The 51,229-nt window shown below is 51.2% G+C and overlaps 2 protein-coding genes and 1 long non-coding RNA gene across 7 annotated transcripts; 1 reads left to right on the top strand and 2 right to left on the bottom strand.

Moving 5' to 3' along the window:
- Positions 1-970: 970 nt before the first annotated feature.
- On the top strand, positions 971-14,983 carry LOC128824495 (uncharacterized). Its single transcript, XR_008442481.1, has 2 exons — positions 971-1,021; positions 13,279-14,983. It is a non-coding gene; the product is annotated as an uncharacterized LOC128824495 (long non-coding RNA).
- Positions 2,248-13,280, bottom strand: LOC128824494 (zona pellucida sperm-binding protein 3-like). 2 transcript variants are annotated; one of them, XM_054006050.1, is made up of 10 exons: positions 12,046-13,280; positions 10,596-10,789; positions 9,815-9,927; positions 8,671-8,762; positions 8,142-8,322; positions 7,555-7,663; positions 5,812-5,903; positions 4,253-4,350; positions 3,230-3,355; positions 2,248-2,479 (listed from the first exon to the last, which is right to left on the bottom strand). In XM_054006050.1, the coding sequence occupies exons 1-10, from the start codon at positions 12,107-12,109 to the stop codon at positions 2,274-2,276; spliced, it is 1,275 nt and encodes a 424-aa protein (XP_053862025.1). In that variant the 5' UTR covers positions 12,110-13,280; the 3' UTR covers positions 2,248-2,273. The 2 variants fall into 2 exon arrangements, with proteins under 2 accessions (XP_053862025.1, XP_053862026.1); XM_054006051.1 differs by having other exon boundaries at positions 10,596-12,119.
- Positions 14,984-18,646: 3,663 nt separating the features above from the next.
- On the bottom strand, positions 18,647-40,092 carry GAL3ST1 (galactose-3-O-sulfotransferase 1). Of its 4 annotated transcripts, XM_054006010.1 has the most exons (5): positions 39,411-40,092; positions 38,064-38,203; positions 27,155-27,222; positions 23,968-24,101; positions 18,647-20,998 (listed from the first exon to the last, which is right to left on the bottom strand). In XM_054006010.1, the coding sequence occupies exons 3-5, from the start codon at positions 27,155-27,157 to the stop codon at positions 19,849-19,851; spliced, it is 1,287 nt and encodes a 428-aa protein (XP_053861985.1). In that variant the 5' UTR covers positions 27,158-27,222; positions 38,064-38,203; positions 39,411-40,092; the 3' UTR covers positions 18,647-19,848. The 4 variants fall into 4 exon arrangements, with proteins under 4 accessions (XP_053861985.1, XP_053861987.1, XP_053861986.1 ...); XM_054006012.1 differs by lacking the exon at positions 27,155-27,222; XM_054006011.1 differs by lacking the exon at positions 38,064-38,203.
- Between the last annotated feature and the right edge of the window lie 11,137 nt (positions 40,093-51,229).

The following is a 51,229-nucleotide window of genomic DNA, read 5'->3' as shown; positions in this document are numbered from 1 at the left end:
CTCCCCCTCCCTCCCAGGCTCTCAAACCTGGGAGGGAGGGGGAGACTCCGAGTGGCCGGGGCACGGCGCTGCTTCTCCCCCTCTGTCCTAGACTTGAGAGCCTGGGGGGGAGGAGGCAGGACTGGGGATTTGGGGAAGGCGTGGAGTTGAGGCAGGGCCAGGGTAATTGAATGGGGGGGGGGGGAGAATTGTTTTTGCTTTGGGCAGCAAAAATCCTAGAGCCAGCCCTGGCAGAGTGGACCATATGGTGACTGGGTCTCACCTAGGAAGCTGGAATGCTAACTTGGCCTGGTTGGGGAAGTTCCCCAGCAAAAAAACCAACCAAACAAAAAACCACCACACACACACCTTGCCAAACTGAGTCAGTGAAGAGGGAAAAGCCCAGCTGAGGGAATCTTGCTTTCAGGGCCCTAGAGGCCAATTCTCAGAGGAACCCTGCATGTAGGCCTGCAACTGGCTCCAGACAGACTCAAAAATGACTTCTCCCCTTTCCTGAGCTCCCTGGGAAGGGCATCTCACTCCCTATTGGTTGCTGGGCAGACTCAGTCAGGGACAGGGTGCCTGTCCCTGAGCTGGCAGCAAACAGAATCCCAGGAATCTGGGTATCTCCATGGGGGGGGGCTACAGGTGTTTAAGACAGGAGGAGCAGCCAGCAGATCAAAACTAGTAGTCCCCTCCAACACTGTCAAATCCAGTCCACCTCTACCCTTAGCCCTGACAGAGGCTTTCTACTTTCCCTCGGGCTACCATCCGTCCGGCTTTTCCCAGACATGTCTGGCTTTTTCAGCATTAAATGGCTGTCGGGGGAGGAGGGGGGGGGGTAAGATTTCTAATCAAGTAGAAATGTCCGGGATTTCCCCCTTCCCCTCATGCACAGTGCGGCTTGGCTGATTGGATGGCGGGGCCTGACTGAAAGCTGCTCACAGCCACTGGGGCCTCTAGCAGCCAGAGTCCCTCCCCCTCTGAGCAGCACAGAACAGCGTTTGAGTCTACGTGGAGCCCACAGCTCTCCCTCTGTCAGGTGAGCAGAGCAGGGCGGGGTGGGGGCACAGAGCAACCCCCAACCAAGATCAGAGCGGGAAGGAGGAGGGGGAATTTGGGGTGCTCAGAGGAGGGGGCAGAGACTTTGGAGAAGGGGCAGGGTTGGGGTGGGGCCAGGGCCAGAACCAGGGCCCCGTGGAGTATCCTTTTTTTAAATGTTTGAATATGGGAACCCTAACTTTCCCTAGAGCAGTGAGTAACCCCACCAATGCTTTTTTCCTTTAAGAAAATAAAACCCCAATTAAGAGATCTTCCTTGATTCTTTTAGACCCTTATGTAGGCTCAGCTCATTTGCTCTATATTGATTCTATTGAGGAGCTAGACTATTCTCGTTTGTGCTTTCCAGAAGAATAGCAAAGAGGGTTCAGCAGGACTTCACCTGCACTTGGATGTTTCCACTGCTAAATTGACTCAATTGTTGTTTCATTAAGGTTAGACTTGTCAGACTGAGCCAAGTCCCTGCCCTCCTCAAGTCATTGTTAGGACCCACAGGAATTTGTGGATCTCTAGCTGTAGGAGCAAGCCAGTTCAGCAGTTTGAAATGTGAGCAATGTGATTCAGTGAGCTAGAGCATTTTAAGCAGTTATGGGACACCAGGATGTTTTCTTTCTTGACCCCCAGCATGTTGAGTGTCCAGGGCATGGCCTCCTCAGGAAGGGCACACTCCCTGAGGTTAGTACTGGAACCAAGACACTCCCCATCTACTAAAAAGCAGAGGGTCCTGTGGCACCTTTGAGACTAACAGAAGTACTGGGAGCATAAGCTTTCGTGGGTAAGAACCTCACTTCTTCAGATGCAAGTACCTGCCTCTGGAGATTTCCATTACTTGCATCTGAAGAAGTGAGGTTCTTACCCACGAAAGCTTATGCTCCCAGTACTTCTGTTAGTCTCAAAGGTGCCACAGGACCCTCTGTTGCTTTTTACAGATTCAGATTAACACTGCTACCCCTCTGATACTTGACATCTACTAAAGGTGATTTAGTTCTACCAGCAGGGTCTAGGATCAAGACTAGGTGAAGCTCTTCCACAAGGAAGATTCAAGACTTGCCCTGACTCAGGCTAGTGAGGGAATTTTGGTAGAGAAGATGAAGTTTAGCTAAAAAGCAGCATTAGATATTCAAATGTAAATTTTGACCTGCTGATCCCCTTCCACCTCAGAGGAAGAGGCGCTCCCAGCCCAGCTATAAGTGACATGCACACACCATCTGAATTTGTTAAAGTTTTATTTGGATTCATTCCACATCTGCATTAATGCTTGTACACTGCTGTTCTGCAGTAACCAGCCCCTCTGAGCAGGAGTCTGCAGCCCCCCTGGTTCTGGAGCAGAGCCTTTTGTGATGGCCATTGTACAGGCAGAAACCCAGGGACACCACAGCAATCAGAGCAACTTCCAGCAGCAGGGCACCAACAGGAGGTGGCATCACACTTGGTTTCCCTCCTACAAGAGGAAAGAGGCAGTTTATTCCCCAAAGCCATCCATCCAAGAGACACATGGCCCATTGTTGCAGGGGATACCTTCAGGCCAGGGTGGGGGTCAGGTGTGATGTTCATGGGAGCTTAGTTGTGTTGACAACCCCATCGTAACTGGGGTGGAAGTTGGGCAGTTAGTCCTTTCCAACCTCTCACCATGCTCAGGGAGGGCATCAAGCTAGTTATTTTGTCTCCCATTTTTGGCACCTCTACCTCATATGGAATTCTCAGGAGTGGATCAACTGGGCTTCAATCTATGTGCAGCAACAGCTTTTAGCCAAGACTAGCAAGCACCTGCTCTGACTTCCTTGGGGTTCTATGTTCTTTAGAGACAAGAAATGGATGTTGGAGTATACTAGAATTTAGAAGTTGGGATTGAGGAGCGTGGGTGAAGCCAGCTTCTCTCCATGAGAAGCTAAAACTCCCACAATAGCTCCCTTGGTTAAGGCAAGGCCAGTAGGGGGTGGGAAGTCTGGAGGGGGTATGGCTGTAGCTGCCCACCCCCTCCTCCTCCCCCCACTGCCCAGGTGAGTAGACCCTTCAGGTCTCTTGAGCAAGGCACCAGGCAGTTTGAACTCTGTTCCCCTCCCACTGGTCAGCTGAGCTTTCTGGGTCTGTTGTACCACCTCCATTCCCTGCCTGTCAGGGCTCCTACTGGCTACAGTGGGTTGTCTGGTTGCTATGGAACTCAGCTCCAACCCACATGAGGGGTAGTTACCTGTGACACTCTGGGCTGCAAGGGAGCGGTTTGAATCCCACGCATAGCTTCCAGTCTTTGCAGATGGTTTCTGCACCTTCAAGGGCCCAACAACAACAGCATGGACAAGTCCCTCCTTTGAAGAGCCTGAGGCAAAAGGAGATGGAAGCCTTCAGATTCCTGGGGCAGTAATTTATATGGGCCCATGGTGCCTGTGCTCCAGCAAGTTCAGGCCCTGGGTCTCTCCCCCAGCCCTGCCTGCCACCCCCATGCACCTCCCCCAGAGCATCCCTGGTCCTGCCTGCCACGCCAGGCAACAGGCAGTTGCCCTGCTGCTCTGTGCCCCCTTGCCAGCCACTGCCAGCTGCAAAAGGGAGCAGTGCTGGCAGCAGCAGCAGGAAGAGGTGCACATGTGATGTCAGCTCTTCTCCCCCCACCCACCACAGGGGAGGTGAGGGGGCTTCCTATACCTGAGAGGGGTCTGGCCCCTAGGAGCACATGCAGAGCCTGTTCCAGGTGGGGGAGAACAGGACTGTGGAATCCTCCTCTCTGGCCCCAGCCCCAGGGCAGCCTGCCTGCCCCCCAGAGCCCGCACCCCAGTGCAATCTAGGGAAATGGTTACATTTGTAATGTTTCCAGTACATTTAAAAAATATTGTCTTACAAGGCAGGTGTGGGGATTGGACCCATTCTGGGCACCACTAAAAATTATACAAGCCTGCTGCCCCTGCCCTTCCCTCCCCCAAAAAAGAATACTGAACAATCTCTCTTGCTTGGCCAGGAGCTGGTTTACTCAGCTGACTCAGGAGATGCTGAGCTCTTCCCTTCACTTGGGCTGAGAGAAGAGCACTATTACCAGCATCTCAGCTCTAGTGAACTGGAATACTCATGCCATGTGACAGTGAAAACCTCCTGTGGTGTGAAGGCAAAGGGGCACCCCAAACCAAGCCTGCCAGACTTGTTCTGGACAGTGGAGACTTGGCCAATGAGTACACAGAACATCCTACCCCACCCCCACACACTTCCCTCTCAACAGAACTAGTACCTTCCAGGTCTCTCTTGTGGCGAGAGGTTGTGGCTTGGCATAGGGAGTCACAGCAGCTACAGCCAGAGCTCAGAGAGGGACTGTCCAGAAGTTCCCACCTGTTGAAGAGTACACAGGTGACTCACCCCTGGTGATCAACATCTCAAAAGTTAAGTACATGGGATTGAGAGATCCCTATGCTCAGTCCCAGGCAGCTCCTAACTCACCTGGGCACTGAGGCTTTCAGGTGAGCTAGGGCAAGGTTGAGTATCTGCTTGCAACAGGAGCTGGAATGTCAACTGCTCAGGGTCAGACTGGCATGAGGAGTGGCAGTTCTGTCCTATGGGGGTCCCCTCAAGGGGAATGAGCTGAGCAGAGAAGGCGTGGATTGTAGCTGACTTGGAGCATTGTCCCTTGCAGCAAGGAGAAGTTGGGTGTGGTTGTAAGATATGACCATTGGTGGAACATGGGTGTTCTTAGGCAATATCTACACTGAGCAGGGGTGAGATCCCAGCTATGTACATATACTCACTCCAACTATGAGAGGTAGTGAGTATATAAACTGTGCTGCTATCCATGCTACTGCAGCATAGCCAGCCATGCAGAGGACAAACCCACCTGACTCCATGGGTACATACAAGCTGTGCCACCACTGCTACATGACTGGTTCTACTTGCACTAGCTCTATTATGTCTGAATGGACTGGGACTCAACCCCCACAAAAGCTCATGATGTGGCTGTAGCCCTAAAGACCAAGAGTTTGCTTGGTTAGCTGCTGGTTTTGCAACTGAACTTCAACCAATCTTCAGTGTTGAAACAAAATCCATGGACTCTGCAGCACAAGGGCATCATTGGTCCCCCAAGTGAAGAAGTCTAGCACTGCATCCCATGGAGGCTATTGGTCCTGGGCATGCTAGACATCCTGGTAAAGCTCACTACCAATCACAGAGGGAAGCAGGTAGAGATCATGTGAATTGCCTGGTGCCTTGCTCAAGACAGGCCTGGATTCCAAACAGACATGGATTTCCCCCTCTGCACTTTGGGTGTGATAAACCAGGTCAAGCACTATCTCACTACTGCAAGAGCAGCCTGTATTCTGTGTTTATAGGGGCCATGTTCCTTCGTGAAGGAACGGGAATCACTAGGGAAGGGCCTGTGTCCTACTTTGAACCAAGTCACTTTGGCACAGCACTTGAAGTGAGGTAGTTTCCCTTGGTAGGTTTGTAAGGGAAACCAACCTTTGCCACCTATCCCAACCAAATGTAGTTCACCTGAATGCTTTCAGTGCTGTCCAGCTAGTCCCACTGAGAGTTTGTTGGCTTTGCCTTTAGTTATAGTCCCTCCACCTCACTGTGGTGGGAAGAGGCAAGTGGTATCATGAAGCTAGAGTTGCTTTGGCCACTAGAGCCAAGTTTGTTACCCACAGAAGAGTCTCCAGAGGACGCTTGTTTACAAGCGTCTCTGCAGGTTGGTCCCTCTTGCGTGGGATGTCACTGGGACAGACCCATGTAGAACAGCCAGGTTCTGGCTGGTTTAGTTTTAGAGAATTGCAATTCCTCCTTCTCCCCAGCAGCCCTTACCTGTTGGTGTTCCTGTGAAATGAACAGGCCTTCCTTGTGGGATCCATGAGCACTTTGGGGTCCCAGACCAGCACCTGGCAGTGGAGATAGATCTGGAGGGGGTGGGCATGGAGAGAAGAAAGCAGATGGAGGTCATCCCCACTGCCTAGCAGGAAGAAACATCCTTCACTGGTGGTGTGGGGGGAAGCAGGAGAAAGCCCTACTTAGCATAGCTGCTCTGCTTGAGCAGTCCAGATACCAGGATTCCCATTACAAGTCCCCCACACGCTGCCATTCAGAGATGCTCTGGTTTGGGGATGGGTCTGTCATGATCCCATGCTTGCTATGGAGGAGTCAGATGGGGCTTCCAGGCAGTTGCCCATTTGTAGCCCCTAAAATGCTGCATTCACAAGGAGTTAGGCACCTAAAGTGGCACTTAACTGCCAAAATCCCAGAAGCAGGTTTTACAGAAGCCCCACTGGGCTTTCCCCCACCTATAGGGGTCTAACCTTGCTCAGGACCTAGATTTCTGGCCTAAGTCCCTTAGGTTTCTATCTCTGGTCATGCACATTGCAGCCCCATGCTGGGCATCCAACCCCAGAGCAAGTGACCTGGGGACAAGGGTGGAGGACACAGACCTGCTTGTAGGGCCCAGTCTGGTAAGCTTGCTCAGACCCTATCTACTTATTGGGCCCCTAGAGGCAAGCGGCACAAGACAGCTGGGGAAGGAGGTGCTCTCTCCATTTTTAGCCCTGCACTTTGGGATTGGGAAGACTACCCTCAGGTGTGTGTGGGGCAGGGGGTGAGGGGATTTGAACAGGGACCACCACCAGGTGAGCACCCTAAGCACTGGTCTGGTCCGAGAATCCCAAGCACAGCTAGGTGATTCCCTGCAGATGGGACTTAGGTGCCTATCTCCTAGTGGCTAATTTCAGCCAGGAGCTGGCTAGGGTGCTGGTTTTTGTGAATGCTATTCTGAGGTCCCCCTCCCTGAGTCCTTGTTGAGAGCCTGGGGGCCACTCAAGCTTTGTGAATGCTACACCTAGAAAGTCCCTGGGAATGCTCAGCATCACCATGCTAAAGCTTTGTGATGCTAGCCTGAGGTGGCCAGAACATCCACCTCTGCACCAACTAGGCCACTTCAGTGTCAGAGTAACAAAGCAGCTTGGTGCATGGAATCTTTTGTGAAGGCCTGTTTGCTAGGAGCATAGCAAGGCATGTCAGAGGCTAGATGCTGTCTGAAGATGCCTTTCAGTGCTTAAGGCAGTGGTTCTCAACTCATGGCCTGCTAGTGAGGCAGTCAGCACACAGCTTCAGCCAATGTGGCATCCTCAGGGCCATACATATGTGGGCTGCATCCAAACACAACACAACAGCTGCATGTGGAGCCCACAATGGTAAATAGGTAGAGAACCACTGGCTTAAGGAAAGCATGCTGGTAGGGGAGTTCAAGTCCTCAGACACGGTTTCACAGAAGTATGTGAGAGGCGAACTGCTGTTCACTAGGTTCTTGGATGATAGGTTAAACAGATAACCGCACAGTTCTTAATGCAGTTGTGTCAGTTTTCCCAAGCGAGAGTCTAGCTTAAACTAAAGCTTTGAAGGGTTTATGGTGGAGAGACCTTCACCAACCAGTTGCTAAAAGCCATTCTTCACTTAGTTGTAGTTTGAGCCATCTGCCAGTTGCATTCAGAGGATGCAGGTACTTGGCATTCCAGCCCTAGATGGAAGCTGTACATCTAACTCAGAATCTTAGTTACTTACATCAGAGTCCACACCTGCAAATTCAAAGGCCTCTAGGGAGAGCTGGATAGCTTCAGGGGTTTGTCTGGGCAGGAACTGGGAGTTTGCCACCTTACCATCCACAAGACACCTGGAACAGGAAGACAGTTAAACTCACTGGTCCAGGGACTATTAGAGATAGAAGAACTGTTTGACCCTAGGAGAGACCTACTGCATTATTCTCTCCCCACCTGCAGTCAGTTTTCAATATGGTGGTCATATTGCCAAGTGTTAGAGCAATATGACCACCAAGTTGCCCTAGCAACAGGTAAGGCTTTTGGACATATCAATTATGCCAGCATGTCCAGTTCTTTAAGGGGCCATGTGGTTACCAGAGGCCAAGCCAGACATCTTCATTTGCTACTTTCTCCTGGTAGTCTGTGGCTTAGTCAAATCCGCTGGAGTCAAATTTGGAAGAGAGGCTGGTCTCTAGGATTTATGTAGGAGCCTTAAGAACCCAGCATGTTCTGTTACAATGGAGTTGGGGCAGTCCCAGGAGCATATTCCACACCTTATGCCACTTCAGACATTCAAGTACCCCAGAGCTGCTGTCTCCTGCAGATAGTTACCCATGGTTTGCAATGATGCTATAGTTCCTGGGAGATTTGCTAAATTCTGGGGTTGGGGTGGCAGTGCACTCATCCACAAAGATCTGCAGAGGCTGGTGGAAGGAACTCTGTACAGAAAACTCTATATGGATCTGAGAGCCTAGGAAGAAGACCTTGGAGTCTGATGGGGCACTGAAGTCCACTGCAAGAAAATGAGAGTTAGTTGTCAAGTGCACTGTACAGAATGGAGTCTCCATCCGAGACCAACAGGCACTGGGAGCCTTCTGCAAGTGCATGCAGGTTTTGGGGAGGTGTGTGTTCCAATGGGTATTCCTGTGGATGCATTACAAGATCATGAGGCACAAGTCTTTGCTTCAGTAGTTTTCTAGAAGCAGAGATGGCCATGGTGTCAAGACACCATCCTAGAGGGGGAAGGGAGTATTGAGGTGGAGGGAACTGGGTTAGGACATTGCCTGAAGCTGCAGGAGGCTCAGTGGGAGATCACAACGAGCTCAGCTGGCACCACCCACCCCTTCTGCAGGGATCTTACCATTCATTAGGGTCACTGTGAACTTTAGCACTCCAGAGGCAGACAGGTGGCCAGTCACTGAAGATCCGTATGTAGGAGCCAAGCGCCCTGCCCTAGGAGAGGCAGGAAAGGATTATCCTGCAGGGATCAGATTCTCATTCCCTCCTAGGAAGAGGGAGTTCTCCCTGCTTGTATAAGAGGGTGCTAGGCCAGAGGCTACCTCAGCTGCACTGGAAAGCTCAAGTCACCCCTGCTCCACAGCATACCTAACAGAGGCTGCTCTAGAGCTGGAGTGAAGGCTGACACCTCCCCCTCCCCCCCATGTCTACAGGGGCTTGCATATCCCAGAGTCACCTGCAGACAGGTTTTTGCAGGGTCAGCTCACACTGGTGACCCCATCATGTGCTGCTGTGAAGACATGGCACAGTCAGCCCCACAAGTGTCACTTGAATGTAGTTTGACTCCCACTGATATCCCCAGGCTCTCTCTTGTCCCCAGGCTGCCCCCTCCCACTGAGTCATATCTCATCCACCTTCACTAGCTCCATCTTCCAGGTGGAGTCTCATTCAGATCCCTGAGCTCTAGACCCCCATTGTATTAGCTCTAGCACTAGAGGTCCCCAACTCCCCAGGTTGGGTCTTGGGTTTTAACCCCTTTCCCCCAAAATATCATTGGGATGAGTCCTGACAGGAGGGGCAGCATGAGACCCTCCAGCCTGTTTGCAGTTCATAGGAGTGTTTGGGGGCCTCTATCTTGCACCCACAACTAATGCTTTACTAGCACTAGAGCACCACATCCTGTCCTTTCATCTGCAGTACTCAGGGCTGCCTGCTACCCTCCCCACCCTCAGCCAAGCTGCCTGGCTCCTAGAGGTATTTTAGGTTCTATGTTACTAGGGTTATGAGCCAGGTTTACTAGCTGGCAATAGCCAGGACAATTCATCCTACATGCACTTGCTTTGCTCCAGCTCAGTGATCAACCCCCCATTGACAGCTAGGGATGCACATCTCCCCCCCCCCCCCAATCAGCTGATTAGAGCCCTGCCTTGCATCCCTGCTGCTTTTTATGGGGTCTTATTACCCCTGGGTGAAGCCCATGAGAGTCTGGGAAATGTTAGCATCAGTCCCTTAGGACTCTAGCACAATGGGAAGTGCTGGCAGCTTACTCATAGTCAGTGCAGTTGATCCTCTCAGTGAAGGAGGTGGCGTAGCGTCTGCCTGTGCCAGGGGAAGGCCTGTAGACAAGGTCTGTGAAGTATTCAATCATGTTCCCAGATGTCTGGAGATGTGTGCGCATGTGTGGGGAAGAAATCAGAGAGGATGGCAATCAGCACTAGTATCAGTTACAGCTTCCTTCTGTAGCTCTCGGCCTAGCAAAGTGGGAGGGTTGGTTCATTGCTAAGGAAGTGAAACAGTATTTCTGTTCCTTGAGACAAGCCCTTCCCCTAAGCAAGGGAGAGATGCCTCACCACTGTCATTCCTCTCCCCCCTCCCCCCCCCCCCGCTTCCCCGGCAGGGCACCAGTCTGTTACTGGGAGTATTAGATTTGTAATATGGACAGAAGCCCAGCTAAGTAAGGGCCACTTGGGAGGGGCCTTTGTCATTTAGCATTTCTCCCCTCTGCCAGGGGAGCCAACATGCATGCAGCTAGTGGGCCAGGACCCAGCCTCCCCCCCCCAGAGCTAGAACAGTCCATAATGGAGCATCAGGATCTGAATCCAAAGTGATATCCCCTTGGGGTATCTGTTCGCACAGCCATATCATCCCCCTGCCAGTTCAGCACATGAGAGGGGCATTCTCTCAGACCCCTCACCCAGCAGGAGAGTGGTTCCTTCTCGCCCACACAGCCAAAGCAAGCTAGCTTACAGGCATCTGAGCAGCAGACAGCACCATGCTGAGTGGAACACAAGCCTGGGCCCCAGCTAGGGCTCTCTCTCACTCACTCACCAGCCGAGAGAAACTGCAGTCCTTCAGGTGGTACTGGAAGTGCAGGAAGCCCTGTAGATCCTTGATTGAGTAGAGGCAGCTGCCCAGGTGCACAAGCTGTGGATCCAGCAGGAGTCCATTTCCCAAGGGGTCCATCTTTACAGCCAGGTGGATGCTGGTTTTATTGCACTCATAGAGTACAGAGTTAATGGGTGCTAGAGGAGTGAGCAGACTTGACATAACCTCTGGAAAGGCCCCCAGACCTACTGTAATCCCACCAGATAGCAGGGCCTCTGTGCAAGGGCATCAGAGGAGTCCTCCGCTCAGCCAGCAAAGCTATCAGCTAGCTAGCCCTTCAGAACCTTTGCGGTTACCAGAAAGGAGCCAGTACCTGGAGGTTTGACTGTCCAGGCCCTTTGACACTCAAGCTAGAGGGTCTGGCTTCAGTGTCACATGGCCTGTTAATTGGGAGGAATTTCCTGCAGTTGGTTCACTGTTGGCCTCACTCCTCTTAAAGGTGGGTGTACATCACCAGCAGGTTTTCACAAATGCCATTGTGCTTGTTACTTTAAAAAAAAAAAAAAAACCCACAACACACCTCTTACACCCCCACCCATTACCTGGGGACTTCCAGGGAACTGTTTTAGAGCCCATCCCTGCTTGTCAGGGTCCTTCAAAGAAAGGAAGCCATTTTCAAGCCTTATCTCAAAACTTTCCATCCTGGGGTGGGCTGAAACATAGGTGCCAACTCTGTTGGTGCACTGGGGCTGGAGAACCCATGGAAAAAATAGTGGGTGCTCAGCAGCCACCAATCAGCTGTTCGGTGGCAGAACAAGGGTGGGGGGTGCTCAGAGTCAGGGGAGGAGCAGGAAGAGGCAGAACAAGAGTGGGGCCCTGGGGCACCCACCCAGAAAGAAGTAAATCAGCACCTGCAGCTGTTCAAGATGCTTCTGTAGCTAAACAGAAGACAACCTCAAGTTCTCATTAGCCTTCAAAGCTACACTGCTGTAGCAGCCAGAATTGGCTACAGCTGGTGATGAAGAGCTAGTGTTAGAGCTTATTCCCAGCACAAGCAGGGGCTCGCAAGGAGTCTCAGAAATAGCCCGCAAGCAGCTTTCAGGTTGGGTTACTGCATTTACAACCTTAATTGCCAAGATCAAAGGGGCAGGGTCAAAGCAAAGCTGGTCCTTTGAAGAGCAGTGTGTTGGCAGCTCTAGTGAGTATAGGCCTAGAGAGTTAGGACATTAGAGGTTTCTTACAGAGCCAGCCCCTGGAGTTATGTTACTGCAGGATACTCAGCTTCATTTGAGACTGAAGTGATTTGGTCACTGAGACAAGCTTTGAAACAAGGTTTAAAAGCTAGCAGACAAATAACAAGAACCCCAGTGTGTTTAAAAACAAAACATCCTTGATTTGTGAGTACTGGACCTTAGCTTAGAGCCCACAGGGGGACTTATCACCACACACTTACCTCTCTGAACAGCAAGAGCTGAGCTCCAGACGAGCACCCCCAGAAACACTTTCCACAGCTCCATGATGTTAGCAACCCACACTCAGGTTAGGAGGAAGGCAACATATCTCTAGCTCCTGGGGAGAAGCTATATATACCCATCTGGTGATAGGCTACTGCTGTGGTCAGAGCCACCTCCTTAACCTCCAGGAGCAGCCCCAGCCAGGAGTTGCAGAATGCTGCATTCAGCACAGGTGCTGGGCATTCCTCATCTGCTTCCCCATCAGGAAAGCCAGCCTTAAGCCCCACACAGACAAACCCGACTGTCTCCAAGCAAAAGGCCTACTCAGCTAGTCTTAGGCCTAGAGAGCAGGAAGAGGTGTCACCTACAGACACGGGCAGGCCTCTTGGCTGCTCTCCTAAGCTTTGGTGTGCCTCATCCAAGTCCGTGGTGAGCTGGGCAGGTGTCAAGGTGCATCCTCCAGAACAGGCTGCAGGACTGGGGCTGCATGCTTTAAGTTCTTTGCACCAGGGGCTGCACCTTCAGAAGAGTTTGTATAGCACCCAGCACAACAGGGTCTGATTCAGATGAGGGCCTCTGGCAGCAGTGGAGATGGAAGACTCTCACAAGAAAAGAAGAGGTGCTGTAGGAAGTGAGCTGTTTTCTCTCCTCTCCAGTGAGTTAGCACAGAGCCACCACACGAGGCGGCACTGTCTTTTGGGTGACCCATAAAGCTGATGTCCTAACTGCTTGGAGTAATTAAAATCCCAGGGCACTTTTTGCAAAAGGAAGGTGGGGTCCAGCCACGTATCAACCCAGGTACCTGTATTCTGCCTCCCTAAAGTCATCCCTGTGTGATGTTATTGACCTAATCTGGGACCATATAGAACATGGTTGCAACCAAAGTCCTGTAGTGGCACCAAATCTTGTATAAAGGAGGTCAAATGAGGTGTCTAAGACAAGGTTATGGTTTATTGGTTATGATTATGCTGTCTATATGTGTGTATCAATTTTGTAGTTGATGTTATGAATATTGGCTCTATACTGTCTGTATTTCAAACTTATGCTATGCTTTTGGGAGACATCCCAGACAAGTTGGTGTTAGCTCTGCCTAGCCTGCTTGATGGCCCATTAAGGACCATCAGCTATACAATGGACCCATTGAGAGAAGGCAGATATGCCTTGCAACTCAGCAAAGTATGCAGGGACTGGCCCATTTGACACCAGACTCATTTTGCTGTAATTTTCCACAGTAAGGACAAAGAGATGTTCTTACACTTGGAAAAGACTATAAAAGGCTGATGCCTCATCTCCATCTTGTCTTCAATCCTGCTTCTTACCTCTGGAGGGACTTTGCTACAAACAGAAGCTCTACACAAAGGACTGAGGACCCATCCCAGCTGGGGATGTATTCCAGAGACTTGATTTGAACCTGCAGTTTATTCTATCGCTGCTGCAAGCCTGAACCAAGAACTTTGTCATTACTGTATGTAATTGATTCCATTTAACCAATTCTAGCTCTCATCTACATCTTTTTCCTTTTATGAATAAACCTTTAGATTCTAAAGGATTGACAACAGCTTGATTTGTGGGTAAGATCTGATTTGTATATTGACCTGGGCTTGGCCCTTTGGGATTGAGAGAACCTTTTTTTCTTTTACTGGGGTATTGGTTTTCATAACTATTTGTCCCCATAACGAGTGGCACTAGTGGTGATACTGGGAAACTGGAGTGTCTAAGGGAATTGCTTGTGTGACTTGTGGCTAGCCAGTGGGGTGAGACCAAAGTCCTCTTTGGCTGTCTGGTTTGGTTTGCCTTAGAGATGGAAAAACTCCAGCCTTGGGCTGTAACTGCCCTGTTTAAGCAATTTGTCCTGAATTGGCACTCTCAGTTGGGTCCCGCCAGAACCGCATCGTTACACCCTGCTGTGTCACTTAGAGAGGACACTCTCATTCCCTGTCCTAAAACGACCCTGCTGTGAGCTATTAAACAGCTGTCCCGTTTCAATCCTGGGTCAGATGAATCCTGCAGCGTCTCCAGAGGGTGTCAGGCTGCAAAGCAATCTAGAAGTGTCAATTCTCACCAGCTGCTGAGGGATGGAAGGGGCCTCTGTGGTGGCTGTGCCAGCAGCTGCTCCACTTATACAAATTTGCTACCTGTGGTGCCCTACCTTTGCCAGCATCCCAGTGTGCTGTGCAAAGGCAATGCAGCTGCAAGGAAACCTGGACTCATTGCAGGATCTTGGTGTTTTATTTGCAGCAAGGGACATTTTTAGACCCTGATCCTGCACTTGCACACATGGTTAAAGGTAAACGTGTGGATGTTTGTAGGATCAAGGCCTTGGCATCTGCACTGCTTCAGTGGCCAGGCTCTGTTCTGAATATGGGTCTATTCCTGGCTCTGCCACTGCCTTGGCGGGTGAGCTTGCAGCTTGGCAAGTCATAGTGTTAGGCCCAAAAATATGGAGTATAAAACATTGTTTGGCCAGCTTAGCCGAAGTGAGGTTAACAGTAGTTGCTGGGCCATTCCTGTCTCTCTGTGAAACCTGAGGACAAGGTTGCTTGAGCTGCAGAGAACGAGATAAGAGGGGGGGCTGCATTCTTGTACCAGAAGTGCTAGGAACAGTTTGTTTGGACATATGGAAACTTGCAGTCTCCACTCCCTGTTTCTGTTCTTCATCTGTTCTTAACTCCCTCCTTTCTCCTAGTTTCTGGTGCATGACGACAAAGCTGATAAGTTGCTGAGGCATCACGAATTGTTTGTAGTGTCAAAGAAGATAGAAAGCTTCTAATATTCATGCATATCTAACTAATAAAGGGGGGTTGGGTTGTTTTAACTATGACGCGACGGAACTGTCTATATAACCCTACTAGTTGTGAAAACCGTGGCTGGTTCTCTTTGGAGACGGGCTGCTCTCTATTGTTGTGTGCACTCTTCAATAAAGAGTTTGTGTTTGGACCTTGCTGGTGTTGCCTGTCTCTCTGCGGTCAGACAACGAACCATGCCGTCTGGGTTTGAGTCCCCGACAATAGTCTCTCCTGTGCCTCAGTTTCCCCATCTGTAACATGTGGATGACAATACTGACCTGCCATTGTAATGTTCATGGGTGGAAAATGCACAAGTATAACTGTGATTCTTTCTCTGCACTCTGAGCATCTGTGCAATGACTGGGTTAACTCAGTGCAACCGTGTGTAGATGCTCACTTCTGTTTCAGAGCACCTGACCCGCTGATTTCTTACTGAGTTAACCTACGGCCCTGCAGAGCTCTCTTAACCAGAAACAAGACTGGCCGCACCAGGGCGTTGCATTGATTTACCTGCATCAGTTTCTAACCCGATTTAGTACAATGAGTACCATGTTCCCACACAGGCAAGGCCAGATTAGGACAGTGCCAGCTGAGCAGTGGCAGTTGCTGGAGAATCCCAGCAGGCCCTGCCAGTGGAGCATGCTGAAGGAGACTGCCAGTAGGGGAGCTGGGTAGGTTCCCCCGTATAGGCAAGCGGGGGACCCCCAGCAGTGAGTCAGAAAGGCTGCCTGGAAATGGATCCAGGAATCGGGCATCAGCAGGGGGAATTGCTGAGGGGCGGCAATGGCAGGAAGAGTCAGGGAGGGGGAAACCCAGCTGGAAAAGCCCTTTCCAGCAGGAGTAGTCAGTGACAGCTGCTCAGGATCCAGGAATAAGGCTGTGCCCACTTGCTCTCCATCCGCTCTCCTGGGATTTCCTCTTGGGAGGTCAGGCCTGAGCAGAGGAGGTCAGGAGGGGGAAAATGAAATCAATCTGCCCTTTGCGATCAATGGGGACAGACTTGTCCCTTGGGGGAGGTCCCCCCATCCCCTAAGGCTGCTGCCCCCAATGGGTCTCCATATCCATTCCTAATGGGGCCGGGACCCCTCTGCCAGCCCCCACGGGAGAAGAAAGAGACGACAACGAGAACAGCTGAATGGTTCATATATTAAAAACTGTCAAATATACAGTATAAGTGTCATACAAAATGATCATTTTAGTCCCTGTCTTTCCAAGCAGAGCAGAACGTTAGACACCCTCCTGCCAAGGAGTATCGATGGCACCCAATGGCTGTGGCCGGGAGAGGAAGGATGCCGTCTGACAGCAAGGTCTGGGGTTACCTTCTACTTTAAAGCACATGGGCCGTGCACGAGGACCACAGATCCCCGCCTGCATGGCTCCTTCTGCATCTGAGCAACTTTAAAGACGGAACAGGGTGCGCTGGCACTACCGTCCCATAGGCCACCCCGAGGATGAGGCTTTGCACTCTGCTCTGCTGTATGCCAGTTAGGGGTCACCCTCAGGCTCCCGCTACAGCCCTGGAGATGCTGCTGAGAACTGCTGATGGGGCACAGGACCAGCCATTGCCTCCTGAAGTCCACTCACAGGGGAGAGACAGGGACCAATCCTCCCTCAAGCTGCCTGCTCTCACCCTAACGTGCCCCCCAAGTCCTGTCTGTGAGGGAAGTCTCTCTCCAGCACAGCCCCATGAACCTGGGGCCTATGCTCCAAGCGGTTGTCTTGGGGGGTGGGGGCATCACCCCGTCTCCCATCTTCCAGACACCTGCAACCAGCTCCTTTGCCGCTGCCACATGCCACCGCACCCAATCCCCGCCATGCCCCCTCTGGAGCACCCTGGGCTGCAGATTCGGCAGAGGACCCCTTTGCCAGCAGCTGCATAGGGGCTGCGGGGGGAGAGGCCTTTAGTGCTTGTCCTGCTCTCACTGGGCCTCTTGTCACTCCACGAACTGCTGCCCCTGGGTGTGAACCAAGCGCAGTGCTGGCAGAGCAGCAAAGCAGGTCATGTGGCCACCCCAGCTCCCCTGTGGCCATGGGAGGTTGAGTCCATGGGGTGGGGGCAGAGGGCCCTGGGCTGCAAATGCAGGACAGGTGAGTTCTCCCCTGCTGGAAATTCCTGGTGGTGCTGGGGGGTGGCTGGAATCTTGTCCCCCCCCCCCACCACCACGGAGTCTCCAGCTGCTGCATTCCCAGAGTCCAAGCTTATAGTGGCAGGTGGGCCGTAAAGCTGGGGGATTCAATGCCAAGCAGGGGCTCCCCCCACCCCTCCCCTCTTCAGACAGTGCTCCCTCAAAGGACTGCCCTCTGTCTGCTCTTGCCACCCTCCCTCCTTGCCTCTGTGCAGCTGGGCTGCTTCCACCCCATTCCAGGGCTGGTGCTTTGGTTACTCCCTGTATAGCCTGACGAGGTGTGCCTCTAGCTGCACTGCCCTGGGGCCCCTCCCTGCTTGCTGGCTCCCTCCTAACACGTCCATGATGGCTGCTGCTCAGCCTAGTCCCTCCCCAGGCTGATCCCCCTGCGTCGCCCTCATACTGCACCCTGGTTGGGTCCCATTGCCCTTCGGCTCTGTCCCATTCTCCTGCAGAGAGGTGCAGTGGCTGCAGGGTTAGCGGCTGGCTCATTGTGAGGGGTCATAAGCATAGAAGCTGCTGGGAGCTTGTCTCCTGCTCCCCCTTCCCCTCTGGACTCCCCACCCCAGCCAAGCGTCAAAGCAAGAAGAGAAAGCAGGTTACATGCTGTCCTGTCCCCTCAGCCTCTCTCCCAAGCCCTCCCTATACCCCCACCAGTTCTCACCAGATCCCGTGGCTCACGCCCAGTCTCTCCTCTAGGGAGGGGCACCATGGGACCCTCTAACTGGTGGTATGGCGGCAGGAAGAGACCACGCTTTGCTCTGCTGAGGGCCAACCAGCCATGGTCCAACAGGAAGATGGAAAGCTTGGAGCATTGAGCCCACGCTGGCTCAGGGAATGATACACACAGGGCAACTGGAGCTATGGGTTACAGTGGAAACCTACCCTCCAGTGTCCAGCCCTAGGCCTGAGACCCCCACAGCGAAGGATCTGACAGTGGCCAGGTTCATGCAGTGAAAGCTCCACAGGCAACAGCGGTTGGAGACTGGGATTTTGTTGACAGACACCCTGAAAGGACTTTTATCATTTCTTTTGTTTTACTTTGAACCTGCTAGGCTGGTTAGAAATTCAAGGACCACAAACCAACCCCGAGAAGGCTTCTGTAGTGGGGTTTTTATACATGCCTGAAACTCAAGTGTTGATGCTGCTTCAATCAATATAGTCATTTTGCTGGCTGCTAGTCAATAATGTGCTATAAGGACTGATGGCCAACTACAGACTGAACGCCATAAAAACACGTACATAGAGGTTGAGCTAGGTGCAGCTTGAGCTGGTAATATATACCTCTCGGAGTAGTATGACTCATGCATAGACTGTTCAATATCAGTGCTATGGGAGAATCAGTTTGATTAAATGTGATACATTGATCATCTTAATGCATTTAAGGACTGCTGCCTTGGGGGTTATTTCCATATATGGACTGGTCTGAGTCAGTGCAGGTAGAAGACTGTTGTGGCCAACTAAGCCCTCTGATGCAGATAAAAACCAGCATGTAGACACACACACTGTATATGGTCTACATGGAACTGACAGTCTCTAGGCCAGTGTGAATCAGTGCAAAGGGCTGGCTGGTGTATCAGCCATAGTGTGACTTGTGCAGCTCTAAACAGACATGCAGGCAAACAGGCTGGTCAACACCCCCCCCCCCACACACACACACACACCTTCCCCACACACACACACACACACCTTCCCCACACACACACACCTTCCCCACACACACACTCCCTCTTATATCCCCTACACAAGATCTGGATATTCTCTGTACTGTATTGTACACAGCCACCACATGTCAACCATGCACGGATTCCTGTATGTGCACCCTGCACACACTGAGATACACACAGTGACATAGTGACACATCTAGAGAGACCAATGTTTGCTGCAGAGTACTGTTCACACAACAAATACACAGTGTAACAGATCAGTCTCTCACACACAGAGAGAATCCTGTCATGTAACAGGCTAAGGCTCCCCGCAAACCACCAGCAAATATACTGGCCATCCCCCCATTAATTCCAGTGTTCACTGTCATGTACTATTTACACACACACAGAGTAATGTATTGTTCACAAGCGCAACACACCCAGAATATACAGTATAACACATCCCCCATCCCCCAGAGATTCCTTCACACATTGCAATGCATTGCATACACATTAAAGCATACACCCATCAGTGAGCAGCACAAAAACTCAGCCATCAGTACAAACACACACACACACACACACACACACGCAACCCCTATAGCTTATCTCCTGTTTACGCTGTGACAGATATACTGCTATTAACATGAGTGACTGACCCGGGCTGGGATCCCGCTGTCACAGACGCTGCCCCCAACGCTTTCAAATGGAAGCAAGAAAAAAAAAACATTGTGAAAAGCAACCCCCAAACAATTAGTAAGATACTGTAATCAATTATAGTGTCCCGTGTCCTGGTCTTGCTCCTCAGGGCCTGCCCTCAGCTCATTCAGGGGAGCGGGCTAAGATGGTTAGACTCAGTGTTGCAGCACTGACCTGAGGATGCAGTGGTGGAAGCTGACCCAGGAGCACCCTAGACAGATGGTGTTGAGGAGCTAGTGGGAGGAGGGGTGGCCAACTGACCCTTTCCTTACTCACACCCCAGTGAATCTCCATCTGCAAGTGTCAGAGGTTCCTCTTCCCTCCTGTGTAACCAAATCTCCAGAATAGGGGGTGGGAGGCATGGTCTCTAACTTACTATTCCCTGTTGGAGCCTCAAGCCAGTTCTGCTCATTGACGATGCATCATGTCCCGTATCCAGCCAACAGACGTAAAGAAGAAATGAAAATGAAATCACTTGGTTCTTCTCTTGGGTGGGGATGGGGGCAGCAGAGGGGAGGGAGTTGGGGACAGCTGCAGTTCACATGTTACCACTTTAAGAACTCCCGCACGTGGCTCCAGAGTTTGGTGATCCAGAGGTTGACGCCCAGATCAGTCAGGTACTGGATCTCGGGCGTCAACATCTTGCGGCACAGCTTCCGGTGCTTCTTGTTGATCTTTTTCTTCAAGTTGTAACCCAGGATGGACTTCTGGCCCAGCGGCTGCCATGGCTGCATGGAGGACTCCTGGATGGCGTTGGCATCCACAGGGTGCCCTCCATCGATGCAGATGCTCTTCATCTTCTCATTCTCCTGGTGCAGCTCGGCCACATCCCTGGCCATTCGCTCCCACCCATAGGCCTCCACCTTGCGCCAGAAGGTGGCATTGAAGTAGCGGTAGAGCTTGGCGTCAATGAGGTTCCAGTAGGTGGCCTTCTCATAGAGCTCACCCGTCATCTTCGAGACAGTGGAGTCCTTGCGGGCGTTGAGCTTGAAGTAGAGGATGTCCTCCAGCTCCCAGCACAGCAGGTCCTTCAGGAGCACTAGGGACTCATCAAAGTACTCCAACAGCATGACCAGATGGAAATGTTGGTCGATCTCCTGGATGTACTGGTCCACCAAGGGGCTGTTGGCATTCATGTTGTTGTCATAGCCCAGGTCAAAGAAGAGCAGGTTCTGGAGGTAGTGAGCGTTGAACCCGTTAGGGTCATAGTAGTGCCATGGATCACGGAGGAATTCTGCCAGCTTGTCCTCGCCTTGCAGCTTCCAGGTGAGGGGGATGATGCGTCCAAAGTAGTGGAAGGAGGACTCGAAGAGGTAGGCGGGGTCCCGCAACACTGTCAGAAAGATGGTATCAGCTGGCAGTAGCTTGCGCACCTCCTGGTACTGGAAGCGCATGTGGTTGCAAATGATATTGAAGCACATGCCGGGCTGGTAGTCCTGGACCTGGCTGCGTTCAAAGTAGGAGGGGTAATAGAAGTCATTGCGGCCATTGGGGAAGGCAAACTTGAGGCGGTGCTTCTCGCCGAAGCGGAAGAGGATGTTTAGAATGGTGCTGCTGGCTGTCTTGTGTGTCTTCATGAACATGATGTCCAGCTTGGGAAGACATCCTTGCCCCGGGGGACTGTGGGTGCTGTTTGCTGCACCTGGCACCCTGGCCTGGGCAGGATAGGAGGAGCAGGAGTAAGGGATAGGAATCCTGAAGGAAAGGAAAGAACAGGCACATCCATGAGGGTTGGATCTCTGCGCTGGCCTTGCTCAGCCACCACGATCATAGAATCATAGAATATCAGGGTTGGAAAGGACCTCAGGAGGTCATCTAGTCCAACCCCCCTGCTCAAAGCAGGACCAATTCCCAACTAAATCATCCCAGGCAGGGCTTTGTCAAGCCGGAAGGAGATTCCACCACCTCCCTAGGTAACCCATTCCAGCGCTTCACCACTCTCCTAGTGAAAAAGTTTTTCCTAATATCCAACCTAAAGCTCCCCCACTGCAACTTGAGACCATTACTTCTTGTTCTGTCATCCGCTACCATTGAGAACAGTCTAGATCCATCCTCTTTGGAACTCCCTTTCAGGTAGTTGAAAGCAGCTATCATATCCCCCCTCAGACCAGACCAGACCAGCCATGAGGGCCCTGCAGAAAAGAGCCATTCCTTTCCAAGGGAGTTCAGCTTTGGGGAAAGGTGCTGGCTCAAGGGCTCTGGGAACAAGAGTCCTCTCTTGATCCCCTGAATGGGTACAGCACAGACAGCCACATGGCAGGTTCCCAGGCACACACTGCCCGCACTGAGGGACCAGCTGTGGGGTGGAGAGGAAACCAGGCTCTGTATAGTTGTTTTGACAGGGTCTCTTCCTGAAGTACCTGGGCTGGGTCCATGGCCCATTCAGTGCTCAGCCTCTCTGCTATCATTGCCAGCAAGAGGGCCAATGAGTGCAGGGGTTATGTGCACACCTGCCCAGCAGGAACTAGCCTGACATCACTGTAAGTAACCCTGGCCACTGTACATCCATCAGATGAGAGCTGCTTTAGTCTCTATGGGGGGATGCTGAAAAGGAGTTAGGCTCCTAACTTCCATTCCACCGTGCTGTCCTGGGCTTGACTAGAAACAATGGCTGGGGTGAAAGGCTCCGCACTCTATTCCCAACTCCTGAGCCAACCCATCCCCAGGAGCCAACATCCTTCAGTACAAATGTAGTGAACCAAACTCTGCCTTCAATTGCCACCAATCTGAAGTCACAATTTGGCCCCAAGATTTGAAAGCAAGTTTGTCCTTTCAGAGAATTACGGCAGCCTGAGGCCAGCACCTGTCAGGAACAGCAGGGTAAACAGCAAAGTCAGTGAGGATTTCACTGGAGTTACTACAGATTTACACCAAACTGGAATCCAGACCCTTCCCTTCACTCCGCTGCTGAGGTGCTTTTCTGGCTGGATCACTGGACCTTTGACACTTGCAATAACTGAAGCTGTTGGATTTTGTCTCCTCTCCCCTTCACCAGGTTAAATCTGTGTGTGGCAGCAAACACCTGCTCATCAAGTCTGATCTTCCTTATTCTGAATCTATCTATTGACCGATGTAAAGAGTTTTATCCTGCTGCCCATCACTGTAGTATCCGAGCACTTTCCACATAAAATCACTAGCAATAGCAAAGTCCCTGGTGGACTTATTAGTCTCTGAAACCTCTCCTTGGAGTAGTCGTTTTTTAAAGTGGGCAAGCCCCGCTGATCCCTGCTGCCGGGAGGGGTCGGGAGGGACACACAGGGTCAGACTAAACCTCACCCTATCCCCGTATTGCTTAAGAGGTGGGGACCAGGCTGTCTTTCATTGGAGAGGGAATGTTCCTTAGTCTTCAACGCGGCCCCATATTGGCTCTAATGCTGCAATAGTGCAGCCCTTATTGTTCCATCTTTGTGACAGCCCCCTCCATTTACCCCAAGGAGAAGGAGTTTGTCCCTGTGAATCGGCAGGAGCCTGGAGGTTTTCACCGTTCTGCCATTTCTGCACTGCCAATTGTCCTTTCCCTTCCCATTCACGATATAGAGCATGTGGCCCAGAGCGCAGAGAGCTGCCCGGGGAACGGCTTCTAGGATGGCGATAGCTCAGGCTCAGTGTGAGTAGCCCAGGGACTGGGGAGGACATTGTGATTGGAGGCTGTAATGGACGGGGCTATCGCTACACTGGTGTGTGTACAATCTGGTGGCTGTTCCCATGTGCAATGAGACTGAGATTGGTGCATCTCAGCCCAATTCTAACACACGCATCTCCATCACAAATGCCTCCACCATGACTGGCACCCACTGGCCTCTTGTCGGCAGCCTCAAGTTAATTTAGTGAGACAGGAGATTGAACTATCCTTTAGAAGGGACCTGGCCAAGGCAGGACTGTCCATCTACCACTGTCCACCATGCTTAGATAATAATTATACATCAATACCAAGCTCTAATGCAGCACTTTGCATCTGTAGCTCTCAAAGGTATGGAAGTGAGAAAGCACACAGGTGGGTAATGGCTCACAGATCAGAATGGCCCATCACAGGCAGAGGCAGCTGAGCAAGCTTCTCCAGCCAAGGGGGCTCAACTTTGCCATGGGAGCTCTTCCAGCCATTGGCTCTCTTCTGAGAGCTGGGGTGTTGTTTTGTGACATTTATCCTTGTCCAGTAGAACTGGACTGAGCCCCCCAGTTGACTTCACACAGACGACAACTTTCAGGATGACTACACTACAAACCCCACGAGTGGCAGCGAGTCTCAGAGCCCAGGGCAGCCAACTCAGGCTTGTGAGACAAGGTTAACAATAGCTGTGTAGGTGCCAGGGCTCGGACTGGAGCCCAGGCTCTGAAACCCGGCCAGGAGTGTGTGTCTCAGAGCCCGGCTCCAGCCCCAGTGGGAACATCTGCACTGCTATTTTTAACCCTGTGGCGTGAGCCTGAGTCAGTGGATGTGGGCTCTGAGACTCACTGCTGGGGGGGTTTCTTTGCAGTGTCGATGTACCATATCACTCCTTGATTGAATCCACCTGGGCTGGAGCTGACCCAATGTGGCTCCGTACCCCACCTGCCAATCCCCTGAGCCAGCCCTTGCCCACCCCTGGAGCCAGCATTTCTGAGCGGCCGGAAAGGAGCTGTTCTAGAGAAAGCCCAGACCCCATGGCAAGGAGGGACTCACTCACTCCATCATGCTGACTTGCAGGGGTGGAATCACGTAGGAGTACAGCAGTAGCATAAAGCTGGTCAGGACAGTTCCCAGAACAAGCCCCTTGCACATGGACCTCCAGTGCTTCTTCTTCTGCAGCATTGTGGTCACCTGCAAATCCCAGAGAGAGGAGCAGTTAGGGAGGCAGACAACCAGAGAGAAGCCTTCAGTAAATCCCTAGAGACAGACAGAGAGAGCGAGAGGATGGCCAAGGTAGAAGGGACAGGAATAGGGTGACCAGATGTCCTGATTTTATAGGGACAGTCCCGATTTTTGGGTCTTTTTCTTATATAGGCTCCTATTACCCCCCCACCCCCATCCTGATTTTTCACATTTGCTGTCTGGTCACCCTAGACGGGAAAGGGAGAGGAGATGTGGAGGACACAAACATCCCAGGGAAGAAAAGAATTCTGATTCCTAGATTATTACCCCAGCAGGGGCAACTGTGACCATCTAGTGTGAGCGTCTGCATAACACAGGCCAGAGAACTTCCCTGAATCCATCCTACCTGAACTAGAGCAGAGCTTCTACAAAAACAGCCAATCTTGCTTTAAAAATTGCATGCGATGGAGAATCCACCACAACCCTTGGTGAACTGAGCCAATGGTTAATTACCCTCACTGCCCCTTATTGCTAGTCTGAGCTCTTCTGAAAATCTGGCCCAGTGTTGTTAATGTGTGCGTGGTTAGAAGTTGTGGGTTTATGCTAATGTTTTGGTGCAGCAGCCGGAGCAGTGGAAAGGAGCAACAAAGAAATGAAACAAAGGCATATGCGAAGAAATGGGTACATTCTCTTGCCTATGTTATACTACAGATCAGACCAGATAACCACGGTCCCTGCTAGCCTTAAAAATCTATCACTCCATTTTGGGATGGACTGTCTGTACACAGAGATGTTAATTTATTGATCTGTGGCAACTAGGAAACCAACCAGTAGAGTTAGTGCCACTTGACATACCCAGATGATGGGTTCACCAGAAATGCCTAGAGACAGAGAGGGTTAGTGTTATTTCCTATGGCAGGGCAGGCCAACCTGAGCCTGAGAAGGAGCCAGAATTTACCAATGTACATTGCCAAAGAGCCACAGGAATACGTTAGCAGCCCCCCCCATCAACACCCCCCCGTCCACTCCCAGAGCCTCCCGCCCACCAGCAGCCCCACCGATCAGCACCTCCCCCTCCCTCCCGATCAGCTGTTTCATGGTGTGCAGGAGGCTCTGGGGGGAAGGGAGAGGAGTGAGGGCATGTCAGGCTCCGGGGAGGGGGTGGGAAGGAGTGGAGTGGGGGCTGGGCCTGTGGCAGAGCCACGGGTTGAGCAGTGAGCACCCCCTGGCACATTGGAAAGCTGGCGCCTGTAGCTCCAGCCCTGGAGTCGGTGCCTATACAAGAAGCCGCATGTTAACAGCTGAAGAGCCACATGTGGCTCCGGAGCCACAGGTTGGCCACCCCGTCCTATGGTACTAGCTTGTTCCACAGACATGCTACCAGACTCTGCTCCGTGTATACAAATCTGAGGGCTAGTGTGCAGTGGTTCTCAACCAAGGTTACATGTACCCCTAGGGGTACGCAGAGGTCTTCCAGGGGGTACATCAGCTCATCTAGATATTTGCCTAGTTTTACTTAAAAAGCACTAGCGAAGTCAGTACAAACTAAAATTTCATACAATGACTTGTTTATACTGCTCTATGTACTACACTCTGAAATGTAAGTACAATATTTATATTCCCAATTGATTTATTTTATAATTATATGGTAAAAATAAGAAAGCAAGCAATTTTTCAGTAATAGTGTGCTGTGACACTTTTGTATTTTTAGGTCTGATTTTGTAAGCAAGTAGTTTTTTAAGTGAGGTGAAACTTGGGGGTAGGCAAGACAAATCAGACTTCTGAAAGGGGTACAATAGTCTGGAAGGGTTGAGAGCCACTGAGCTAGTCTACACTACACTTGTACTGATGTAGTGCATTTGGTGAAGATGCACTATGCCGATGGGAGAATGCTCTCCCGTCAGCATAATTACTCCACCTCAACGAGAGGCAGAAGCTGTGTTGGTGGGAGAGCGTCTACCGCCAACTTAGCACTGGTACGGACAGCGCTTAGATCGATGTAACTTGAGTCATTCAGGGGGGTGGCCTTTTCACACCCTTGAGCTACATAAGTTACTTCGACTTAAGTGGTAGTGTAGACAAGCCCTCAGGGACAAAGGAAGAACATCAAACAGGGATAAAGAACATTCCAACCAAGCTGCCAAATTGAGGATGGCTATTGTCATTTTTAAATAGAGCTGGGAGGGAAAGCGTTTTCCTGTCCTGGGAAAAATGTTGAGATTTTAAAAAAATGTCCTCTCCCAAATCAGGATGAAAAGTTACAATATCGAAATTTTTTGCAAAACCAACAATCTGAGTCAATCCAAATGTTTTGTTTCAATAATTTCAAAGTGTTTCATTTCAATTTTGACCTTTTTATTTTTATCATTTTTACTCTACTTAGCTGACATTTAGAATCAGAACATTGTTCCAAACCGAAAAAGATGAATTTTTCATTCTGACAATTTCAAAACCATTTTTTCAAAAAAATGTTCAAAATAAGACATTTGTCAGAACTGACCTTTTCCCACAAAGGTTTTCAGGTTTGACGAATCAGCATTTTCTGATGAAAAAATGGTTCATCCAAAAATTCTCGACCAGCTCTATTTTTAAATTATTTTTCTAACAAAATTCATAAATTCATAGATTCCAAGGGACATTAACTGATCTAAATATTTACCTAGTTTTACAACAGGCTACAGAAAAAGCACTAGCATACAGACAAAATAAGAAAGCAAGCAATTTTTCAGTAATAGTGTGGCTGTGACCCTTCTGTATTTTTATGTCTGATTTTGTAAGCAAATAGTTTGTAAGTGAGGTGAAACTTGGGGGTACACAAGACAAATCAGACTCCTGAAAGGGGGACAGTCATCTGGAAAAGTTGAGAACCACTGCTCCAAATCACATACCACCTCCTAGCATTCTGGGCTCAAAGGAGTCCCCTGAAAAACTCAAGAATGGGATGAAGGAGCAAGCAGTTTTTCAAGCACACATTTAAATTCTTTCCTGTGGGAACCCTCGCATCTTTGGCCTGTTGCCAAAATGTCCTCTGCTGCGAAGGACACATGGCTAATTGATCTCACCATGTCACCTCTCTCATCAGGTCCTGCTTTCTCCTGGCTGCTTGGATGGTGACATCCTTTCCAACCAGCTGCAAACAAACAACAACAAAACAACTGGCAGGGTGTCAGAAACAGCAGCTGCATGCTTCATAAGTGCACATCTCAGCCGCTAGGGGTGATGGGGCCTGCCCGCACTCCTGCAGCGGACCCTGTTCCTCTCTGCTCTTCCTCAGGCTCCCCTGGACTCCCGCATGGCTTGAGTCTGCTTCAGCGACCCCCTAACCTCTAAGAGGCCTCCTGGGAAGTGAGGCTACAGGCCTTCTGTCCCCAGGCTCACTACTCAGTGTCCCCTGGGAACCTGGTGGAGTTAGAGAGCCCTGCATAGACAATGACGGGTTAAAGACCCCCACACTGACTCCTCTCATGGATAAATTCTAAATCACTTTAAAAAAACCTAGAGAAATTTCCAGACAAAACACGGGCGCATTAAGGGTGAGAAATACCAGCAACCTCAACCCCAGAAGACCAGGGTAGCTATTAAAAGTAGCTTAGGCACACAGTGGTGGGATGGTAAAAACAAGCCTGTATGTGCCAAGTGCAGCTGCTTGAGCTACAGAAATGGTGGGACAGTCCTAGATTCCAAGGTCAGAAGGGCCCACCGTGATCATCTGACCTCCTGTCTCACACAGGGCAGAGACCTGCCCCATAAGAGTTTCTAGGGCAGAGCTTTTAGAAAAACATCCAATCCTGATTTAAAAATTGCCAGGGATGGAGAATCACCACACCCCTGGGTAAATTGTTCCCATGGTTAATGACTCTCACTGTTAAATCTTTACACCTTATTTTCAGTCAGAATGTGTCTAGCTTCAACTTCTAGCCGTTGGATCATGTTAGACCTTTGTGTGCTAGACTGAAGAGCTCATTGTTAAATATTTGTTCCCCATGTAGCTACTTATAGGCTGTGATCAAGGCACTGCTGAAGCTTCTCTCTCTGTTAAGCGAAGTAGATTGATCTCTAATGAAATAGCTGGAGAAAGACGATTGAGTGAGCAGCTTCCAGCCCAGCTGTCGGTCAGAGCACAGCCTTCTGTACATTAACCATGATGGTCTGTCAGGAACAAATTCACACCAGGGGTTCCCAGGGGGGTGGATTAGGGCATGATCTAGGGATCCAGTCCTTGGGTGGGACGGAAGCTCATGGATCCACAAAGTCTGGCTTCCAGGCTCCGTGGGATAAGGGCCAACGGCCAGAGAGTTCTGGGTGTGCCCTAGTGAGTCAGGAGTAGGATGTAGCCTAGCAGGGAGGCTGGAGTGGCAAGAGCACTAGTTTGTTGTGGGGGGGCTGTTGGCTGGACTGGAACCAGACCCCTTTTGTCTCAATTTACATACTGGGTGTTGAACAGATCTTCAGACAGTGACCGTGAGCAAGGGCCCAGCTGAGTGTTTGGGTGAGTATGGATTCCAGGTGAAAGGTGACACCATGCGTCTGACGAAGTGGGTATTCACCCACGAAAGCTTATGCTCCAATATGTCTGTAAGGTGCCACAGGACTCTTTGTTGCTTTTTACAGATCCAGACTAACACGGCTACCCCTCTGATACTTGACACCATGCAGGTGAAAGGTGGCTGTGTTTGTTAGACCTCGGGTCTGGTTTAGACTATAGGTGGAAAGTAGACAATAATTAAGACCTGGATTGCTCCCTCAGCCACAGCAAAGGTCAGTTCCCCTGTGTGAGATGGCAGGCCTTCAAAGGACAGCACTGTGGGCCAGCAGGTGGGATCTAGACGCAGTCATGTTTTCTTCTGGCTGGGGTACAGAACATTAAGCCGTCATCTTTATATTAAACAGTGGTTTTCCCTCTGGGGCACTTGGCCGCCTGCTCTACTCTTGCTTTCCTCTCACAGAAGCTGTTATTTCACCACTATGGCTCGTTATCCCTAGGAGTCCCTGCAGAGCGTTTAAAGGCTGTTCACAGCCTGCAAAGACGGACTGCCCCTTGGAGGGGGGAGCAGCTCAAGCTGGGGGAAGCCAAGGACTGGAAGGGCCACCAAGTGCTGCTGATACTCACAGGGGCCAAGCTCTCTCCTGGGGGCAGAGGTAGAAACTGACTCGCCACCAGGTGGCACTGGGCTGTTTCTTATGCCCGCAACAGTAGCAGCCCCGTGGATGGTGGAAACAAAGGTTGAGCATCCCATGACATTCCTACAAGAGCTGGACAAAAGCAGCTCAGGTCATAGGCTTCACGTCTCACTGCACAGCACAGCTCCAGGTGGAGCACCTCCTCCTAGTTCGCCACCAGCTTCACTTCCAGCCACACACTGGACACGCTGCATGGGGCCTCCTGCCCAAGCACTGCTTAGCTTAGGGCATCAGCCGAGGGGCAACAGGGACGGCAAAGGCAGCAACTTGAGGTCAAAAAGCAAAAGTAATCTGCACCCAGCTCCAGTGACTCTAGACAAGAGCATGGGCACTGCTAGCTAAAGAAGCCCATGCTGTGCCCATTGAGTCCAGAGAAGCTGCTGTAACCATTTGACCTTCTGTGTCTCCAGACAGCCCCCTCCTCACCCTACACTCACACCAATCAGCTCAGTGTACGTGGCAGACAGCAGCAGCCAATCTGAGCCCAGAGGGACCAGCATTGCCACACAGATGGCAAGTGTGTAACGGGATGTGCGTCACTGGGTCACGCGGGTCCCAGGCCTTCTGACTTTACCCTCCTGTCCAGCTCCCTCTCTCTTTAGACTGTAAGCTCGTCAGGGCAAGGACCGTGGCTTTCTTTAGGTGTGTGCAAACCTAGCGTGCTTGGGGACCTGCATCCATCATTCAGACTAATTTCCAGGGGCCTGGAGCCACTTGTGTGCACACAGGCACACACACGAAAGCCAAACCATCCAAGCAGGGGCACAGGTGCCCAGAAATACACATAACCTAGTCTCAGGGCTTGTCTACGCTTACATTTTATAGCGCTCTAACTTGCTGGCTCAGGGGGGTGAAAAATCATGCAGCAAGTTTGAGCACTTTAAAGCACTAGTGTGGACAGGCGCCGAGCGCTTGGAGCTATTCCCCTCATGGAGGTGGATGACCACACTGCCACCGGAGCACTTTGAAGTTTCTAGTGTAAACATAGCCTAAGTCTACACACCTGGTAGCAGAAGGACACACACGTAAGATTCACTCCCACAGGGGGCAGCAGTGCACAGACATGCACCTGCCAGGACAGCCTTATAGATATTCATGAGGCAGTGAACTTTTCACCTGCTCTCCAAGGAAAGGGCTCTCCCCTTCTTGAGCCCTGCAGCCCAGCCTCCCCAGGGACAGTCTCCTGCTGCTCTCTAGTTCCATAGTTCATAGGCACACAGGATGCACCTGATCCTGGATCCAGAGGAAAACCACTCATTCTTACTACCCCACCCCACCCTATGCACAGGGTGCACACAACCTTTCCTGGGAAGCACAGCCCCTCCTGCCTGACCCCCTCAGCTTGTCTAGGAAGCCCCAAGCCAGCCAGCAGGGACAAGAGGGAAGTTAAAAGGGTACAGCACCTGCAAACCGTCAGCCGTAACCTGCAAGGGATGAGTTCTCTGGAAGTCCCAAGGAGCAGAGGAGACGGGCAGGTTCAAGGTCTGACACTGACTGAGGCTGGAGCTGCCTGGTAGCGTGTGAATGACTGCATTGCAGCAATGCTGTCCTCTGTATCAGGACAAGGAGACATGCTACCTGGGGACGGGACAGCTGCTTGCAGCAATGCTGGGCTCCAGGCAAGGCCCACAAAGGTTTTGGGCGGCCCAGGGCAAAAATCTGAAACTGAGGCCTCTTCATACTTCCAAAAACATTATCATGTGTAGACCAAAGGGGAGGAGAGAGCCCAAGCCTGTTGTAGTAGTAGGATTTTATGTTTGTATTTTGTATAATTCTATAGCTGAGCTGATTTCACGGCAGTAAAAGACTTTTATGGGTCACCACTTTGTTGTAGGCTTAGCATTTTAAAATAAGTAAAAGAAGGCCATGATTGGTTTTCTTCTGCATTGCAATTTGATGTTCCTGTTCAAAATGTTCTGTGTACATTAATTCTGTTTTGTGTGTGAATGAGGAATGGGTGTTAAGAGATAAGTATGAAGGCCATCACTAAACCAGATGTTCTAGGGAGGAACCGGAGACAAACGCAAGGGTGCCAGGAGGCTGCAACACACCCCTATTGACATGTCAGAGGAGGGCAGATTGATGACTCTAAAGATGAGACAGGCACCTATCAATGGGGACAAGATAGCTGTGATCAAAACCAGCATGGGATAACTCCCTGAAAGACTTAATGAAAGAACAAGATAAAGGATGAGAAAAACAATTTAAGAAAACAAGCACTCATCAAACAACAATTGATTACAGCATGATGGTGCAAGACTCATTGGTCCCAATGAAGGAAAATCACTATGTAAACAGGGTGCCTTGCCATGAAACTTCGGGTTCGTCCTGCCAAGCCTTCCCTGGAGCATTCTGTTGCGACCGACAGAACCCGGTTCCTATCTACCCGTGATCCTGGCCACTAGATTGATCCAGACTCTGGACTGGTAACTATAACATTGACTGGCAGGACTGTCTGTGTGTGTGTGTGCATGTTATTGAATGAATATGCTAATTGTTATATCTTCAATAAATGTGGCGTATTGCCTTTTTCCCTGGAAAAGATCCTGTGTGCTTCTTATAAGCATAACACTGTGGGGTCTCTGCCCTCCCTGTCACTCTGTCACCTTGAAAAGTATTAGACAGGAGAGGTGTACATTCTTAACAGTGAGAACAATTTACCCAGAGTCCTATCTATCCAGGGCCGGTGCAAGGAAGTTTCATGCCCTAGGCGAAACTTCCACCTTGCGACCCCCCGAGCCCTGCGGCAGCTCCCCGCCCCCACTCTGCCCTGAGGCGCCCCCTGCGCAGCAGCTCCCCCCCCCGCCCTGAGGTGCTCCCCCCATGACAGCTCCCCCCCCGGGGAGCCGTGCGGCAGCTCCCCACCCCAGCTCACCTCTGCTCCGCCTCCTCCCCGAGCATGCCGCCCCTGCTCTAATTCTCCTCCCCTCCCAGGCTTGTGGCGCCAGACAGCTGATTGGCGCCGCAAGCCTGGGAGGTGGGAGAAGTGGAGCAATGACGGCGTGCTTGGGGAGGGGGCGTAGCAGAGGTGAGCGGGGTGGGGAGCCCTGTGGCAGCTCCCCCCCCACCCTGAGGCACCCCCACAGCAGCACCCCACCCCCTTGGCCCAGAGAGCCGTGTGGCACCTTCCCACCCCAGCTCACCTCTGCTCCGCCTCCTCCCCGAACACGCCCTCCCTGCTCTAATTCTCCTCCCAGGCTTGCAGCGCCAAACAGCTGATTGGCACTGCAAGCCTGGGAGGTGGGATAAGTGGAGCAGCGACCGCGCGCTCGGCGAGGAACGCTGTAAAAAAAAATTGGGGGCACTGCTTTTTGGTGCCCCCAAATCTTAGCACCCTAGGCAACTGCCTAGTTTGCCTTAATGGTAGCACTGGTCTGTATCTATCTATCTCATAGAACTGGAAGGGACCCTGGAAGGTCATCAAGTCCAGCCCCCTGCCTTCACTAGCAGGACCAAGTACTGATTTTTGCCCCAGATCCTACATGGCCCCCTCAAGGATTGAACTCACAATCCTGGGTTTAGCAGGCCAATGCTCAAACCACTGAGCTATCCCTTCCCCCCAAAAAGAAAAAATGAATCACAGAATTGGAAGGGACCTCAGGAGGTTATCTAGTCCAACCCCCTGCTCAAAGCAGGACCAATCCCCAGACAGATTTTTGCCCCAGATCCCTAAAGGGCCCCTTCAAGGATTGAACTCACAACCATGAATTTAGCAGACCAATGCTCAAACCACTGAGTTATCCCTCCCCCCATGCTAGAGTCTCCATCACTCCCCATTTTTAAATCAGGATTGGAAGTTTTTTCAAACGCTCTGCTCTAGGAATTATTTGGGGGTTGGTCTCTGGCCTGTACGATACAGGAGGTCAGACTAGATGATCACAGTGGTCCCTTCTGGCCTTGGAATCTGTAATTTCCTCCATCTGTGTGAACTTCCCCCCAATAGTGCCCTCTCTGAATCAGTGGGGATTCCTCTCTTGTCCGTTCTCTCTCTTGAGGAAGGGGAGTGGGCTAAGCGCTCAGTGCTGAGTGGTTGCCTCTGAGATTCCCATCTCACTGAATAATGAATAGAACCTGTAAATGGATCCCAAGGTTGAGGGCAGCAGCCGGTAACAGGATTCCCTTATCCCTGACACCTAACACTGCAGCCTAGTGTCTCGGGCAGAGCTAGCTGCTTCCCTTCCACTAAGACTGGCCCACAGGAAGAGTTCTGGATCTGAAGCTGCGTGGGGGCAGGAGGGTGCCAGCCTTTTGGCTATTGGCATCGTCTAGTGATAGGCAGACCTCCCGGGGGCAGTGGGGGGATGCTCTCACAAACTGCCTCTCTGCTGCTGTCCTTTCTACCCTTCACCGGTGTATCCCTGGCAGCCTTCGTACCTGAGCACAAGGATCAGAAAGCTGATCCCCTTCCCACCAGCCTGGCAGCAGCAGCTATCATCTTTCTAATGCCTCACTTCCTCCGAGTCATTCAAGAGGGACGTGGCACCTCAGCTCCCAGCACAACTTCTCTTCCTCTGGCCCAGTGGCCATGACCCCAGGCCTGACGCAGGAAAGATAGTCTCCTCCTGGGCTTATGACAAAGAGCCACCCCATCCGCAACCAGAGGCATCATCATCAAACACCAGTCTTTGTTTCCAACCCTGACACCTCCAGGTTAGGAGGGGATCTATCTAGGCACTGACTGAAACGGCTGATACCACTGGGATGGCAGAACCAGGAATACCCGGGAGGTTTTGTGGGAATGTATCATCCTTACGCCAACCTAATGGAAAGTTCCATGAGGAGGTAAGGGTCACGATGGGACACTTGCCAGGCAACAGCCCATGGCCTTATGTAAGGCCCCCTGGTGGTCTAGGATTATATAAGATGATCATGGCCTTATGTAAGGCCCCCTGGTGGTCTAGGATTATATAAGATGAGGTAAACAAATCATGGCCTTATGTAAGGAACGGTTGAACCAATCGGTGTGGGGCTATACATGTGATAAACACATGATTCTCCTTCTTGTCCAATCCGTAGATGTGTGATTATAGCCTAATTGTGTTATGTAATGTTGAGAAAAACTATAAAAGAAAGCTTGCAATAAACAGAATTCGGATTCAGCTTGCAACCACATTGGTCGTGTGCTTTATGCGCTCCGCATGGAACCCCACAAGGTTTAAGTTGGACAATAGGAAAAATTTCCTGTCAAGGTGATTAAGCACTGGAATAAATTGCCCAGGGAGGTTGTGGAATCTCCACCATTGGAGGTTTTTAAGAGCAGGCCCCACCCCTGCCCCACCTCTTCCCACCCCCCGCTGACTCCATCCCCCCTTCCTCCATCGTTTGCTCTCCTCCAGCAATCACTTTCACCAGGCTGGGGCAGGGGGTTGGCGTGCAGGGTGTGTGTGGGATGCAGGCTCTGGGAGGGAGTTTGGGTGCAGGAGGGGGTTCGAGGTGTGGACTCTGGGAGGGAGTTTGGGTGCAGGGTGTGGGCTCTGGACTGGGGCAGGGAGTTGGGGTGCGGGAGGAGGTGCAGGTTCCGTCCAGGCGGCGCTTACTTCGGGTGGCTCCTGAAAGCGACTGGCACACCTCTCTGGTAGCGGCTCCTAGGTGGGAGGTTCAGGGGGTCTCCGTGTGCTGCCCCTGCCCACAGGCACCGCCCCTGCAGCTCCCATTGGCCACAGTTCCCAGCCAATGGGAGCTACAGAGTTGGCACTCGGGGCGGGGACAGCACATGGGGACCCCCTGGTGGCCTTGAAACATGCAGATGCAACATCACATTGCTGCATAAATGTAACAGGGTCAGGCTATCGTTTGTCCCATTACGCAAGCAGCCCCCTAAGCCCCACTGAAATGCATCTAATGTCTCTTGACTCCAACCTCTATAGTCCCCCAAGGTGATTTTATCAAATGGCCAGCAGACACATCTGTCAGAGAAGAGACTGGGGTTTAATAGGTTCTCTTTGGGGGACAGTTTTGTAGCTATTCTCAAGAGTGGCAGTAATAGTAAGATAATGGCCGATGGTCTCATAGCAGCTTCTAGCCCAAAGGAGACCAAAAAAGGAATCACTTCACCCCGCACTGCCAGGCAGCCATCTCTGGGGTGGAACATGGCAGCTCTTTAACAGAATCCTAAAACATTAAACAACAATTTAGGATATTAAGTCCTGCATCCAACTGAAAATGCACGGGGAAATGTGAAGAATAGGAGATTATCAATGACACCATAACCAGAAATGGGCCAGCACCAGAGCTACTACCCTGATACGTGTGAAAAGTGAGTTGGAATCTTTCACACCCACTAATAGTCAAGATTTTGGTTTTACAGCTCATCCCAAAGACAGCAGCCCCTCCAGCAGCACACTCACACCTAGCGCCATCCAGTGGTGAGTGCAGGAATTCCTTATACACTCTAGTTTGCAAAGGGCTTTGGTATGAAAGTGCCGTAGAAATGCAAGGCATTATTATTCCCGTCTAATCTGGAAACAGAGAGATTTTCTCTGACAAAACCAGCTGGCTCAAGCATCTGTTCTACCCCACAAAGTGCCCAGCATGTAAAAATGAGCCGCATAGTGGGAGCGTTTGTAAACGTGTCTCCCTTGCCATGCAGAAGCTGCTGAGGTGGGGAGAAGGGCCCATATTCTCCAATGTGCCTAGTTCCCATTGAAATGCACCTAAATCCCTTTGAGCATATGGGCGAAGGTACTTCACACAGGCAACCAGGGTTCTCTGGCTGCTGAAGTAGGAATCAGATTAGCAGCCGTGTTAGTCTGTATCAGCAAAAAGAACAGGAGTACTTGTGGCACCTTAGAGACTAAAACATTTATTTGAGCATAAGCTTTCCTGTTCTTTTTGAAGTAGGAATAAATCTCTTTTTACACAATAGAAACAAAATACCGTTACTAGCAGTAAAAGGCTGCCCTATGTGTAGGGCCCTACAAATTCACAGCTGTGAAAAATGCATCACGGACCATGAAAATCTGGTCTCTGCCGTGAAATCTGGTCTTTTGTTTACTTTCACCCTATATTATACAGATTTCATGGGGGAGACCAGTGTTTCTCAAACTGGGGGTCCTGACCCAAAAAGAGGTTGGGGGGGGTCGCAAGGTTATTGTAGGGTGATTGTGGGATTGCCATCCTTACTTCTGTGCTGCCTTCAGAGCTGGGCAGTCGGAGAGCGGCGGCTGCTGTCCAGGCGCCTGGCTCTGAAGGCAGTGCCACTGCCAGCAGCAGCGCAGAAGTAAGTGTGGCAATGCCATACCATGCCACCCTTACTTCTGCCCTGCTGCCTTCAAAGCTGGGTGGCTGGAGAATGGCAGCTGTTGACTGAGGGCCCAGCTCTGAAGGCAGCAGGGCAGAAGTAAGGGTGACAATACCACACCATGCCATCCTTACTTCTACAAAGCTGCTGGTGGTAGTGCTGCCTTAAGAGCTGGGCTCCTGGACAGCAGCCGCCGCTCTCCAGCCGCCTAGCTCTGAAGGCAGCAGAGAAGTAAGGGTGGCAATACCGCGAACCCCCTACAATAACTTTGCACTCCCTTCCCACAACCCTCTTTTGGGTCAGGACCCCCAGTTACAATACTGTGAAATCTCAGATTTAAATATCTGAAATCATGAAATTTATGATTTTTAAAAAGCTGGGACCATGAAATTGACCAAAATGGACCATGAATTTGGTAGGGCGCTACCTACGTGTAGGGAACCTGCTGTGCAAAGGTCCTGTCAGTCAAGCCATTCTCACTGTGGCCTTGTCTACACACAAAGTTGTACTGGTTTAACTGAATTGCTTTTAAATCAACTTAAGTTAGTGTAGTGCAAAGACCCACGTGCACTCTTGAATTGATTTAAAAGTGTTTTTTGTCAATTCAATTTAAACCAGTTAGAAGCCAAATTAAACTAAATTTATGTAAGCCACATTTAAATCAATTTAGGTGCGTCCACACAGGGTTTTTCACTGATTTAACTAAACTGATTTAAAAGCACATTATAGTGAAATTGGCACAAGTCTGTGTGCAGACCGGGCATAGACCATTGTCACTCCTGGTCAATAGCTTTCAGATGAGTTCATAAAGGGGTTGTGACATCAGCAAACTGGCTTCATTGAAAACTCACTCCTTCCCACTTTCTTTACCAAGGGTACAGCAAAGCCATGACTTCAAGCATAGCACTAGAGGTGCACGTATCTGGGCCAAGCTCCTTCCCTCTGCAATTAATTACACCTGTGATTATTGACAGGGAAACAATTATAAGGAGGCATCTCTTCCCTGAGAAGGGACTACAAAAATGGTACAATGGATTTCATGTTTCTTGTGCCTCCAGAACAAATGTGCTCAGTTTTTGACAGCTAGCCCTGGGATCAGAGAGCTTGTTCCTTCCCATGCATCATCGCTGGTCATTAAAATTCTGCAGACCACATTACAGCTTCAGTGACACTATTGTGTTCTGGGATCAGATAACTGGCCTTGTCATTGAAACTCACTTGAGAGTTCTGTTGATGACAAATGCTACATGAGAGGTAGATATTTATGATTAATATTTTATTAATCATCATTATTATTATTGATGATAATTATGCACAAGCCAGAATACAATCTGGCTCACTCTCCCAGAGCTGTGTGACTTTCCAGGAGTTAAGAGCATCAAACGTTATTGGGGTTTTTGTTTGGTCACTAAGGTCAGGAAAAGTGAGTCGGACACAAACAGGTAGCAGGTCTGCTGAGCATGGAGAGGGTCATTGCTGCAGACACATTCAAAGCAGGATCTCACTTTAAGCATCTAACTCACTTTTCCTTGCCCATTCGGTTTGTTTACCTTTTGCCTTTTACTCAGCAGGGCTAGTGAAACAGGCTGGTCAGTTTCCTGTTCTGTTTCTTGTCAATTTCACTTCCTGGTTCCCATGCACTGGCCCAAGGCTGGGCTGAGGACACTGCAGGATGTTGGCTAAACCCAAGCTAGAGAGATATCAATGAAATGTGAAAAGAAACACACGAAAGCCTATTAGCTGGAGTCCAGCTCTGTAAATCCTGAGACACGGGCAGTGAACCAAGTAACTGCCTCCTCCAGCCAGTGACTGGCTCTGCAGGAAAAGTCTCTAATCCCCAATCCATTGTCATTGGAGTGGAGGGGGCATTTTCCCCTCTCCCAAGGATGCTAGAGAGGACTTTCTCCTCCACCCAGGCCTGGCTTCAGCTGGGATGTTTATAAGCAAATATGCCTGGGATCGCTTTCTTAGCCCAGCCTCAGTATTGACTTTGCCTTAGGTTAGTGGATTAATAATTAATGCACCCTGCATGCAGGCTGCAAGGAGCAGCTCCTGTTAGTTGTGGCTCCCCATTAGCAGGGGGAGCAGGGGGCATGGTCACTGCCAGGCTTTCCACGTGTATGCCACCTTCCTAACGAGAGTAACACAGCTGTGCCCCCGCAGAGAACATGGCCCCAACTGCCCCTCCCAGACAGCATGTCCCCCGCAGCTATCCCCACTTTCCTGTAAACAGCAGGTTTCCCACAATTACCCCCACCCCTGCAGCCCTCCCTGCCCCGAAAGCCTGCCCCCAATGGCACTCCTCCTGCAGAGCAGGCATCCCAGAGGAAAAGGAGGGCTCTTACTCTTCCCCATACATCTCCCTCTCCCAAGCCCATGCTCCCTGCTGCACCCGCAAACACTCTCAGTGACAGCCAGACTCTTTACAAACACACTGGCCTGGCACACACAGACTCTGCTACCCCACTGCACACAACAACCCAGCACTCTAACTGTACACTCTCTCTTCCCCACTACAGACAAACACTATCACACCCTCACCCCCTTCCATTCTTCCACCACACACAATCCCCTATGCACAGCCTCTCTCACACACACACCCAACACACAACCCCCCACATGCTCTCTCACACACACTCTCCCCCTGCATGCTCTCTTTCTCTCTCTCTCTCTCACACACACACACCCAACACACAACCCCCCACATGCTCTCTCACACACACTCTCCCCCTGCATGCTCTCTTTCTCTCTCTCTCACACACACACACACCCAACACACAACCCCCCACATGCTCTCTCACACACACTCTCCCCCTGCATGCTCTCTTTCTCTCTCTCACACACACACTCCCCATTGCAGTAGATATATGGTAAAAAAAAAACCCTGTGAACCTCACCTTTGCCTTGGCTTAAGCGCCTCTCTGCAAACTTCCCTTTTCTTCCAGGGCTCAGTGGGACCAGACTGCATGCAAAGGGCGCTGGGATGTTGCTTCGACATGGAATTTCCTGGGCAGCTATCCCAGTGCCAGCTCTTACAAGACAGCTCGCCCCTCCCTAGAAGTTGTGGCCACCTTCCCTATGCCATCTCCATGGTGCCAGGGCCATGCCATCAGCTTGGAACTCTGGAGCCTCAGGGCAAACAGTTTCTTCCCAGTGGTGCCTACTATCTCCAGGATCTCAGTCTCTCCTCCCAGGAGTGGAGCTGGGGCTGGACCCTCCCACCATCTCCTGGAGGGAGAATGTCCGGAGAGTGAGCTCTCACCACCACCCTAGCTGGCTCCCTGGCTCGTCTCTCCTCCCACTTCAAGCAGCACAGAGAGCTCATTCACAACCCTCCCTTCCAGGGCTGAGAACAACAGAACCATTTGTATCCATCTGCAGCATTGACATCAACAAAGACATTGTCACTGGAGACCATGCACTCCTTCCCCATTTCTCCTGCTAGGCACAGCAAAATCCAGCCCTACCAACCATGGCAGGAGTCCAGGGCCCAGAGCATGCATATAAAACAGCCAGAGCTGGGAGCTTGTGGCAGGCACTGGTGTTCACTTGTGAAGCCACTGGCTTTTGGGCCAGGTGCCACTTGACCACAGGACAGGTTTCCATTGGTGGCTAGTGGAGAGGGCCCTACCCATAACCCAGCTCCAGGCAGGCAAGTTTGACAGGCTAGGAAGCTGACGGGTTCTTGGCTCACCTGGCAGCTGCCAGCAGGGGTGGGGTTTCAAGATTGGCTGAGATTTCTCAGTAAACACAGGGAGAGGTTCAATACAGCAGGGCCAGTTCCTCCCCCCAGGGCTGTGGGAGAGGTAGACAGCAAGCCCCACTCTGGCTGCTTGTTGGCCAGGAATGGTCTCCCATGTGCTGGGGCTGGGAAATGGCTTCATACCACTCAGGAGGTTGCTCACAGTGGGCCTGGTTGGAAGCCAATTGAAAGGTTTTTAAGGCCAGGCTTGACAAAGCCCTGGCTGGGATGATTTAGTTGGTGTTGGTCCTGCTTTGAGCAGGGGGTTGGACTAGATACCTCCTGAGGTCCCTTCCAACCCTGATATTCTATGATTCTATGAAATCTGTGGGAATCTTTCCATAGACTACAGTGGCCTTTGGAACTGGCTCAGCATGAGAGCTGGAAACCCCTGTTGGCTGGCACTGCTCCAAGCACCTCCTCCAGCACACTGCTTTGCAGACTGGGAGGGACCAGCCTTTCCCCAGAGGCTTAGCTCCACTCCACGGGGGCTCTGAAAAAGGGCAGGGGGCAACCTTGCTGCTTTGACCTTTGGGGGAGCTGAGATCTGGATCTGAACTCTGTGGCTGAGGCTTGTCTCAGAGAGTCAGTCTGTGCTCAGCTCTACTCTGATTGCAAGCCAGAAGCTGACATCTACAGCCCACGCCTGGCCTGCTTAGTCACATCTGACTGATTCCCCAGCCAACCTTTCTCTCCCTCTCATCATCAGGGAGTAGCTGTGTCCTTGCCAAATTGTTAAAGTCCAATTACAATCATACAAACTCTCTTGCCCTCTCTTCATTGAAAGGCCATGGCATTTTTTCTGGTGTGTTTAAGTGGGTGAGGTTGGCTATGGCTTATCTTGCCTGTGGCTATTGTCTTCTCTGCAAAACAGATGGATTTTTTTAGAGGGGGATCATGACTGCACGTTAGCCAGCCCACTGTCAAGTCCTAGTGGAGTTCTACCACGGGTCAACAATATTCCCCTGCCCATGGTTGACCTCACCTATCCTCCTGTGTCCATTATCAGTGTAAAAACACACATTCTTTGGCAGTGAAGACAAAGCCTGCATGTGGAGAGCTCTTGAGGGGAAGCTAAGCTGAAGAGATGAGTTTTGCATTGAGTTCTGATCCCTCTGAGGCCCATGGTCTCGTCTCTCATGTGGCAGGGAGTTCCACAGTCTAAGCCCTGCTCCCATGAGAGTTCTGACTCCTGCACTCACGAACCTCCCCCCGTTGGAGACAGTGTCAGGGCCCCGGAGGAACATAGTTGTCATGGGACATTGTGCTCACGGAGGGAGAGGCATCTCTCAGGCAGCAGGGCCTGTTCCTTGGAGGGCTGGGACAGCAGGATCTTGTGCTGGACTCTATTCAATGGGGTGCAGCACTGGGGTGATGTGCTCAGGGCACAGGCATGCTGCTAAGCAGACAGGCTGCTGTGCATGGCACCAGTTGGCGTATTCCCAGGGCGTGCACCTCCATCCTGGCAGCTGAGCCGCACTAATGGAGCCGGGAGGTCCCAAATGTCCTCACCGTGGCCAGATCTGTGTCAGACAGGACAGGGTACGATCGTCTAGCTAGCCACAGTCAGAGGGGGGCAGTTTGTGCTGCCTGGGCTATTTGGGCAGCCAGTATCCCCGAGGGGCAGGTGCCCTCGATCATGGGGGAAGTTATGGAAGAGGAGAGATATTCATGGCGCTTCCCTCTTCATAGCAGCATCGCCTCCGTCTCACCTGGGTGCGGCATTCACCAGCTGCTCTTTGTTCAGGGGCTGGTCCCAGCCAGGCACCAGGACAGCAGGGAGAGGGAGCTGGTCACATCTGCCAGAGGGGACACATAGAGCTGGGTGCCACCTGTGTATGGCTGGCATTTCAGCCCCTAGTGTTTAATCAGTTCCTCTGGTGGCTTCATATAGCTGCTGAACCTCCATCGCTGATCATCTCATATCACCCCTTATTTCCACTATCAGCAGTCCCTTCCACGACCACTGCGGCCAGGCTAGGATGTAGGAAGACCCTGTGTGGTGAAACTACGCGGCTCAGGATGGCAGATACACAGCCAAAGGGGACCACAGGGTCTGTCTGTGTCTAGCAGCCTCAGTACAGAATCCCCTTTTAGTCACTACAATCAAGGCCTGTCTCTTTTGTATGGTGAGGGATGCTGCATCCACCACCCACCCACTCACAGACTGGCACTGTTAGCCTGGGGAGGGGAGTTCTGGCCCAGCCGCTAGAGATTCCCCACCTGAGGCCCAGTCGCTGCTCTGAAAGATGCCTCTGCCAGGCCTGTCTCTGATTCCCATGGCACCTATTCATGCCTGGATCCAGCCCCTACCTGCAGACTTGTGTGGGGAGGAGGGGTAAGGCTTGGCCTGGGTAATGAAGCAGTGTTTTGTTCGGAGGAAACAAACCGGGCCTTTGCTGGCAGCTCCTGATGGGGAGCTGGGGACCGAGGTGGCCTGCAGGCTTCTTTGTCCCCAGCAGGCAGCATTAGCGGATCTGAAATGCTCTTTCGACTCGTGGCAGCAACGGAACCCTGCTCCCATCTGCCGGGACCGCCTAACACATCACCCCAGGCACAGAATAGGGGCCATTGTTCAGCCAGCCCCAACCCTGGCTCCCTCCCATCTGCCTGCAAATCAGACTGCTGCTTTTAAAGGGGATGATACAGCAGCGCTTTGCTCCCCAGGGCTTGTTGTGCCCTGCCTGAGGCAGCTCTTGAGGTCCCGCTCAGGCGAAGCCAGCATTTGCTTGCTGGGCAATGAGCCCTGTGCCTTCATATGTCTTTCTCATCCCCTCTCACTGCACCTTACCCTCCATATTGCACCTCTCACTTGCCATCTTGCATGGCTGGTGCAGCCCCATGCATGCCTGACACCTCACACTGCACCTCCTGGTCCTTGCTCACCCCTCGCCCTGTGCTGTGCACTGCTGACCGTGGCCTTTGTACTCCTTCCACACCTCGAGCTGCATGAGTCACAAGGCATATTCCATGCCTTGTGTCACACCTTGGCCTAGTCTACACTGGCAAAAAGGGACCTGTAATTTTCCATCAGTACAGCAATGATAGAAGCTGTAGTGTCCAGAGACTGCACATACATTACAGCAGACACTGCCTGAAATATGGTTCTCATTTTTGCAAGTGTGAACCCAGCCCTTGTGTCTGGAAGAACTCCCCTGTGTTGGGGTGTCCCACTTAACAGGGTGAGCCCCCAAAGGTTGCCCCAGGTTAGATCAGAACAGAATCAGTCAGCAGCATGTACCTGGTGCTTGAACTCAAATGGCTCGTGAGCCCCAGACAGCTGAATGCATCAGGACAATCTGTTGGTAAATTCCTGAATAGGCCATGAAGCAGATCTGAATTCAGCAGCTCAGGCCAATTGCACAGTGTCATTTATACTGGGTTTGAATCTGGATTTAGGCTTCCCCAGTGTTTGGCTCCAGGGTATGGATTTGCCCCATCACTAGTAGCACTGTCTTCTCCATAGACTACCAGAATCCTGGGGCATAGCAAGGCTCTCTCTCTCTCTCTGCACCCTGAGGGATCATGCTTCCTTACTTTATACTCAAAGCATAGCTAGGGTTACCATAATCCAGCAAGCAAAAAAGAGGACGGGAGGAGCCCCTCCCGTCCTGCCCTAGCCCCGCCCCATCCTGCCCTAGCCCCGCCCCTGCCCCTTCCACTTCCCCCCCTCAGAACCCCCAACCCTCCCCCTGCTCCTTGTCCCCTGACTGCCCCCTCCTGGGACCCCTGCCCCTAACTGCTCCCCAGGACTCCACCCCCTACCTAAGCCTCCCTGCCTCTCGTCCCCTGACTGCCCCCTCCTGAGACCCTCCCCCCATCCTAACTGGCCCCTAGGACTCTACCCCCTACCTGTACCCTGACTGCCCCAACCCTTATCCACACCCCCACCCCCAGACAGACCCCTGGGAGTCCCACGCCCCATCCAACCACTCCCCACCCCCTGACAGCCCCCCAGAACTCCCGACCCATCTAAACCCCTCTGCTCCCTGTCCCCTGACTGCTCCGATCCCTCTCCCCACTCCTGCCTCCTGACAGCCCCCCCAGAACTCCCAACCCATCTAAACCCCTCTGCTCCCTGTCCCATTGACTGCTCCGATCCCTCTCCCCACCCCTGCCCCCTGACAGCTCCCCCCCAGAACTCCCAACCCCCCTCTTGTCCCCTGACTGCCCCCTCCTGGGACCCCTGCTCCTAACTGCCCTCCAGAACCCCACCCCCTACCTAAGCCTCCCTGCTCCTTGTCCCCTAACTGCCCCCTCCTAAGACCCCCCCCAAATGTCCCCCAGGACCCTACCCCCTACCTGTACCCTGACTGCCCAAAACCTTATCCACACCCCCAGAAAGCCCCCCCCGAACTCCCGACCCCCCCATCTCTTGACTGCCCCCTCCAGAACCTCCCTGCCCCTTCTCCGACCCCCTGGCCCCCTTGTTGTTGGCCTTTCTTCACCTAATGTCTGGTGAACTTGCTCAGGAACTGCCTGAGCCACTGGGCAGCAGCGGGGGAGGAGCTCCAGACTGCCGGAGCCGATCTGCGATGCAGGGAGGGAGGGAGTGATTTCTGCTGCGGGGTGGAGGAGGAGGAGCCCTCTCTGGCTGAGTGTCGGAGCCCCATGTAAGTGGCACCGTCCGGCCGGCAGCACTGTTAGCCGCGCGTGCTCTGCATGGGGGGGAAGTTCGGACATTTACAAATTCCCCCCGGACGCTATTTTTAGCTTAAAAAGCCGGACATGTCCAGGGGAATCCGGACGAATGGTAACCCTAAGCATAGCTAACCAGAGGACCTCCCAGCCACAGGATATCATGAAGGTCATGAGCTTAGCAGGGTTCCAAAGAGAATGAGAGACTGATAAGAATCAGAAAATCCACAGCTATTTTAGCTAGGATAAAAATGTGGAAGAGAAATCAACTCTCATGCTTCAGGGCATGAGCAAACCACTACCTTCTGGGGTCAGGAACAAACATCTCCCATGGGCAGGATAGACTATAACTGTCCAGTGTGGAGGATTTACACCTTCTTCTGAAGGACCTTACATGGGCCCTTGTCAGAGACTTGAGCTGAAAGATGCCTCTGCCAGTCTAGGGTCCTACATTAGGCCAGGTCCTACATCTGTCTAGCTCCCAGCCACTGCCTCAGTTCATCAGACTCCCAGCTGCTGGCTTAGTGCCTCCTTGTTTGGGGACTGTGATACAGGCCCCTGACAAGCTCTGGCCTTCAGCAAAGCAGGTCTGAGAGAGCCACGAGCTCCTCCCACCACATTAAGGGTCCAAGTCTCCATGGCAATGAGCAGCCCGCCCACCAGCCCCTTGACCAGCTCTGGAATGGGGAGAATTCCAGACGCATGCCAGTGGTTCAGCTCTGCCCTCAGGGCCTCTATTCATCGGGAGGACAGGGAAGGGGCACAGCGAGTGTGTGTGCCTTGCCTTTGTATTTCTGATCAGATTGGCCCGCCCCACCCTCTTCACCCCATCCCATTCCAGGGTCTGGAGACGAAGCAGCCCCCTGAAAGCTGTAGCTCTGACAGGTCAGCTGTAGCCAGGACAGGGACTTTGAAAGTGCCCATGCTGTGGCAGGGGATCTTTGTACTGATCCATGCTGGCCGGTGTAGCAGCAGTGCTGCTGCTGTGCGCTCAGTCTAACAAAGGCAGCCAGGGCAGGGCCAGAAAGAACTAGGTGCTTGAGAGCCCTAGGTTCTGGACATTGTGTCACCAGCCAGTACAGCCCCACTCTGGGGGAGCTGCGGGGAGGGGCTGGCAGCACTGCACAGGAGACTGGGTAACAGGGAAAAGTCACATTTCATTGCTCAGTGCCCCAGGGAGAGCGCCCTGGTCGTGCTGCACAGATACAGCCCAGGTCGAGTGGCCAGGTCTTTCTATTCTCCTGGCACTGCAGAGCAGCAGGCATTAAAGCTTTCCGTGGGGGGAGGTCAATTCACCAAGGCATCAATTTCTCTGTTCCTGGGAAGAGCCTTGACCTCTCTGCTGAGACTGCTGGCAAAGGGTCCGAAGCGTGCCAAGCAGCCTGTTGATACTTGTCTTTGACCTTGTTTACACTGAAAGATTTTGCTGCTCTGTCAGCATAGTTACAGATGAACTGCCTACCCCCAGTGTGGACACAGATATGCCAGTATAACAGCACTAAGGCTAGAGAGTTTCATCTGGTTCAGGGTGACAAACTAAGCCTAATAGGTATAAGCCATTTTATACGAGTATAACAGCTACTCCAGAGCTTTTCCCGAGGTCGCTATATAAGCTCAGACTCACCCCTTGGACTGCCCCAGCTATGCCAGCCACATTTCTAAGAGTAGATCTGGCCTTACTAGGATCTGGTGAGTGGTGAGACCCATAAAATGCACTTCACACAGGCCACTAAGGAGCCATCAGACAATGACATATTGTAATCAGTACCAACCTGGGCTAGATTTTAGTGATTTATTGTCAATCTCATTGCCAGTCCCTGAGGCAAACTGATAGAAAGAAATAGTCAGGATACAAGAACCTGTTGACTCATCTGTAGGGCCCTACCGAATTTGTGGTCCATTTTGGTCAAATTTCATGGTCAAGGATTTGAAACATCGTAAATTTCATGATTTCAGCTATTTAAATCTGAAATTTCACAGTGTTGTAATTGTAAGGGTCCTGACACAAAAAGGAGTTGAGGGGAGGGTCGCAAGGTTATTGGGGGGGGGGGGGGGTTGTGGTACTGCTAAGCTTCCTGCTGCAGGCGGCAGTTCTGCCTTCAGAACTGGGCAGCTGGAGAGTGGTGGCTGCTGGCCGGGAGCCCAGCTTTGAAGGCAAAGCCACCGCCAGCAGCAGCGCAGAAGTAAGAATGGCATGGTATGGTATTGCCACCCTTACTTCTGCGCTGCTGCCTGCAGAACTGGGCCCTCAGTCAGGAGCCGACGCTCTTGGGCTGCCCAGCCCTGAAGGCAGTGCAGAAATAACCTTGCAACCCCCCTGCAACTCCCTTTTGGGTCAAGATCCCCAATTTGAGAAATGCTGGTCTCCCTCGTGAAATCTGCATAGTGTAGAGCAAAAGCACACAAAAGACCTGATTTCACGGGGGGGAGACCAGATTTCACAGTCTGTGATGCATTTTTCATGGCTGTAAATTTGGTAGGGCCCTATTCATCTGGTATATAGCACAACTCTCCCACCCCATATACTCTGATATCTGTTATCAAAGGGATTCTAACCTATTAGATAGGTAGTTACCTTTCTAACTAATTTAACTAGGGCTGGAAACAGCCAGTATGCACCTGTATTGGAACCTCATCCTTCAATTACAAAAGAAAGTAAGTTTCTGGCTATTACGGTCACTATGAAAACCTCACAAATCTGAATTGGTCCTAAGAAGTCTACTTGAGTATGCAGAGAGCCTGGGACAATAGCTCTGAGAGATGTGAACCACCCCATTCATCCCATTGAGGGGTTGATTCACATGCCCAGTGATGATATTTCATTGCTCAAGTGAGGAAGGAGAGGGAGGGTCATGGAGCTGCACAAGTTATTGTGAGTGATGTCTCATTTTGGTGCCACAAGTGGGTGGGAGATACCACTACTTATTTTTTTTGCCCCCAATCAAGAAGGAGACAAGCCCAAGGCATATCCAGTCCCCAGGGATGGGGAACTAAGTTCCAGGAGGCCAGTTGACCCTAGAGACTAGGCACATTCATGTTCTGAACATCTGCACAATCTGCTGTGAGCAGAGTCTCATTGCGGTGACTCACATAAGGCAGAACTTATTTTGTGGGTGGAGCTTAGGAAAGTACCACCATTTCCCCCCCCCCCCCCCCAGTCTGAGCCCTGATTTACACCTTGGTACATCCAAGACAGAGGCATGACTGGGTGCTGTTGGGCATCACCTGATTCCAGCGTGAGCCTCTTTGTAATGGGATTGTCCTGGTGTAGCACCATGTGGATTTGCCACTGTGTCATGCCCCACACCCACCCTTGCGCGAGGGGAGAAGAAACACTGCCATCAGTTTAACCTGGGGAGGAAGGTCTTACCCTGACACCTGGCATTGATCCGTCTGCACAACCACACCTGGCCCTGCCCGGGAAACTCTCCCAAGAGCTGGAAAGTAAGAATGGGGCTTTAACATTAAATACAAACAAAGGGATTGGCTTATCCCTTCAAACCAGAGTAAAAGGACAGTCCCACCCTCCAGTAAACCAACGTCCCACAATAAGGGAATAATAGACAGAGATAGGAATAAGAACAGCCACAGATATTTTAGCTAGGATAAAAATGCAAAATAGAAATCAACTCTCATGCTTCAGAGCATGAGCTGACCACTAGCTACTGGGGTCAGAAACCAACAACTCCTATGGGCAAGATAGACTATAACTGTCCAGTGTGGAGGATTTACACCTTCTGAAGTATCTCACATGGACCTTTGTCAACTTGAGCTGAAAGACACCTCTGCCAGTCTAGGGTTCTAAACATAGAATTATAGACAAGTAGGGCTGAAAGGACCTCAAGAGGTCAGCTAATCCAGTCCCCTGCGCTGAGGCAGGACTATGTATTATCTAGACCAGGGCGTCTCACCCTGTGGGTCGCTAGAATATGACAAAGGGTCTCATGGAGGCCTGTGGGAAGAGGGTATGTTGCAAAGACAGCCACACTCATCGTACAGCGGTGACTCTTGGGACTTCAGTCCTATGGAGCTAGCTGGGTTTGGCTTCCTGCTCTAGATGTTGCAACCTGGTACATGGGGTGGCAGCACTGCTCAGCTTTGGCCCACCAGCCGCTCGGTCTTGACAATATGGGGGTGCTGGCTGGACCAAATCTGACTGAATGGTGCTGTGACTCTATGTCTCAAGTTGCAATGCCACTCACACAAGTTTGGCCCAGTCAAGGCAAACCTGAGAAGTGCTGCAGTCTCAGAGCCCAGTCCGTTTTGGGGGGACAAGAGCTGCTGCTGTGGTACCGTGTACTTAGTACTTATTGCGTTCATGTGTAATCAGTAAGACAGATATTAATTTGTACTAAACCAATTTACTGGGTCTTGACAGGACACTGAAATTTACAAATGGGTCCTGAACAGAAAAAGTTTGAGAACCACTGATCTAGACCATCCCTGACAGATGTTTTTCTAACCTCATCTTAAAAACCTCCAATGACGGAGACCCACAACCTTCCTAGGCAGTTTGTTCCAGTGCTTAACTACCCTGACTGTTAGGAAGCTTTTCAATGTTGAACCTAAACCGTCCAGGCTGCAATTTAAGCCCGTTGCTTCTTGTCCAATCCTCAGAGGTTAAGGAGAACAATTTATCACCCTCCTCTTTATAATATTTGTATATACATATTTGAAGACTGTTATCATGTCCGCCCTCAGTCTTCTCTTCTCCAGACTAAACAAGCCCAATTTTTTCAATCTTTTCTTGTAGGTCCTGTTCTCTAGACCCTTTTTGTTGCTCTCCTCTAAATTTTCTCTAATTTGTCCACATCTTTCTCAAAGCGTGGTTCCCAGAACTGGACACAGCACTCCATGAATCATGGAGCTGAGGACTTCTCAATGCTGAGTCGAGTGGAAGAATAATTTCTTAAGTCTTGCTTATAACATTCCTGATAATATATTCCAGGATGATGATTGCTTTTTTTGCAATAGCATTACATTGACGACTCATGTTTAGTTTATGATCCGCTATAACCCCCTAGATCTTTTTCTGCAGTACTCTTTAGAATCAGAATCATAGAATATTAGGGTGGAAAGGACCTCAGGAGGTTATCTAGTCCAACCCCCTGCTCAAAGCAGGACCAATCCCCAACTAAATCATCCCAGCCAGGGCTTTGTCAAGCCTGACCTTAAAAACCTAAAAGGAAGGAGATTCCACCACCTCCCTAGGTAACCCATTCCAGTGCTTCACCACCCTCCTAGTGAAAAACTTTTTCCTAATATCCAATCTGAACCTCCCATACTGCAACTTGAGACCATTACTCCTTGTTTTGTCATCTGCTACCACTGAAAACAGTCTAGATCCATCCTCTTTGGAACCCCCCTTCAGGTAGTTGAAAGTAGCTATCAAATGCCCCCTCATTCTTCTCTTCTGCAGACTAAATAATCCCAGTTCCCTCAGCCTCGCCTCATCATGTGCCCCAGCCCCCTAATAATTTTTGTTGCCCTCTGCTGGACTCTCTCCAATTTGTCCACATCCCTTCTGTAGTGGGGGGCCCAAAACTGGATGCAATACTTCAGGTGTGGCCTCACCAGAGCCGAATAGAGGGGAATAATCACTTCCCTTGATCTGCTGGCAATGCTCCTACTAATGCAGCTCAATATGCAGTTAGCCTGCTTGACAACAAGGGCACGCTGCTGACTCATATCCAGCTTCTTGTCCACTGTAATCCCCAGGTCCTTTTCTGCAGAACTGCCGCTTAGCCAGTTGTTCCACAGCCTGTAGCAGTGCATGGGATTCTTCCATCCTAAGTGCAGGACTCTGCACTTGTCCTTGTTGAACCTCATCAGATCTCTTTTGGCCCAATCCTCCAATTTGTCTAGGTCACTCTCTACCCTCCAGTGTATCTACCTGTCCCCACAGCTTAGTGTCATCCACGAACTTGCTGAAGGTGCAATTCATCCCATCATCCAGATCATTAATGAAGATGTTGAACAAAACCGGTCCCAGGACCGACCCCTTGATCATCGAGCCATTGATCACTACCCATTGAGCCCGCCAATCTAGCCAGCTTTCTATGCATCTTATAGTCCATTCATCTAATCCATACTTTTTTTAACTTGCTGGCAAGAATACTGTGGGAGATTATATCAAAAGCTTTGCTAAAGTCAAGATATATCATGTCCACCGCTTTCCCCATGTCCACAGAGCCAGTTACCTCATCATAGAAGGCAATCAGGTTGATCAGGCATGACTTGCCCTTGGTGAATCCATGTTGATTATTCCTGATCATCTTCCTCTCCTCCAAGTGCTTCAAAATGGATTCCTTGAGGACCTGCTCCATGATTTTTCCA

The sequence above is a fragment of the Malaclemys terrapin genome, chromosome 16 (assembly GCF_027887155.1).
Source record: "Malaclemys terrapin pileata isolate rMalTer1 chromosome 16, rMalTer1.hap1, whole genome shotgun sequence".
Taxonomy (NCBI): Eukaryota; Metazoa; Chordata; order Testudines; family Emydidae; genus Malaclemys; species Malaclemys terrapin.
Note: the sequence above shows the minus strand (reverse complement) of the source record. Positions and strands in the feature narration are given on the sequence as shown.

What these genes read in the sequence shown, in the direction of transcription:
- LOC128824494 (XM_054006050.1), bottom strand. Translation starts at nt 12,109, where the DNA reads ATGGAGCTGTGGAAAGTGTTTCTGGGGGTGCTCGTCTGGAGCTCAGCT. An exon ending in TTTCACAGGAACACCAACAG is followed by an intron (nt 4,351 to 5,811) that starts GTAAGGGCTGCT and finishes ACTCTTCAACAG; the next exon opens with GTGGGAACTTCTGGACAGTC. An exon ending in TGCAGCCCAGAGTGTCACAG is followed by an intron (nt 2,480 to 3,229) that starts GTAACTACCCCT and finishes TTCCTCTTGTAG; the next exon opens with GAGGGAAACCAAGTGTGATG.
- GAL3ST1 (XM_054006010.1), bottom strand. An exon ending in CTGCAAGTCAGCATGATGGA is followed by an intron (nt 20,999 to 23,967) that starts GTGAGTGAGTCC and finishes CCTTTCCTTCAG; the next exon opens with GATTCCTATCCCTTACTCCT.